At 34.4% G+C, this 72,089-nt stretch overlaps 2 protein-coding genes and 3 pseudogenes across 2 annotated transcripts; 3 read left to right on the top strand and 2 right to left on the bottom strand.

The window, feature by feature from the left end:
* Positions 1-19,735: 19,735 nt before the first annotated feature.
* LOC119536763 (olfactory receptor 5T1-like) lies at positions 19,736-20,737 on the top strand. The gene has a single exon (XM_037839528.1). It carries the CDS (start codon positions 19,736-19,738, stop codon positions 20,735-20,737), a length of 1,002 nt encoding a protein of 333 aa, XP_037695456.1.
* An 18,999-nt stretch (positions 20,738-39,736) lies between these two features.
* Positions 39,737-49,397, top strand: LOC119536762 (annotated as a pseudogene).
* Positions 49,398-51,720: 2,323 nt separating this feature from the next.
* LOC119536761 lies at positions 51,721-52,608 on the bottom strand (annotated as a pseudogene).
* Positions 52,609-54,065: 1,457 nt separating this feature from the next.
* LOC119536760 lies at positions 54,066-59,825 on the bottom strand (annotated as a pseudogene).
* A 3,270-nt stretch (positions 59,826-63,095) lies between these two features.
* LOC119536447 (olfactory receptor 8K3-like) lies at positions 63,096-64,031 on the top strand. Its single transcript, XM_037839234.1, has one exon. It carries the CDS (start codon positions 63,096-63,098, stop codon positions 64,029-64,031), a length of 936 nt encoding a protein of 311 aa, XP_037695162.1.
* The last annotated feature ends 8,058 nt before the right edge of the window (positions 64,032-72,089 follow it).

Genomic DNA, 72,089 nt, shown 5'->3' with positions numbered 1-72,089 from the left:
TATCCATTTTAAAACTTTATCTCAAATTTTAATTATTACAGGCCCTGCTATAATAATTTTACTGTAGAAAAGGAGGTTTACTGGATTGAGCAAAGGAATTAAGAATTCCAGTATCAGTTACACTAATTTGATGTCTTCAGTGTTTTGCTAAGAATTATTCTAGTGCTTTTTGAGTTTATCTCCACTTTCATTGTCAGTTACTATTTATCTTCAAAAATATCTGGATTCTTTTACTCTGCTCCTTCCTCAGGATTTCTCTTATCTTTTCTGAACATGTTCAAATGCACATTTTAATACCTCCTGTTGAGACTAACCATTAGAACCTGCAGGAGACAAAAGTTTGCAAAGGAATAACTGAAATTTCAGTAGATAGTCATGGTGGTATCATTTAGGATTTATGTTTAGTTTGAGAGATCCTCCATAATTCCATGTCCTTATAAATCATGCTACATACTGGGAAGTTTACTCAGGTTGTGATGCTGATTCTGGGGGAAAAAAAAGCAAAAAACAAACAAACAAACAAAACAACAATTAACACAACCTACACCCAGTACTAAGAAATTGAGTAGAAATACAGCCACAAAAGATCAACCTTTTCATGTGGCATACTTATCTAAAAACAATTCACTGTTTATCAAATATTGTATAGGGTATATTTATACTAAAATTATTTATTTTTTATCAGGTATTGCACTGGATATAATTTTACTGAAAGAAATATTTGTCATTTATGAAATACTGCATAGGACATACTTATAAAAAAATCAATTTGTTGTTTTTATCAATTTCAAACATCACTAGTTTCCTGTATTTTATCTGGTGCTTTTAACCTTAAAAGATTGTATTAGAGTAGGTCATTAATGAAGTTTTTGGATACTTGAACTCCTTCTTTGTATCCAAATGTCACTCTCATCTCATGCAAAACAAATAGATCTTGGGCCCTTGTTAGTTTCATAAAATTTAATGCCCTAAAGACAATATACTTCAGGAATGAACTCCAATTAATAAAGGAGATAATGTTTGTTTGTGTAGTACTTGATGTGATCAGCTCTCGGAGACCATACGTGTGTACAGTCAGAAATTACCAAAATCCACTTGTAATCAGAATCAAAGGCAATTCTTATCCACTCACCTTGTATCAAGTACTGGATTTTTTTCTCCCAAATTTCTCTTTCTTTTTTTTCTGTGGGAAGAATTCATGATTTCTCTACCCCATTTCTCTCTCCCTGAAGAATCCTTATGTAATTCATTCCTATAACCCAAATCATCTGGGAGACTTCAAATACATCTTCATGTACTGGCTGATTATATAGGACATCCTACCTATTCCCCAGTGAGAAAAGATGAGGGTAATTAAAGGAAGGAACAGAACAACATAAATGGTATGTACAGTCCCAGCGGGACCTACATGATGTAAAGTCACTTACTCACTTACATAGAGTCAATGATTAAAGTTACAATGGGGAAAAGAATGAGATATCAGCTCAATCCCAGACAAATTGGAACAGCTGCAAAGTCATGCTGGAATGGTAAATGGCATTAAAAAACAGTTATTTTCCTGAATTATTTCAAGAAAAATATGGAATTTTCACTTTGTTAAAAATACATCATTTAGAATTGAGGATTCAGAAATAAAACACGTGTCTACAGCCAGTTGATTTTCAATAAGAGTGTCAAGTACATTCAAAAGGGAAAGAATAATCCCTGGGAAACCTGAGTTTCTATATGCAAAAGAACAAATTTGATACCCTTCTTCACAAAATAAATAAAAAATAAATTCATTAGGACAAATTACCTAAATATAAGAGTAAACCCAAAATCTCTCAGAAGAAAATATAGAAAAAACTCTTCATGGCCTTAGATTGAGCAATTTTCTTAGGTATGATACAATAGCAAGGGGAAAAAAAGAAATAGCAAGAGGAAAAAAAGGAAAAAAAGTTATATTGGACTTCAACAAATTTAAAACTTTTGCACATCAAAGGATGTTATAAGAAAAGTGAAAATAAATCTATATAATGGGAAGAATAATTATAAATATATGTATATGATAAGGATTTATTATCCTGAATATATAAATAACACCTGCATTTCAACAAGAAAGATAAACAACCCTCTTAATAATGGCAACAACATGAAGGCTCTTTCTCTGAAGAATATAAAAAAGCACATGAAAACATATTCAGTAGTAAGCAGCCCATTATTAAATTAACTTCTCTTCTATTCATTGTTTGCTGAGACCATATATAAGTCATGAGTGAGTGTATAATTGTGTCAAAAGCTTTTTCTTCATTGTTTGAGATTATAATGCTTTTCTCCCTTTTGTTCCTCAATGTGTTTATTTACTTCACTTTTTGAGTGATAAATTAACCTTAGATTCCCACAATAAAGCCCACTGTCATCATAAATTTCCTTTTAATAATTTCTTTTGTTAATATTCTTTTGTATATTTTAAATTTATATTCATTTTGTTTGTGTCCAAGATTTTTTTTTCTTATAGAGTTTTTTTCAAGTTTTGATATCAAGACTATTCTGACCTCATAAAATGAATTGGGAGTGTTCAATTCTATACTATTTTTTTAAAAGTTGGCATTGGATTGGATGTATTTTTCCTTCAATTCCTGGTAGAAAATATCTGAAAAACTATCTGATCCTGGAGTTTTCTTAGTGGTAATTTTTATTATATTAAAGAGTTTCCATATATGGCTATTAAGATATTTTAAAAATTTCTTCTTTTGTCAATTTGCATAAATTTTGTTTTTGATGTAATTTGTCCATTTCATCTAAGTATTTAAACTTCCCTATTTCATCATAATGTTTCCTTCCTATATTGCTACTGAATGTTTTGTTTGTATGTGTATTCCCTCTTACATGAATGATAATGTTTTTACAGCTTATTTTAGCTTTTTCTGTCTCTCTTTGGGTGTCTCTCTCTTTCTCTTCTTAACTAATCTTGATAAGGGTTTATTAATGCAATTGATTTGTAAAATAACCCAATTTTGTCTATTTTCATTTTATATATTGTTTTTGTATGATTTCATTGATTTGTCTAATTGTTTTTATTTTTCCTTCCTTCTTATTTTGGGTTTAATTGGATTTTCTTTTCTGAGCTTATTTTTACTAAATTCCATATTTTTCTAATATTTATACTTGAAAGTATATCTTATTTGCAGTGCTTTTAATTGAATCAGAAAAAAATTGAATTTTTTTAGTTTTATTACCATTCACATTGAAATCCTTTCTGATTTTCCTCTAATTTCTTTTAGAATAACTAGATTACTTAGAAGTATTTTTTTAATTTCTAAATGTTTAAGAGCTTTGTATATATTTTATTAAATTTCATTTTAACTTCATTAGAGTCAGAGAATATGCTAAGTAATATATTTTTATTGAAGTAAAGTGTATGAAATATTTAATTTACCACTTTTTAATGTACACTTCAGTGATATGCATTCATTTTACTGTGCATTCTCTACATCTCCCTCATTTCAAAATTTTTTCACCTCCTCTGAACACACTTTACTCATTTAGCAATCACTCCTTCCCTCCAACCTCAATCCTGGTAATGCTCATCTGCCTTCAATCTCCATGGATTTTTCTATTCTAGATACTTCATACAACATGTGATATTTCATTTGTTTCCTTCATTTAGCAGTAGGTTTTCTGGGTTCATTCAAGTGGTAGCATTCATCACTATCAATACTTCTTTCCCTTTTATGGCTAAATAATATTCTGTTGTATGTATATACCACTATTTGCTTATCCATTCATTGTGGATTGGTATTTGGGCTATTTTTGCCTTTGGCTATTGTGAATAGTGCAGCTATGAACATTTGTGCATAATATCTGCCTGAGTATCTGTTTTTAATTATTTTGTGTGTGTACATAGGAATGGGATTGCTGAGTCATATGGTAATTCTATGTTTAATTTTTGAGGAACTACCAGTTTTCCACAGTGGCTGTATCATTTTACATTCCCACAAGCACTGTAGAAGCATTTCCATTTCTCCATCTCTTGCCAAATTATGTTATTTTATGTATTATTTATTAAACCCAGCCTACTTGTGTATAGTGGTATTTTACTGTGGTTTTGACCTGATTTCCTTAATGACTGGTACCATACATATTTCATGTGCTTGTTTGTCATTTGTATAATTATTTTGGAAAAATTTCAATTTCATGTCTTTTGTTGTTTAATTGTACACTTTCTTTATATACCCTATAAACTAAACCCTTATCATATAAATGATTTGATAAAAATTTTCTCTCATTATGTAGGTTGTCTTCCCTTTCATGATAATGTCCTTTGATGCACAGTTTTTCATTTCTGCAGTTTAGTTTGTCTTTTTGCTTTTGTTATTTGTGCTTTAGGTGTCAAATGTAAGAATCTGTTGACTAATCAATGACTTTTTTCTGAGTTTTATGGTTTTATCTCTTATATTTAGGTCATTGAAACATTATCAGTTAATTTTTATATGTAAAATGAGTTAGGAAATCAACTTCATTTTTCACATGTAGCTATTCAGTTGTTCCAGAATCATATGCTGGTTAAAATTTGCCAAGTTAGATCATTGCTCAAATTCCTCAAGGTGGTATGACTGTTTTGTAAATATAAAATCTTTATATATTCATGATAATTTTTCATGTTTTAGTTCATGATTGCAGTGGGTATATGTTTTAGCACTATCACATATTATTTGATTTTCAAGAAAATGAGGGAGAAAATGCACTTTAAATGTACTAAAATGTAGAAATTTATGGGTTATAAAATGTCAATGTAGGCTACAATAACAGGAACAGAAAAACCAGATGGGCTAAGGAATATCATTATTATGCTAACATTTTTTTTTCTTTTCCCAGCTATCTTATTTAACAGATCAAAAAATATTCTTATCACATAAACTATACCAAAGCAAAGGAGATAATGAAAACTGAGTTTCATTTGCTTTCTTTAAATTATCCTCCATGTTTGAGAATTTTCTCCTTTCTCTTTAATTATTTCACTAAGATGAAGAAAGCATGAAATATAGGGGAATATAGTTTGGTGTTTGAAGCAGAGAAGAGTTCAAAATGATTTAAATATCCCAGCCCAAAGTTTTGTGGTGACTAAATGTAAAATAAATAGATAAGTTAATTTCAATAGAATGTACATTAATTCAGTAGACTTTAACTCACCATCCTTTTAAATATCCTCTATTAATGAATCTCTTCTTTTCTGTATAATGGCTTTACTGAATATTTGGGTTCTATGCAATGAAAATATTTTACCTTAGAATAATTTGTCCTCATAACATGGTGTTATTCCTTTTTTTAACAAAACAACATTCTCAAAATCCATTAAAAATATTATTAGTGAATGTGCCAATATTACCTCCTGGTGTTTATAATAGATTTTATTCATCATATTATCCATGAATAATCAACTTTATTAAATTCTTTACTCCTTCCACTCATGTATCCTAAGGATCTTTCTTTTTATCCTTTCTTTTATACTCCATGTTCTCTGCTGTTATGCACTTTAGATTATTGATTCCTTTCTGAGCTAACTACTCTCTGTGCACTTGAAATATGGCCATAAAATCAGCAAGTAGGGCACTAGGTATTTTAGGAAGAAGTAAATCAAATCAAATGCTAATATATCAAAACTGTCAGTCGATTTCATGCATACTTGAGTACAGCATGGATAAATGACATGTTTCTCACAGTAGAAATGAATAACAGGAGGACAAGTAAATTCTTCATGGTGTCAACAGTAGACATGGAAAATTCTTTGTCTCAAACTTTCTACACACTGTTGTTTCTAGCTTAGAAAATATTCTGAAACAAGATTGCAAAGGTCCCTGTCCTTAACAAAACTGGCAAAAACAAACACATGGGTACTGATACAGAGTGTAGTAAGTGTTCCCATTGGCCACAATCAGCTTCACAAATGAAATAGATCTCAGACACATGCTCAATTCATAGCATTTAGTGCTTCAAAATCCTGTACTGCAGGAGTGAACACCAATTAATAGAAGTGATGATGAATGTTTGTGGGGTACATGATGGGATCAGCTGTAAGAGATCATAAGAGTGTCTAAAATCAGAGGCCAGGAGTTGTGGAATTTTCTTACATTCTGTGAAAACAGAATCAAAGACAATTCTTATCCATTCACTATTTAGTGAGTAGTTACAACAGTGCATCATGGGAACACGGGTTCAGGACACCACAGAACCTAAGAACAAATGATAACTTTATTTTACAGAATAAACAATCCAAATAAGGCAAATCTACCTGCCACCAAAGAGTCCAAAAGAACAGAGGAAGGAGTCCCATCCTGGCCTGTCTCCCAAGGTGGCCCCAAACTGCCCCACTTTGCACCAGGGAAGACAAACCAGTCTATATGGTTGGAGTGGTTTTTATCTACCTTGCATGAGGAGGGCACCATGTGACTGAGAATGTCTGTTCTGATTAGCATCTGGAGCTGTTTGTTCCCAGTTTCTAGGTTTAAGGTCTGGCTGGGCCTTTTTGTTACACTCAAAATTTCCCCTAGGTTATGGAATATCACACAATAGAAAAAGAGAATCAGGTAGTGGAAAGCCTGAGGATGGCCACTTAATATGTGTTTGTTACTTCCCCAGAGAAGGAGGTGGGGGTCAGTGAGGTCCGGGAGATGACCTCTTAACAATTGTCTGTGATTTCCCCAACACTCACCTTTAATGAAGTAATGCATTTTTTTTTTCCTCCAAATTTCTCTAACTTTTTTATTGGGTAGGAAGAATTTATGGTTTTCAACTCCTATTGTGGTGCTCCCTGAGGACATAGTGTATGATTCATTCTTATCCCCAAATCATCAATGAGGTTTGAAAAATTGCCTTCTTTCATTGCTAATTATGTAGGGCACCCTACATGTTTCAATATGCAGGAAATACTAAATCAAGCTTGAGAGGGCATTGAAGAGTTTAGCACCACTAAATGACAAAAAAAAAAAAAATTGGAGAGACTAAAAATGAAGGAAAGAATACCTGCAACTTAAAAATTTTTGAAATCATTTTTATATTCCTGTCCCTTTAATTATGCTTTATTTGCTCTCAGTTTTGACCTCCATTATCATATACTTATTTGTATTATATAAAACATAAATATTAATTAAGCAATATAATGATGGTTTAAAGATGCTTATGAGAATGTAGCCTCAAAAACAATGTGAAAATATTTGTAAAATTAATATAAAGAAAAAAGACAAAGGTCATACTTTGTTTAGCCACTATTGAGTAGTAGAATGCACACAGAAATGAATCAAAATCTTGATATTTTACTATGGCTTTGCCATTGAATACAAATGTTACCTTGCAAATGTCAATGAATCATTAAAGATACTGGTAAAATCTGACATCAGATGAAAATTTCTTTTAATCTGTAATGAATTCTCATTATTGACCCCCACTTGTGTTTCTTAATATGTCATAGTGAGAAAAATGGATGGATTTTTTTCACTCTTTTAGATTCTCCCTTTGGAGATGTTAAGTAATTTGTTGATTTTCATTGAAACATTTGAAATTTTCACAAAATGCCCTGGGGTATCTATTAACTGTTCAGGACAATTTGTGCTCACCAGTGAGCTAATATTTGTTTTATTATATCTTTGTGCATTTATTTATTTGTTTATTCATTTATTTTTTCATGAGTTCCTACATTTCACTTTTGGTTAACTTTCCCCTTTATCTCTTTACCCTTGAATTTTTATTAGTATGTTTCTTTGTCCTTACATACATGGAAATATATAATGCTCATCTTTTTAGGGTCTTAAACTAAAACACAGATTGAACATATTTGGCATAAGCAAACTTAGTGGGCCTAATCTTTTATTTTACTTCATCTTATCCTAGAGTTTTATTTATCTTTTTGACACATTACTCTATAATATATTAGATTATATTGATCTTCAAAATATCTTCTAAAGTAAGTTATGTAACAGTTCTTGGCATTTTTTTTATATTCTATAAAAATTATTAAATATTTGATATAACTTATATGTCTACCTAATAATAACATCGAGTGACTGACTTTCCAAAAATACAATCAAAACATTTACCTCTCAGTGTGCTACTCTCTTCTTGTTTCATGTAAGAAACATTCAGAAGACACAACATTTTGTTAAGTAGTGGCAATTGGGTTATATATATATCCAGTTTGTTTTCACAAATTTCAATATTCAAATATTTTGCTCTCTTCCCTTAAAAAAGTTATAAAAATTCACTGAAGATAATTTCAGGAGGCCACATAAGCAAAATAAAATAAAATAAAACTGAGAAACTTCCATAATTTCAGCCACCACCAATTATTAATATTAATAATTCATTGTGTGCTGTCTCCAAAATACTTTTTTTTTTCCTTGGGTTAAAAAATATTTTTTTATATTCACATGTCCATAGTTCATATTTATATGTATGTTATAAAATTTTATCTTAAAATTAAAAAAATCATCTGTATGAACTAAGTATTTATACTGTTGTGAACATATACATTTTTTTTTCTGTTTTTCAAATGTTACATTAATTCAACATTTATTGACTATGCTGATAATTTTATTCCATAATGGTGGACTGAAAAAACAGTTCAGAATCTAAATCATATAAATTAACTTCTATGACTATTAAAAAGACTATAAATAAACAAAAAGTACATGGGGAAATTTAGGTAGGCAAATGAAGCAACTATGTCCAGTAGATAATAAGTTTACAAAATGGTACATATTGTACCCCACTATCACTAGAAATACAGAGTAGTTCAAACCATGAGATTGTCTCCTTTCATGTCCTCCAAGTAAGTTATCAAATCAGTGGTAACAGAGAATCCTAATCAAAATACAGTAAATACTCTTATAAACCCAATTTCAGAAAAGTAAGCTACATGAAGAAAGGCAAGAAGCTATTTATCATAAAATAGAACTGTTGGGAAAGGATATAAAAAACAACTAGAGAAAGACCTTGTTAAAAAATATTTTCCAGAGAGATAAGTAATAATACATGTGACAAAACAGACAGATAGGATCCAATATCATACTGAAAGGAAAAAATAAAAATACAAGAATCTGGAAGCTTCTCTCATTAACCTACATAAATTTTCCTTAATTGGTATATCCATTGATACAGATAAAATGGGCTGATTTAGACAAAAAGAAAGAGATGCCAAAATCATACTGTGGGTTACAGCATTGCAAAGTATTTTGAGTTAAGAGAGTCTCTTGGTGTCATATAGAAAATTAAAGGCACAGGTAAGGGAAGAGTGGGACTGTAAGGTTTGGAATAGGGGCATATGATCAAGTTCAAGTGACTGAGTACTTCAAATCATCACACTGAACTGAGCTTCCTTTTAGCCACAATCAAGTTTGATTCTAACACAGACCAGGATAGATTTCAATTTGAAAATATGGAAAGCATTTCTCTATCTTTATGTTTCCTCCTCATTAATTCTTGTTCATCGCCTTGGTCACAGAAAGAACAGGATAAGGAATGACTGATGTAGTATCATTAACTATTACATAATTTATTACTACCATGCTTTATAGTGAATTTTAAACAGAACATGTATACATATTTTCCAGGTTCTATGTAAGGCATTTTCCACCACTTTCTTCCTCAAACTGTAGATCATGGGATTCAACTGCAATTTACATGTTGGTTACAATTATCAACATGTAAATTGCAGATGTCATTTTATCAGTATCAAAGGAATGACTGGATTTGGGCTGCACTTACCTCAAGAATAGAATTTCATAGAAGATAGAGGGAAATTTATTTGGAGTAGATAATCATAATAGGTGAAAGATTTATCCCAAATATTACTTGTTAGTTACAAAATAGAAATCATACTTTTGAAGAGATATTATTATTAGAATTCTAACCAAAGGGTTAACTTAGCATCACTAATAATAAAAGCCTGAAATCCTGTGACTCCTGGTGAAATAAATTAGGGACAGCCCAGCAAAATTATGAAATGTTTATGCATTTAGTATAAAATTATGTCATGAGGAAAGTTTAAGTTATATTATTCCCCGATGCTCTCCCATATAACTTTTAACACTAAAACAGGTGACAATAAGTGTGTTTCTATAATGAGAAATCAACAAAATATATATTTATTTAATATAATTTTTTTTAATGTTGAAACAGAGAAATAGTATCCAGAGCCACTAAATAAATACTGGAGAAGGCAAACACATATTCCTGCTTTATAAGTTTGCAATGACTGTTATTTCTTTAAACCCACAGCTGTGCAGATTTTAATCTTAGTTCTCATCTCCATTATATGTGCATTCAGTCATTCAAGTGATCATTTGATATCATTTCAAAAACTTCCCCAAGCACAGGTCAGAGCAAGGGGCAGACTTCTTACCAATGAGATGTGTTATGGTGGAGGCATGCTGTAGTGAAATGTTATTGACAAAGATTTTTGTCTTGAATATAATTAGTACTTTATACCTTTCTTCTAGTTTAATGTCAATACAGTACATAGAACAATGTAAATATCACTATAAATAACACCAAAACATTTGTGATGATAATGAGCCTTATTGCTTCAAAGACTTAATGGCATTTATAAAGATACTAACCTCATTAATATTATGAATCCTTCTAAAGAAATTGTAATCATTCTAATTGTATTCTGTTAATAGAAAGAAAGAAAAAGAAAGAAAAAGAAAGAAAAAGAAAGAAAGAAAGAAAGAAAGAAAGAAAGAAAGAAAGAAAGAAAGAAAGAAAGAAAGAAAAAATAGGGAGGCACGAAGGGAGCAAAGAAGGAAGGAAGGAAAGAAGGAAGAAAGGAAGGAAGGAGAAAGGGAGGATGGTAGAGAGATGGAAATGATGCATATAAAAGATTCATGTGGCAAATGGTGTCCCATTTAGAAGCAGTAAAGCTGGTGATACTAGGGAAGTTATGATAATTTTGGGGGTGAAAATTGTTAAGGTGCCCGTGAATTAAGGTATGAGACAGCCAAACAGAATTTAAAAGAGCCTTTATTAGTCAGCTAGCTGGCGGCTGCTGCCTGTCACTCCGCGCAGGGAGTTTAGTAAGCAGCAGCAGCTCAAGTGGAGATTGCTTGAGACTTATATAGGCAGAAATCACATCCTGAAAATGCAAGCAAGCTACTTTGACAAAAGCAGAGTTGGCGGTTAATTAATGGGTGCTTAAGATCTTTAGCAACCTTGAGAAATTTTCTCAAGGCTGGTGCAATGGTTAATTATTGGAACGGTTAGGCTTGGCTAATGCATACATCCGCAAGTCTCACTCCCTAAAAGGGCACAGTCTCACTCCCTAAAATGGTACAGTTTCACTCCCTTCCTCTCAGGGCTTTACTGTTTACTTTGCAGTCATTACCGGTTGAGGGGGAAGGGGACTCTTGTTACAGATTAAGGGGAGGGAGCTCACTTCAAAAATGTTATTAAGGCTGAGAAAGTTTTGACTCATGAGATCAAAGCTGATATAAGAAGAGAGTGAAATTTAAAGTTGTTTGTTACTTGCTTTCAAATGCTCTAGCCAAGTAATATATATCTCTTTCTCTGTCACCCTACATTAAACTATGCCCATACACAGGGTGGATTTTGGTAATTACTTAATTGATAGACCCGGTAAATGAATTATGATTGTAATGTCCTTTCTATTTTCCTTTGTGTTTGAATATATTCATAGTAAGAGTTAATGTAAAAATAAATGTAGAAAGATGAAGAAAACCCAGCAGTAGCAGGTTTGAGTGATTTGATACCTGGGAAATCAAAAACATAGAGATCTATGACAAACTTATGAAAGTAATAGCCAAACTATTGATTATCTTACCTGAAGTATGTCAGGAATACTGAATTTAATTCTCAAGAAATGATGCATTTAGGGACAACTTTCAGTGAATATAAAAGAAATCAGTATTAAATGTGTCTGGCTGAATTACCAAGAAATAGAACAAGTGTGCACTTTTTCAAATCATACAATAAATACCAATTTCCTTAAATATGAGAAAAACACATAAAACATTACTCTCAACATCTTTAGAATTTTATTTAAAGAACTCAAATTTTTACAAATTTTAATATGTTATTTACATTGTTTTATATGATTATTGAAGATGGCCTGGTTCTGATTAATACTGTATTTTTTCAAGAAAATTAAATCTTCATTTTATCAAATTTCAAAACATGAAAAAAATATTTTGCAGAGAGTTTACCCTTATACACTTAAATTACCTCATGAGGAGAGTTTAAGTTATATTATTCTGCCAGGCTCTCCCATATAACTTTCAACACTAAAATAGGTGACAATAAATGTGTTTCTATAATGAGAAATCAAGGAAATATATATTTCAATGTATTTATTTCCTATATATACTTTTTAATGTGGAACAGAGAGAAAGAGTATACAGAGCTGCTAAATAAATACTGGAGAAGGCAAACACATATCCCTGTTTTATAAGTTTGCAAGGACTGTTATTTCTTTAAACCCACAGCTGTGCAGATTTTAATATAAGTTCTCATCTCCATTATATGTGCATTCAGTCATTCAAGTGATCATTTGACATCATTTCAAAGACTCCCCCAAGCACAGGTGAGAGCAAGGGGCAGACTTCTTATCAATGAGACGTGTTATGGTGGAGGCACGCTGTACTGAAAGAAACACATTAAAATTTTGCTTTGGTTTGGCCTCCAAATAAAGGTGGCACCTTTGAAATGGCATTGATCCTTATGATGACAGTGGTAAATCCAGGAAATATATGAACTATACATGGCATATTTGAAACAGGGTAAATGCAAGATTATAGAAAATATTGGAAAAATTCTTTTTCAAGACAACTAGAAAGCATTATGGAAATCTTGAGGTAATAATTCTGAAAGAAATCTGATTAACTGTACATGACATGGCATCTTGGTTGAATATCCAAATGAAAATAAAATTAATGAAAATCTTGGGGTGGAGTTTCCTGTCTGCAGAGTTTGCTTTTTTTTTTTCTGATTCAAAGAATGCTAACTAACTACAGAAGAAATAAAGTAGAAGTCTAACTTTCCATACCGACTAAATAATGATTGTTGCAAAACCACACTACCCCAAAAACTCTGATTATCAAATCAGATTAAGTCAACTGGATTAAGTAGTAGTAATTACAGGTTAAATTAAAGATGGGCACCATGAGAAGTTACTGGAACTCTCAATGGGAGTCACAGTAAAAGCTATTGTTTACTCACCTTTGATGGTGAATCAGTCTGTGCTCCCCGTGTTGCTAACACAATGCAATGAGAATAATTTATGGGTTTCTTTCCTCCTGTCAGAGCCTCCCTGAGGAGAAGGCATGTCATTTCTTTTATTATATCTGAAACATTTGAATGCTTCAGAGCAGGCCAATGGGATATTTTCTAATTACAGAAGACACCTTTATATTCCCATATGAGGAAATTTCTTTTAGATATGCTTCCACAGCTTCTCTTGGTTAAATCACTTCTGCTGTCTCCCAGAAATCTGGAATCAATGTGTTCTACTTATAGGACAGATATTTTATTCTGTCTTGTAACCCTTATTAATTCCCCTTAAATACAATGGCTTCTTCATGGCTTTATGGATGAGGACACAATGGAGAAGTATTTACACATAGCTTATTGCATTGTTTTAAAAATTCACAAGGGACACAATATATCGATATATATAGACATCTTAATTGCAGATGTACTTTAACCTATTATTGAAATATAAATATAAATGATTGCACACACCATAAATAACTTTGACAAACTTAACATATCTGTACAACCACAACCAGATTAAACAAGAACAACAGCAAAAAACAGCACAAAACTTTATTAAGACCCCCAAAAAATCTCTTATTTTGCTTTCCACAATGAACAGCCAACTCCCCCAAAAGTATATCCACTATTCTGACTTCTGAAATCATATATTGTTTTCACCTATTTTTCTATTCTATATAGGTGGATAATGATGTGCATTAATTTTTGTGACTGGATTCATCTTCACTTAATACACTGTTATGTGTCATTTTAGATTGTTCAGATATATATGTATGATTATGTATGTCTGATATAAATATCCCCTCCAACTTTGAGGGTTGCTGTTTTTGTACTGTTAATTTTGCTGAATGGAATTTCTTAAAATAGTCCAGCCAGTCTTTTATTTTTTATTCTTATCTGGTTATTGTTCTGTGTGTTCTAATTTAAAAACTGTATATATCACAAAGACACTAACAGCTTTCCCAAAACCTAGTAGTTTAATTGTGATGAAGTACAATATATCAACTTCTTCTCTTATGGTTCATGCATTTTGCCTTTTATTTAAAAACAATTTGACTAACTCATGGTCATGCAGATCTGTCCTCCATTTTCTCTAGAAGTTTTTGGGCTTTAGGTTTTATATGACTGTCTGAGGTTCATTTGAGACAGGTATTATGTATAGTACAAAGAGTGAATCAATGTAACTTTCTTTGTTGCAAAAGCCTGTTAAATTTTTTTTTTCAGCCCCATAGTTTTCAAAAGACTATACTTCCCCCATGGGTTTTCCTGGGCATCCTTGTTGAATGTCAATTGCCTCTATAGGAGTGAATCTATTTTTGAACTCTGTATTCTGTGCCATTGAACTAGGTATACACCATTTTTACCAATACCACAATCTCTTGTTTATTGTAGCTTTCTGATAAGCTCTGAAATTAGATTCTGTTTCTTCCAACTTTATTTGTTTTCTAAATTGTTATAACTATCTTAGTCCATTTGCTTTATGTTATCAATTCTAGAATCAGCATGTCAATTTCTGAAAAAAATGTTTGCTTAATTTTATTAGGGTTGCATTAAAATCTAAAGAAAAATTTGGGATTGCATTTAATTAATGGAGTGCCTGTTTCCACATGGTTTGGCTGCCAATATGATCTTTATTCCTCTCTTTCTTTTTATAATTCAAATTCGATGACCAGTATTCACTATCTAATAACTTTGAATCCTTGGGTATGAAACAAAAGCATACATGTATTCTAAACAATTTTTTTAGTGTTTCTTATATACATACCCATGTAGGAGTCTATAGATGAGTATATGAAAAGATTTTATACTACTCCAAAAGTGTGAAACTTAATACTGCCAGATCTCTAATATTCTAATGTTCTATCATGTAACTTAATACAGTTATCTATATACTGTTTCATCTCTCCTCTTAATATTTCCTTTCCCTGAGTTTACAGTATAATTTTATTTATTCATATCTTATCTCCTTTCAGAAGATCCCATTGTGTTTAAATTTATCTTTCATTCCATTAGAAGTGTAGCACTTTGAATTTTAAATGTGAAATAAATGAATTTCTATTAAACAATTATAAATTCTGACATATTTATGATTTCATATTAATATTTCATATTCATATTATCCATATTCATATTTCATATTCAGATTATTTCACTGCATACACTATTAGTGGATTTTGATTAAATTAAACAGGTTATGTTCTGAGGAAGAAACTGGATTTCAGGAAATTTATGTTATTAACCCAATGTCACATAACTCATTAATAACAGAGCTAAGATTGTGTCCTGTACAATTAGATTTCTTTTCCAATTGAATGTCATGTGTTTTTCTAGTGATACATCACTTTTGACCAGAGGTCAAATCATTCATGTATTTATTTTATATCATATAGTTCATTATTCCATATCAATTCACATGCTTTCTAAAGAAAAAAAAAAAATACAGCTTGTCCTTTTATGTCCCAGAAGAGAATTAGGGTATTTTCTCCTTGGGGCACTTCCCCTGTGGAGTTCAAGAATAACTCAAGAACTAATAAAAGAATCCATATGCTTAATATTCAAAGCATACTTTAATTGAGTTAACAGTTCAGTTCCACAGGTAAGAGTAAAATTTTGGTTTTTGTCTGTTTGTTTGTTTCACTTACAAAATATTTTTGAAGCTGTAATAAGGAATCTCAAACTATGTGCTTTAATATATTAATATTACATGCTTTAGTATTTAAGTTTGATGTGGTTGATCCTAGTTAACTCAGTGTTGTACTAAAGTTTAAACTGCATTCCTTCCAGGCAATATAAAAGGGAAAAATAGGAAGGACTTCCTACATATTTTGGTAAATAGAGCTATAAAGAGAAATTTGGCTTAACTTTCTTGATGGAAGATAATAAGATAATAGTCAGAATAGGGACAATAGACATAAGACTTATTATTAAATGAAGAGACAATTAGCTTGTAACCAGCCATGGAATATATGCCACTTTGAGCTCTCTCTTTTTTTTTTTCTTTCTGATTGAGGAATAAAAATTAATTTTAAATTTGTTTCACTAATTAGCTAATTGATCTAGAAGCCACTTTATTTGGTTGGTTTGCTTTTGATTTAATGTTTGGCTTTATAAATGAATAAAAATAGGTGAGGATGTTATTTTTTAATTTATCTAGGCAATGATTCCAGAATCTTGGCATGCAACAATGGTACTGCAATATGGTAGAGTGGAAATAGCTTAGAGTGTGCAGTTAGAGAAACCCAGGCTTGAATCCTGGCTCTGTGAATAACTAACTGCGTGAGCTTTGACATGTTCTACTTCTAATTGGGCATGAGCTTTCTCATCTATGCAAGAACCCCAATAGTTTTAGAGTTGCATGTTGCTATGTAGATTACACAGGACAATGTATACAAAACTCCCAAACCTTAGTCACTTAATGATATGTGGTAGCTGCTATCACAATTTACCTTATTTTAAGTTTAATGGTTGTAAAACTGTTCTCATGGGCCTCTGTTATTTTATGTTTTCAGACTATATGGGAGTTGAGGAAATGGTTTTAAGTCTTCCAGAATGATGTTTTGTTTTGTTTTTTAAATTCAACATTTATGTGTTTTTTTTTCTTTCCAGCCTTTATCTCCCGTTAAATTAAAAGCAGCAATACATAAACACAACCAGTCTAATTTCTTCAACTGTTACTTAACAGAAATGCCTGTTTGAAGTCAGCTTGATGAAATAGCTAAACCTCAACATTTTCTCTATTATGTATCCAGTTCCTTGTAGTGAAGTAGATAATTTCTTTAATGGGACATCATTTGATATAAAATATACCTTCTTTAATAAACCATCTTATTAATCTATAGGCAGAATCTGATACATCAACAGTGGCCAAGAAATTATATCAGCAAGATTATCAGGAAAATTATAGGAAAACACATTATTATTTACTGACATAACAAAGGCAGAATGCAGTAAAATTGATGAATTTTTATGGCACTTTATGCAAAGAATAATGAGATTCATTGGGTTTATTTTCAATAAAATATGTTTAGTATATAGATAGAAGAAATAACTTAGGTTAGAGTAAGGAGCCTATTCATTGCTCAATGCTTTGATTATAAAAGTTGATTTTATAACTCTCTATTAATTGTTTCTCATAAACAAAATTTGTATGTCATATTTCAATTATATGCATCCTAAACATACAATTACAAATTTAATTTACTACAAAAAATTTAAATAAATACTCTGTCATGATACCATGTTCATGAAGTTGAACAAATCAGGCCTGAAAATTTTGGTCAGTTTTATTATTCTTTTATGTGGAATGATGAATTTACTTTTCCAAGTTTATATTATCACTAGGTGATAAATCAGAGAATTTAATACAAGGTCTCAGAGGCCAAATATAATGTTCCCACTCTTTTACAATTGTTACCTTTTATCATACATGACTCAGAAGTGAAGGCTAGAAATGTAATGTAGTGGAAATTTCTTCTGTTACGTCAGCCAAGTATATTTTGTAATGAATTTGTTTTGTAGACTACCTACTGATACATTTTTCAAAGCTTACTTGATTATTTTAGTTCCTTTCACTATAGTGTAATGGGAGAAAGAGAAAAAGAGAAAGTGATGAAGGTGGAATAGAGAGAGAAAATCAGAATTATTGTTAATAGAAATATCTTTTTATGTTACAAAATACATTAATACATATTTACATTATTAATTGGTTTATGTTATTTTATTAATGCAGCTATTCAAACTACATTAGAAATTATTATATTTTGGCATGTTTCCACATATTCTCTATAAGCAATATGTAATGTGTCTAGATTTACACAGAAATCAGAAAGTACCTAATTATATACTTTTTACTCTCAAATTCTCCATGTTCAAATGAGCATTTTCTGTTCCCTAACATCATACATACATTGCTATTACTCTTTTTACTCTCTTCCACATGGATCTATTATAACCCACATTGATGAATAATGACATATGGCTTTCTTCTCCTTCCTCCTGTGGTTTTAAGCTGATTTCCTCATTCCCTTCCTAATGTAGGGAATCTCAGTATGACAAATCTGTAGTGTTTCATGTCATGAATATAAATCATTTGTAAGTCACTGAATACAGCCCAGTTCAAAGCATGACAGATATTTCATTCCTTTGAACCTGGGAAAACAAAATTGCTAATTACTTAAGAATGAGTCAAAAACTTCAGTCTATATCATACTGAAGGAAAAACAAATGTCATCATTCTGAAATCTTCTGCTGAAATATGTGGATCCAGTATTGTACTTCAATTACTGAGACATTCAGTCCAGATGTAGATACCTCGTTCATGTTTTGATTTTTGCTTATAAACATTTTTTGGGGGCATGCACTTTTCTTTCTTCATACTCCACTAAAGAAACATTCTGATGTCATAGGAAAAAATACTAGAATTATATCATATACTTGTAGCAAAGCAATAACTATAGCTTTATACAATCAATTTATTACTGATTATTGGGTTATATTATTTATTTTTATCTTAGGTGCTCCATTAGCAATGATAACATATTAAATGATTTCTTTTTGATAGAATTATATCTGGAAAATCTGTACAAGGACTTTGCAGAAACAATGAGCAGATGCATAGAGAAACATCTTATGAAGTTATTGTTAACATTTGAAAAACAATTGCAATGGTACAATAAGTGGAAGAGGCCAAAAATGTACAATTTAGTGCTATGTTTTTGAAGAAAGAAAACTGAAAAAAGAAAGAAATATATATTGCACTGTTATGATGGCATACAAGGTGCATATAATTCTAGAATAATTTCTGCTGTCTTATTCACAACAATTCCAGAGGAACTAATGTGACATGATCATTGCCAGAAAAGAGCACGTAAAATAGTTTGGTGTGAAAAGGCTGTTGTGTAAGACAAATTGAAATGTAATTCTAATTTATCCCAGTTTTCATCATCTGACATCACTTTAATTATGTAATTTTCATCCAGGTTTTCTCTTTAAAATTTAACACAATCTTGTGAGGTGAATGTGGTTCCTCCCATTTTATAATCATCATCATTAAGGAAAGGTTTTTCATGCACACTATAGCAATTTCCAAACTAGTGCTCAAGTGGTACCCTTTACTGTAACATTTTTGTATCCAAAAATCCTGATATTCATTGTTTTTGTGAATTTTTAAATGATGTGATAAAAGGAAAAGTAGTAGAAATGTTAAGAGAAAATAATTCACTTAAATTCAGGTTTTTTATTTATTTATTTATTTATTTTGCTTACATGACAAATTTAGGCATAACCTGAATGAAACCATGTCTTCCTTTTGTTTATACAGGGAAATGCATCCACATGGGCTCCATTACTCCTTCAGTGCCTCTCCTATCACTGCCTAGGTTATCATATGCCCTTCCAAGAAGCAGACACTGAGGTATAATTGGTTGAACCTTATTTCACCAGATACTGCCTTGCAGATCTATAAATATAAACCAAGATGTCAGCATTATCATCATATTTGGAGCCAAGCAGTATTCAGTTTAAAAATTTGACAGAGGTCACCATGTTTATATTGAGGGGCTTCACAGATAATATTGAGCTAAATATCTCCCTGTTTTTCCTATTTCTAGCAATCTATCTTTTTACTCTGATAGGAAATTTGGGACTGGTTTTATTGGTCATTGGGGATCCCCAGCTCCACAACCCCATGTACTATTTTCTGAGTGTGTTGTCATTCATGGATGCCTGCTATTCTTCAGTTGTCACTCCCAAAATGTTAGTCAATTTACTAGCAGAGAATAAAACCATTTCATTTATTGGATGTGCAATACAGATGTTTCTGCTTGGTACTTTTGGGACCACAGAAAGCTTTCTCTTGGCTGCAATGGCTTATGATCGCTATGTAGCAATCTACAACCCACTGCTCTATTCAGTTAACATGTCACCACGAGTCTACATACCACTCATTCTTGCTTCCTATGTTGCTGGCATTTTGCATTCTACTTTACACACAGTGGCCACTTTTAGTCTATCCTTCTGTGCATCCAATGAAATTAGACATGTGTTTTGTGACATCCCTCCATTCCTTGCCATTTCTTGTTCTGACACTCACATCAACCAGCTTCTACTCTTCTACTTTGTGGGCTTTATTGAGATAACTACTATTTCTATAGTCCTGATCTCCTATGGTTTTATTCTCTTGGCCATTCTGAGGATTCATTCTGCTGAAGGGAGGCAAAAAGTCTTTTCCACCTGTGGTTCTCACCTAACTGGAGTGTCACTTTATCATGGGACAGTCCTCTTCATGTATGTGAGGCCAAGTTCCAGCTATGCTTTGGATCATGATATGATAGTGTCTGTATTTTACACCATTGTGATTACCATGCTGAATCCTGTCATCTACAGTTTGAGGAACAAAGATGTAAAAGCTGCAATGAAAAAATTGTTTGAGAAAAATTGGCTCACAGTGAAGTACATTTTTGGCATTGAGTCAAACTGAAAAGAATGCTGTTTTCAGTCCATATTATTATGGTCAGAAACTAAAAAAGATGGCTTGATTTTTGCTAATATAACTTAGACTCTTTCCAAATAAACAATTAGTCCTTCTTGTGCAACATTTCATAAATATAGATTCACTGTGACATCTATATGCCTATGACAACTTTTGAACATATCCATATTAAACATTCACTGATGTACATATATTGCTGTTCTTAGTCATTTTGTTACTTGTTTTTCACTTGTCATAATTACAGTTGATGTTGTCAGGATTTGATGACATCATATATTTTCACATTTTTCATAGTAATTCCTCTGCACTCATTATGAAGTTGTTCCCCTTCTGAAATCCCAGGAAAGACTTCCCTGTGGTTAACTCACTTGCTCCATGTGCCCTTACACATGGAGATACACCCAGGCCTGAAGATGCATCTTTTGCAGTCTTTGACCCAATACCATAGAATTTTATTCCATTTTTAAATTCTTTCCTTTCCACTTTCCAATTATATACATTGATTATATCTATTCTAAAACTCTCCAAAATATACTGAGAATACATGATAATATTTTGATTTATTTTGATAATATTTTGATGGCATGCATGTGAGGAGCAGGAAAGACAAACAAAATTATAGCTTATGAAGAGCCTGCAATTGACTATAGGATGTAGATGCCTCACAATCTGAAAAGATTTGAGGGTTCCTAGGATGCTGGGATATTGTGCTCAGTCTCTATCTCTACCTTTACCCTGTGTGTATGAGGACTGACTTTGCATTTGTTATTGTTCCTCAAAGTTACTCCTAATGATGAAGCACATAATGGAAAGATTCCCATTTCAGGGCATCCTTGCTTCTACTTTTTTTATTCTGCTGTTTTACTTTGGTTCCAAGTTTTGCTCATTAGGTAGAGAAACTCCTCTGGGGTCAGCACCAAATGGGAGTATTCAAAGGGTATGCATTAAATTTCCCTTGAATTACAATTTAAGTACTTGATATGGCTAATTGTTGAAGATTGAAGGTGGACAAACTTGAGAGATAAAAATGAAACAACAGAAAACTAGAGGCACAGACTTAGGAGGACTCCCTCACTTTCTTGGATTTTACTTTGAGGAGTCCCAGTAAGTTCCCACAGAAAAATTCCTTCATACCTCTGCCAGAAGGAAGGGAAAAGTAGCCATTTAAGATAGTCCCAAAGCATTCTTTTTCCCTTGACAAACACCTGCCCATAAGTGATATTATTTTACCAGAGCCTAACCATTCTGGATTTGCAGAGTGTTACTTACCTGGGGAAAGACAGAAACCCAACTCCAAGCTCCACTGGCCCTCCTATATCACCTAGGGAGTGAAAGAAAAAAAGGTCCAGGGACACAGGCTCACTAAAAGACTGAGAACTTATCCTAGGATTATAGAACATTTGCTCCCCCACAGCTTACCAATACGTTAATAGGGTTATTGTATATAAGAAGGGGTTACAATTCTCAAGAATTGAAAGGCTCAGACCCAACGTAAGAAGGAGTCTTTAAAGAAACACAAAGACAACAGAGGAGACAAAACAAGCACACTAGAAAATTTAACCACAGCCACAGGAAAGAATAAACACAGCCTAACTCCTAGACAGATGAACATAAGAGCTCATGCTAAAAATCTGTTTACCTCAGTTTGCCTTCCCAGATACATCATGCCTGGCTTTCAACATTACATCACAAGACATGCTAAAAGGCAGAAAAACTGTCTGAAGATAAGGGCAACATCTGAACCAGACCCAAATTTGACAGAGATATTGGAATTATCAGAGGAATGATTTAAAATCACCAAGATTAATGTGCTAACAGCTCTAGGGATAAAGTGCAAAACATGCAGAAACTGTTTTGGAGGAAGTAACATGAACAAGATTGTGGCATAAGACACACCTGTCACACAGGCCCCTGAGAAACAATGAAAAATGGGAAGAGTTTGTCAGAATTAACTTTCCCCAAACTCTAGAAGACAATCAAGTCTAGACAATGACCCAAGAAATAATTTTTGAAATCAGGAAAAAAAGAAAAATAGAATAGGAAATTTATGAGAGCTCCAGGGCAGTTTGTCCTGTGCCTCTCCCCTCCCTCAGTCCTGCATGGTAGTTCCTATGACCCACAGTGGCGGCCCAGGTACATTCGAGTGAAGTCCCTGGAGCCTGATTATTTCTGCACCTCAATGATGATATTGGATGTCTTTCTACAATTCAAAATTTCTGATTTTAGGATATTTGAACATAAATTTTGTTCTCACAAATAATACAAACATACAGAGATAGAGACAGAGATAGGTAGAGATGATAGGTAGAGATGATGGGTAGAAATGATGGGTAGAGATAGTGATATAAATAGAGATAGAGACAGAAATGATAGAGATAGAGATAGGGAAAAAATGTTGGATATATGAATAATTATAAACTTGTTTTTCATTTATGTCATGACAAGTATTTAATGATATTTATGGAATTACAATGACATAATATGGCATGATGCACATGTCAACTATATAATAAACATTTAATACACAAGTTAAAAAAATCATGGAAATATTTAGAACCCATTAATACTACATATGAAAAGATTGTACAGACTGAAACAATTAATACACACAATAGGTATAAGACAGGTGTATAGATAAGATAAGGAAACTCACACAGATCATGGTGAGGATAATTTTTCTTTGTACAGGCAAGTATCCAGGAGATACAAGATAGATGGACAGATGGGTGATGGATAAATAGATATTTTCAGATATAGATAGGTAGATGAACAAATGGATGAAGTCTCTTCATCACCATTTGTACCATCTACAAAGGGGTGCTTTGGGCATATGATGAAAATTTTACAAATCTCTTTAATGACATCTATAGAAACAACACTTCCTTGCAGGGTTTTCAGGGAAGATAAGTGAGGATTAAATGTTTCCCTGTGCTTGTTGTGCCTGGAAGTAGCGCTCAAATATCAAATAGTGTTTTTGTTTGTTTACAGTTTTTTGTTTTTTTTTTTTTTTTACAGTGGTGAGATTAAGTCACTTAGAAGGCATTTCTCACTTAGAAGGCATTTCTTTTATTTATGTTTATGTAAATTTTTCTGGTATGACTTGACTTTCTTGTCAGGGCTATGATGCTGAGTAGGTTGAGAGGGGTGTTATCCATGTAGCTGACCACAGCAGCTCTCCTCCACCCCTGGACACCATGACCAAAAGTCCGACCATCACAGTGTCATTCTTTTTAATTAATTTCTTTGACTTTATTTACAGTATTTTAATAAAACTTTACCTAAATATTAATTTAGTTAAAATATTTACTCCTCCTTTAGGGGTATTTTCATTATAACTTATATATGGAAGTTTGTTTGCAATAAATCAAATATGCTTTCTCATGAAAGAACCTTGGGAAAAATGAAGAAATTTGAGCAAATTGGGAGAAAGGTGAAGACATTGGCAATGGTTTTATACAATGACATTTCATAAAAATTCCCTTTGATAAAATAAATTTGCTATATTACATAACTATAAAGGCAAAATAAAATACACTGAGAATGAGGTATTCATGGATTATTTGTCATTTTAAATCCTTCTGCACACTAAGACCACACGGAATTTCTCCACATGGAATTTCTCTGCACTATAATGCAGATAAAAAAATCAAATAAAAATGTAAACATAACCCTAATAAGTCACAAATTTAAAAACAGAACAGAGTAAGATGAGGATGACAGGTTAAGGTAAAAGAATTACTGGTTTAAGATATTGTGACCACCAATGCTCCCTTTAAGAAAAATAAACAACAACAAAAAAATATATAGGAATGATCCTGGTTATAATGAAATTAGCAATGCCAGCAGACTCTGAGTAAGTTCCAAGCAACTAAACAGAAAAAAAATGCAATTTATAAGAGAAAGTATAAAAATGATTTAGGGATACCCCACTAATCTCACATAAGATATTGATTCAAGATTCTGACTTTCTGATATTCTGTCCTGCCCACATGCACATACTCTTCTAATGTCAGAAATATCAAACTGGACATCAGTAGTTATCACACTTTGAAAAAAAGATTGCCAGTGACTGCTATAAAAAAACAATGTAAGTCTTGTTTAATTGTAACAATGAAACATTCAAGAAAACTCTGTGACATTAAGTATAGATTTTCCTATAAGGTAAGAGAAGAAAATATGCTTCCTCTCACAGGTTTGGGAATTTTATGAAAAGCATCAAATTGCTTTTTTTTTTTTTTTTCTTTCAACTTCCTTTTTTATTGAGGTGAAATTCACATAATATAAAATTAACCATTTTAAAGCGCACAATTCAGTGGCATTTTGTACATTCACCTTGGTCATTGATCTTTTTTCCACTATTGCAGATATTTTATTTTATATTTTATTTGTAGAGTTTATTATATATATATATACATAGAAAAGCAGTAACTTTCAAAGTATGATTTAACAAGTAGAGAGCAAATTTCAGATAATATTGTGGGTTGTAATTCCACAATTTCAGTCATTTCCTTATTGTAAAATATAAAATATATACAGAAAGGTGATAACTTTCTTTAACAAGTAGTTATATAGGAAATTTCAAAGAACATTATGGGTTACAGTTCCACAGTTGCAGTTTTTCCTTATTGTGAAGTATAACATGCATACAGAAAGGTGATAACTTTCAAAGTACAATTTAATGAGTAGTTATACAGAAGATTTCAAAGCATATTATGGGTTACAGTTCCACCATTTCAGTTGTTTCTTTCTAGCTATTCTAATACCCTGGTATCTAATATATATACATATATATATATAAACATTCAGTATTCATAATCCTTTGTTAAATCCTATCTTGTCTATTGCTACACCTTCCTCTCATTTAGTCACCTTCTCGATCTTCAGGGATGTCTAGGCAGTGAGCACCCTAACTTTTTCATATTGAAAAGGGGTGTTCATGTTATGGGATTGGGGGGATGCATCTGGTTTATGTTCTTGAAAAGGTTATTGCCTCTGGGTTTTGGGACTTATTTGGCACAGGAATACTCTGGAGAATTTAAGTTTCTGAAAAATAAACTTAGTAAGTGAAACTTGTATAGAATCTCAAGTAGTGGCCTGGGTATTCTTTAGGGTTTCTGGGACTACCGTTGATTTGGGCTTGTCATACTGTGGTCATCTGGCATATCTAGCTGAAGCTTGCCTAAGAGTAACCTCCAAGATAGCCTTTCAACTCTGTTTGAAATCTCTTAGCCACTGAAACCTTATTTGATTACCTTTCTTTTCCCCCTTTTGGTCAAGAAGACATTCTCAATCCCTCAATGCCACAACAAGGCTCATTCCTGGGATCTATGTCACACATCATCAGGGAGACTCACTCACCTGGGAGTCATGTCCCACATTGTGGGGTAGGGTGATGAATTTATTTGCACAGGTGGGCTTTGAGAGAGAAAGGCCACATCTGAACAACAAAAGAGGATCTATGGAGGTGACTCCTAGGCATAATTATAGGCAAGCTTAGCCTCCCTGTTACAGACATAAGCTTCACTAGAGCAAGCCTCAAGATTGAGGGCTTGGCTTATTAAGTAGGGTGTTCCTAATTTCACATAGCATATACAGTGCTAAGGATAAACAAAAAGTCTCACATTATATTCACTTAGTTGTACAGTCACCATCACTCTCAATTTTAAACAATTATCATGACCCAAAACACCCCAAAGTTGTTATCAGCCCTAATTATTTATCCCTAGTATTTGTGTGGTACCAGTAAGGTATTCCTATTAAATATAGTCCTTAGTATGAAAAGGTAGTTTTTCCCATATACCACTCTGTTGTTAACTCTTTGTACCAGTGTCATACCTTAGAAGTATATCATGCAATCATTTTTTTTTTTTGCATGTTTAGTGCTAATCTATGGGATACATGCATTTAAACAACACTTTCAATAATATTCACCTTTAATGTGGCATTCATACTTATAACCCCATTAATGAAAAGTCATCATCCCAGTCCATTCACATACTTAAAGTTTACCCTCATTAACATTTCTGTACATATATTAAGCTATCGTTCCTGCTTCAATAGCTTCTATCTCTAGGTCCCCTATATTTTTCATTATCAGTCACTGATTTTGTACTGTTCAGGGAGTTCATATTAGTGGCAACATAAAATATCTCTTTTTGTATCTGGATTATTTCACTCAGCATTATGTCTTCAAGGTTCATCCATGTTGATATATGTTTCAGGACCTCATTCCTTCTTACTGCTGCATGGTATTCCATTGTATGAATATATCACATATTTTTATCCACTTGTCTGTTGAAGGACACTTGGATTATTTCCATCTCTTTGCAATTGTGAACAATGTCACTATGAACATTGGTGTGCAAATGTCTGTGTCACTGCTTTCAGATCTACTGGGTATATATCAAGAAGTTGAATTGCCTTTTCACAGGGTAACTGAATATCTAGTTTTCTGAGGACAACCAGGTGTCTTCCATAGTGGCTGTACCACTATACATACCCATCAGAAGTGAATAAGTGTTCCAATTTCTCCACATCCTCTCCAGCATCAGTAGTTTCCTGTTAGTTTCATAGCAGTCATTCTTATTGTTGTGAGATGATATCTCATTGTGGTTTTTATTTGCATTTCCTTAATAGCTAGTGAAGATGAACTTTTTTATGTTTTTTAGCCATTTGTATTTCCTCTTTGAAAGAATGTCTTTTCATATCTTCTGCCCATTTTATAATTAGGCTATTCTATTGTCGTTGACTTGTAGGATTTCTTTATATGCAGGATATCAGTCTCTTATCAGATATATGGTTTCCAAATATTTTCTCCCATTGAGTTGGCAGCCTTTTCATATTTTTCACAAAGTCTTTTGAGGCACAGTACTTTTGATCCTGAGGAGTTCCCATTTGTCTATTTATTCATTCATTGCTTGTGCTTTGGGTATGAGGTCTAAGAAGCTACCTCCTATTACTAGGTCTTGAAATTGTTTCCCTGTATTATCTTCTAGAGTTTTATGGTACTGTCTTATATTGAGATCTTTGATCTACTTTGAGTTAATTTTGTATATGGTTTGAGGTAGGGGTCCCGTTTCATTCTTTTGGAAATGGATATCCAGTTTTCCCAGCCCTGGTTGTTGAAGAGACTGCTCTGTCCTGGTGCAGTGGATTTGTGGGCCTTATCAAAAAATCAGTTGACCATAGATCTGGGATCTATTTCCAAACTCTTGATTTGATTCTATTGATTGATATGTCTATCTCTGACAGTGCCATGCTGTTGTCACCACTGTGGATGTATAGTAGGCTTTAAAATAAGAAGTGTAAGTCCTCCCTCTTCATTCTTTTTTAGAATGTTTTTGGCAATTCAAGGCCATTTTCCTTTCCAAATAAATTTGATAACTAACTTCTCCAAGTCAGCAAAGTGGATTGTTGGAATTTGGACTGGAATTTCATTGAATCTGTAGATCAGTTTGGGTAGAACTGACATCGTAATGATGTCTAGCCTTCCTAACCATGATCATGGTATATCTTTCCATCTAATAAGGTCCTCTTTGACTTCTTTTAATAATGTTTTGTAGTTTTCTGTGTAGAGGTACCCTACATCCTTATTAAATTTTATTAAATTTATTCCTAGGTACTTGATTTTTTAGTTGCTATTGTGAATTGATTTTTTTTGATTGCCTCTTCAGATAGATCATTACTGGTGTAGAAGAACATTACTGACTTATGTGCATTTAACTTGTATCCCACTACTCTGCTGAATTGGTTAATTAGCTCAAGTAACTTTGTCATCAGTTTCTCAGGATTTTCCAAATATAAGATCATATCATCTGCAAGTAATGACAGTTTCACTTCTTCCTTTCAAATTTGTATGCCTTTTATTTCTTTGTCTTGGCAAATTGTTCTGGCTAGAACTTCTAGCATGATGTTGAATAACAGTGGTAACAGTGGGCACATTTGTCTCTTTCCTGATCTTAGAGGGAAGGATTTCAGTCTCTCATCATTGAGTACTATGCAGGCTGTGGGTTTTTCATATATACCCTTTATCATATTGATGAAGTTTCCTTCAATTCCTACATTTTGAAGTGTTTTCATCAAAGAGGGATGCTGAATTTTGTCAAATGCTTTTTCAGCATCTATTGAGATGATCATTTGTTTTTCCTTTTTGATTTGTTAATGTTTTTTATTACATTGATTGACTTTCTTATGTTGAACAACCCTTCCATGCCAGGAATGAAGTCCACTTGGTTGTGATGCATAATACATTTAATGTGCCTTTGGATTCAATTTGCAAGTATTTTGTGGAGAATTTTTGCATCTATATTCAATAGGGAGACTGGCCTGTAGTTTTCCTTCCCTATAATATCTTTATCTGGTTTTAGTATTAGAGTGATATTAGCTTCATAAAATGAGTCAGGAAGTGTTCCTTTGCTTCATTTTCTTGAAAGATTTGGGCAGAAATGGTGTCAGTTCCTTTTGGGAAGTTTGGTAGAACTTCCCTGTGGAGCCATCTGGCCCTGGGTGTTTCTTTGTAGGAAACTTTTTGATGACTAATTGGATCTCATTACTTGAGATTGGTTTGTTTAGGGCTTCTATTTCTTCTTGGGTCTGTCTATGTTGTTCATGTGTTTCCAAAAATTGTCTGTTTCCTCTAGGCTGTCTAGTTTATTGGTGTACAGTTGCTCATAGTATCCTCTTATGATATTTTAAATTCCTTCATGATCCATAGTAATGACCCATTCTCATTTCTGATTTTATTTGGATCTTCTCTCCTTTTTACTTTGTCAGTCCAGCTAAGGGTTTGTTAATCTTGTTGAACTTCTCCAAGAACAAACCTTTGGTTTTATTTATTTTGTTGTTTTTTTAATCTCCAGATCATTTATTTCTGTGGTAATATTTATTTCTTTTCTCCTACTTGCTTCAAGGTTACCTGCTGGTCATTCTCTAGTCCCTTCTGTTGTTCAGTTAGGTCTTTTGTTTTAGCCCTTTCTTCCTTTTTGATGTATGTATTTAGAACTATAAATTTCTTTCAGCACCTCCTTCAATGCATCCCATAGCTTTGGATATTTTGTATTCTCATTTCCATTTGTCTCCAGAAATTTACTGATTTTTCTTGTAATTTCTTCTTTGACCCAATGATTATTTAAAAGTGTGTTGCTTAACTGCCACATATTTGTGAAAGTTCTGGTTCTTTGGTGGTTGTTGATTTGGAGTTGCATTCCATTATGGTCAGAGGATTTGCTGTGAATAATTTCAACTTTTTAAATTTATTAGGCTCTTTCAGCTCAAATGCATCCTGGTCCCCATCCACTGGGCACCTGCAAGCCTCTGGGGTTGGGGAGGGGCTCCTTGCACTTCTGTTTGGTGCCCTCACCTCTCCCTGCTGCTCACCAGTGAAAACTGTGGACTTCCATGAAAGAAGATTAAATGCTGTCACCATAAGTCCTCTGAATTCCTATTCCCTCATGGGAGCTTCCAGCTATGGGCTGTGAGGGGTTATCTCACCCACCAACTGCTGAGATAGGTGCACAAGGAGTGTATAGTCAGTCACTCCTTCCCTGCTTGGGGACCACCTCCAGCCACCATCACCCCTGACCCCCCCATGAATCATTACCAGTTGAAGAAATTCACCCTGTCCTTTCATATGCAATTTTTCTACTTTTTTATCTTAGTCCCCACTAAGTGTCCCTCTCTGGCTAGTCGCACCCAGGAGCCACTGTTCTGGGCACTTCTTGCTTTTTCTTTCATTTTTTTTTTCATGGAAGAGGAGTGTGAAATGCCTTTCCTACTGCCATCTTCCCAGAAGTTGCAAATTACTTTTTCATGGTATACTATCTTTGCTGAGTATTGGATTCTTATTTTTGATGCACCTTTTACATTTATTTCAATTTACATTAAGTATTAAATTATTTTTGAGAGGGACATTGAAAAGTTTAGAGCCATTAAATGACAAAAAATTTGGAGGAACTCAAAATGAAGGACAGAATATTTGTACCTGTAGAATTCTGTAATAATCTTTTATTCCTGTCCCTTTAATTTATGTTTTATTTATTCCCAGTTTTTACCTCCAGTATCTTATGCTTATTTATATAAAACACAATTATCAATTAAGCAATATAATGGTATTTTCAAGATACTTATGAGAATGTGGCCTCACAACCAATGTGTGCAACACTGTAAAATTAATATAAAGTGCTTAGGCACTACTGAGTAGTAGATGTACACAGAAATGAATAAAATCTTGATATTTCACTATGGCTTTGCCATTGAATAAAAAAGGACCTTGCAAACATCACTGAAACATTGTAGATAATACTAAAATCTGACCTCAGATGAAAATTTCTTTTCACCTGTAACGAATCCTCTGTATTGACTCCCCCATTTGCTTCTTATTATGACACAGTGAGAATAATTTTTGGATTGTTTCACCCTTTTAGATTCTCCCTTAGGAGATGTTAAGCAATTTGTTGATTATCCTTGAAGCATTTGAAAGTTTCACAAAATTCCCTAGGGTATCTACTGTTTAGGACAATTTGTGCTCACCAGTGAGCAAATAATTGTTCAATCATATTTGTATGTATTTATTTATTTGTTTACTCATTTATTTCATAAGTTCCTACTTTATACTTTTGGCTAACTTTCACTTTCAACACACAATGTTGCAGGTGAAAATATCATATCTATAACACCAGCTAGTCAATAAACTGTCATTTCTACAATAGTCTCCTCAAATGGATGACACAATGGTGAAGTGTTTAAATGATTCCTTATTATTTCAAATATAAATACAATAAATAGTATTTTTAAAAAGTTTCAATTTCTTTTTCATATTTTTTTTTATTTTTGACATAAGGAAAGAAATTCATTATTCCTACTTTTCATTTCATAGGCCACCTTCTGACTGTTTAGGACTTCTCTTTTGTTATATTTTCCTTTCTTACATTTCAATATTTCATGTTTTCCATTCTGTCCAATCCCTATCCCAATTCTTCTTTCCCACCTCAACACATATTCTACTGTGCTTCATATATGGTCTTACACTATGAAGATATTCTTGCAAAATGTAGGATTTTATGTGTATATGTTTTACTGTGCATATATGCTATTTTGCTATAAATCTTTTTGCTGCATTTTAAATCACTTTCATTATTTGAAAAGAAGTCATTATGGTCCATAACATACATCCAACAAATTTTACGTATGTATTCTTTAATGACAGATTTTTTTGTGTCCCCAACTTGGCAATTACCGATACCACTCCCATGCATTGCTACAATGAACAGCCTTGTGCTTATCCCCTTAAAATATTGTGAAACAAATTCCCCATAATATATTTATTGTATATGTGCCTGTATGTGTGTATGTTGAGAAATATACCATCCTTTTCAATTTTCTGGAAAAGTTTGTAGAGAATCTGTTATTCATTTTTCCCTAAATGTTTAGTAGTTTCTGAACAAGATACCTGGACCTGATTTTGTTTCAGAAGAGGGAATATTCTAAACAGAAGATTTTATTTTGATTTTTCTTTACCCTTTCATTTTTATTAGTATGTTTCTTAATCTCTATATACATGGAAATACATACTGCTCATCTTTTTAGGGTCTTAACCTAAAACACAGATTGAATTTATTTGGTATAAACACACTTAGAGTGCCTATTTTTTTTTACTTATTCTAGATTTTAATTTATCTTTCTGACTCATTAGTCTACAATACATTAGACTATACTGATCTTCAAAATATCCTATAAAATCAGTTAGGCACCAATTCCTGACTTTCAATATTTTATATTCTAAAAAATCATTATGATTTTTTATATAATTTATATGTCTACCTAATAATGACACAGAGAGACTGACTTTTCAAATATATAATTAAAACATTTACCTATCAGTTTGCTTTTCTTTTCTTGGTTCATCACATGAGAAACAATCAGAAAATAAACAAGATTTTGATTTTAAGTAGTGATAATTGTGTTATATTTATATCCAGTTTGTTTTCACAAATTTAGATATTAAAATATTTTGCCTTCTTCCATTAAAATAGTTATAAATATTCACTGAAGATAATTTATGGAGGATATATAAGCAAAAGAAAGTAAAATAAAACTGAGAAATTTCCACAATTTCAGCAACCACCAATAACCAATATTAAGATTTCACTGTAACTCTCTCCAAAATACTTTTTCTCCTTGGGTTAAAAAATGTTTTTGTATTCACATGTCCATAGCTCATTTTTATATACATATATGTTATATAATTTTATCTTAAAATTTAAAAAAATCAGTTATATGAACTATTTAGTAATATTTATGCTGTCATGGCAATATATCATACACTGTTTTCTTTTTTCTTATGAGTCACATTAATTCAAGGTTTATTGACTATATAGATAATTTTATTACAAGACATGGTGGACCAATCAATCCATTCTCTAAATCATGTAAATGAAGTTCTATGAATATAAAAAGACTATGCAATAAACCAAAAGTTCATGGGGAAATTTAGTTAGGCAAAAGCAACAACTACATTCAATAGATGACAATTTTATAACATGGTCCATATTATATCCCACTCTCACTAGAAATACAGAACAGTCCAAACCATGGGATTATCTTCTTTCACTTCCTCCAAGGAAGACTGTCAAATCAATGCTAATAGAGGATCCTAAATCAAAATATGGTACATGCTCTTGTAAACTCAATCTGAGAAAAGTCAGCCACATGAAGAAAGGCAAGAAACATAAAGTCATCATAAAATAGACCTTTTGTGCAAGGATATGAAAGCAACTAGTGAATGACTTTGTTAAAAAAGTACATTGTTTTCCAGAGAGATATGAGGAAGTGTAACAATACATGTGATGAACAGATAGATAGGAACTAAGAACATACTGAAAGGAAAGAATAAAAATGTAAAAATCTGGAAGCTTCTCTCATTAACCTCATAAATTTTGCTTAATTGGCATATCCACTGATATAGATAAAATGGGCTGATTTAGAGAAAAAAAAAAGAGAGAGAGAGATGCCAAGATCATACTGTGGGTTGCAGCATTGCAAAGTATCTTGAGTTACCAGAATATCTTGGTGTCATGTATCACATTAAAAGCACAGATAAGGAAAGAGTGGGACTGCAAGGTTTGGAATAGGGACATTTGATCAAGTTCAAGTGACTAAGTACTTCAAATCATCACACTGTATTGCGCTTTCTTGCAACCACAATCAAGTTTTATTCTAACATAACCTAGATTTCAATTTGAAAATATGGAAGGAATTTCTCTATTTTTATGCTTTTGCATTAATTCTTTATCATCTCCATGGTTACAGAAGAACAAGGCTAAAGGAATGACTGATGTGGCATACATTGCCTATTATATAATTTATTACTTCCACATCCTACAGTGAATTTTAAATACAATATGCCCATATTTTCCAGGTTCTGTATAAGGAATTGTTCACCCCTTTTTTCCTGAAACTGCAGATTTTGTGATTTGGCATGGGAATCTTGGGTTTCATGTCAATTACTTATTGATTTGTAAGAGTTCTTTTTACATTCTGCATGGGAATAATTTTTGGATATAATATGTATGATTATGTATGTTTAATATAAATATACCCTCCCACTTTGAGGGTTGTTCTCTTCATACTGTTAAGTTTGCTGAATGAAAATTCTTAAAATAGTCTAATTAATCTTTTTTTTTTATTCTTAATTGGTTAGTGTACTGTGGGTTCTGTTTAAAAAACCAAAGATATCACAAAGACAGTTATAGTCTTCACAAATCATAATATTTTAATTTTGATAGAGTATAATATACAAAATTCTTCTCTTATGGTTCATGCATTTGCCTGTTGTTTAAAAACTATTTGAATAACCCACTGTCATTCAGATCTGTCCTCTGTTCTCCCTAGAAGATTTTTAGCTTTAGGTTTTATATGACTGTCTGTGGTTCCTTTTTATATAAGTTTAACATGTGGTACAGAGTGAAGCAATGTACCTTTTATTGTGTTAAAAGAGTGTTCAAACATTTCAGCCCCATTGTTTTCAAAAGTTTATACTTCCCACATGGATTTTACTTGGCATTTTCATTGAAGGTCAATAGACTATATAGGAGTGAATCTATTTTTGAATACTCTATTGTGTTCCATTAAACTAGGTGTATATCTTTATCACTAATGCCACATTCTCTTGATTATTTTACTTTTCTGATAAGTTCTGAAATTAGATTGGCTTCCAACTTTATTTGTTTTCTAAATTGTTGTAAGTTTCTTATATACATAACCAGGTGGTGGTCTATAGATGAGTATATAAAATCCTTGAGTAATGAAAAGATTTTATATTATTCAAACAGTGTAAACTTTAGCACTGCCAGATCTCTAATATTCTATTGTTCTGTCACATAACTTAATACAATTATAGATACACTGTCTCTTCTCTCCTCTTAATATTTCCTATCCCTGAGTTTACCATTTAATTTTATTTATTCATATCTTATCTCCTCTTGTAAAATCTCATTGTGTTTATCTTTCATTTCATTAGAAGTGTAGCACTTTGAATTTTCAATGTGAAATAAACTAAATTCTATTAAACAATTATAAATTCTGTCACAAATTTATGCCTTCATATTATTTCATATTCATATTGTACATATACATATTTTGTATTCATATTGTATCATTATGTACATTTTAATGGATTTTGAGAAAATTAAGCAGGTTATGTTCCCAGAAATAGGAAACTGGATTTCAGGAAATTTATGTTATTAACCCAATATTGCATAGCTCATTTACATCAGAGCTAAGGTTATGTCCCATACAATTAGATTTCTTTTACAATACTATGCCACATATTTTTCTACTGATGGGTCATTTTTTGCTAGAGGTTAAAATTCATTCATATATTCATTTTTTATCATATAGCCCATTTCCAGGACCATTTACATGTTTTATACAAAAAAAATCAATTTGTGCTTCTTTGTCCCAGAAGACAATGATGATGTTTTCTCCTTGGGGCATCCCCTGTGGATTTCAAGAATAACTCAAGAACTAATAAAAGAATACAAATGTTTAATATTCAGAGCATACTTTAATTGAGTTAGCAGTTCAGTTCCACAGGTAAGAGTAAAGGTGTTTTGGTTTTTTTTTTTCTTTTCACTTAAAAAATATGTTAGAAGCTGTTATCAGGAATCTCAAATTATATGCTTTAAAATATTAATATTGCATTCTTTAATATTTAAATTTGATTCTAGTTAACTCAGTGTTGTACTAAAATTTGAACTGCATTCCTTTCAGGGAACATAAAAGAAAAATAGGAAGAACTTCCTACATTTTTTGTTAAGTAAGTTATAAAGAGACTTTTTTTTAACTTTCTTGAGGGAAGATTATAGTCATAACAGAGAAAGTAGAAATAAGACACTTTATTAAATAGAGAGAAAGTTAGCTTATAACCAGTCATTGAATATATGCCACTATGAGCCCTTTTTAAAAAATTTCTGATGGAGGAATAAAAATTAATTTTGAATTTATTGCACTAGTTAGCTAATTGAACTATAAGCCACTTTAGTTGGTTTGTTTGTTTTGGATTTCAAGTTTGTTTTTTTTAAGTTTCAGGCTTTATAAATGAATAAAAATAGGTGAGGATGTTATTTTGCAATTTTTCTAGGCAATGATTCCAGAATGTTGGCATGTCACAATGACATTGCAATATGGTTCAGTGCAAATAGCTTAGAGTGTAAAGTCAGAGAAATCTGGGCTTGAATCCTGGATCTGTGAATAACTAACTTTGTGAGCTTTGTCATATTCTACTCCTAAATTGGCAGGAGCTTGCTCATCTATACAAATACCTTAATAATTTTAGAATTACAGATTACTATGTAGATTACACAAGACAATGTACACAAAATTTCCAACCCTCCAGCACTTAATAATATGTGGTACTTGCTATCACAGCCTTCCTTGTGCTCAAATTTAATGCTTGTAAAACTGTTCTCATGGGTGTCTGTTACTTTATGTTTTCAGACTATATGAGTGTTTAGGAAATGGTTTTAAGTCCCCCAGAATGATCATGTTTATTTGTTTTTTAATCCAATATCTATGTATTTTTTTCCTTTGTAGTCTTTATCTCCTGTTAAATTTAGAGAAGCTACACATAAACACAACCAATCTAATTTCCTCAAATATTACTTAACAGAAATGCCTGTTTGAAGATCAGCTTGATGAAGTAGCTAAACCTCAACATTTTCTCTGTTATGTATCAAGTTTCTCATACTGAAGTAGGCAAATTCTTTAAAGAGGCATCATCAGATATAAAATATACCTTCATTATTAAACCATCTTCTTAACCTACAGAAAGAATCAGTTACATCAACAGTTGCCAGGGATTTATATCAGCAAGATTATCAGGAAAATACACTATTATTTACTGACATAGCAAAGGCAGAATGCAGAGAAATGGATGAATTTTTATGACACCTTATGCATAGAATAATGAGATTCATTGGGATTTTATTCTCAATAAAATGTATTTTAATATATAGATAGTGTCATGTAACAAGCATATATATAATTAAAAGAAGAAGAAGAAACAGGTTATGGTAAAGAGCCCATTCATTGCTCAATTCTTTGATTATGAAAGTTGATTTTATAACTCTCTATTGTGTGTGTTTCACATAAACAAAATTTTGATATCATATTTCAATTATGTGCATCCTAAACATATAATCAAAAATTTAATTTAATACAAATAATTTAATGCAGCTCATACATAAGTACTCTGTCATGATACTGTGTTCATGTACTTGAACAAGTTAGGCCTGAAAATTTTTGTCAGTTTTATTATTCTTTTATTTGGAATGATCAAGTTACTTTTCTAAGCTCATACTATCACTAGGTGTTAAATTAGAGATTTTAATAAAGGATCTTAGAAGCCAAATATAATTTTCTTCCTCTGTTATAATTGTTGTCTTTTATCATACATGGCAGGGAAGTGAAGGTTAGAACTGTAATGCAGCTGAAATTTCTCCTGTGTATGTCAACCAAGTATACTCTGTAATGAATTTGCTTTGTAGACCTACTACTGGTACATTTTTCAAAATGTACTTCAATATTTTTAGTTCCTTTCCCAATATTGTTATGTGAGAGAGAAAGAGATGGGGAGTTGAAGGTGGAGGAACAGAGAGAAAGAATGAGGATTATTGTTAATAGAAATATGTTTTTATGATACACAATGTGTTAATACATATTTATATTATTATTCATTTATTTATGTTGTTTTATTAATATAGATATTCAAATTACATTAAAAACTATGATACTTTGTGTGTGTATGTGTGTGTGTTCTCTAAGAGTAGTATGTAATGTGTCTGGATTTACACAGAAATCAGAAATTATGTTCACTATTTGTATTTTACTCTTGAATTCTCTAAAGATCAAATAAGCATTTTTTGGTTCTCTAACCCCATTTATACTTTGCTATTTACACATTTTACTCATCTTCCACATGGGTCTGTGATAAACTTCCTTGATAAATGACATATGGCTTTCCTCTCCTTCCAATTGTGGTTTTAAGCTGATTTCTTCATTCCCTTCCTAATGTAGGGAATTTCAGTATGAAAAACTCTAGGGTGTTTCATGTCATGAATATAAATCATTTGTAAGTTGCTGAATGTAACCCAGTCCATTACATGGCAGGTATTTCATTCCTATAAACCCTAGAAAACAGAGTTGCCAATTACTTAAGGAAGAGTCAAAAACTGCAGTCTATATCATACTGAAGGAAAAACAAATGTCACAGTGCTGAAATCTCATGCCAAAATATGTTGGATACAGTACTGTATTTCAAACACTGAGACACTCAGTCCAGATGCAGGTACCTCTTTCATAATTTTTTTGTTTGTTTGTTTCTGCTTTTGCTTATAAACATTTTTTTGATCATGCACTTTTATTTCTTCATTCTCCACTAAAAACATTCTGATGGCATAGGGAAAAATAAAAGAATTAAAACAAATTGCAGCAAACCACTAACTATGGCTTTATAGAATCAATTTATTACTGATTATTGGGTTACATTATTTTATATTCAGTAGAAATGATAATATATTAAACTATGGCCATGAATTCTTTTTGATACAATTATGTCTGAAAAATCCATCCAAGGACTGCAGAAATAATGAGCAAATGCATAGAGAAAAATCTTATGCATTTTTTGTTAACATTTGAAAATCAATTGCAATGGTACAATAATTTCAAAAGGCCAGAAATGTACAACTTTGTGTTATTTTTGAAGAAAGAAACTGAAAAAAAAGATATTGCAGTGTTTTTGATTGCATACAAGGTATATATACTTCCAGAGTAACTGCAGCTGTCTTATTCATAACTATTCCAGAGAAACTAATAAAACAGGATCACTGCCAGGAAAGAGCACATGATATAGTTTGATATGAAAAGTTTCTCCTGTAAGACAAGTTGAAATATAATTTTAATTTATCCCAGTTTTAATCATCTGGTAATATTTTTAAATTACACAGTTTTCACCCTATTTTTCTCTTTTAAATTTATCATACTCTTGTGAGGTAAATGTGGTTACTCCCCTGTTATTTTCATGGTCATGAAGGAAAGGATTTATATGTACATTGTAGCAATTTTCAAACTGGTTATCCACTATAACATTTTTGTTTGCCAAAATCCTGATATTCATCATTCTTTGTGAATTTGGAAATAATGTGATAGAAGAAAAAATAATAGAAATTTTAACAGAAAGTAATCCACTTAAATTCAGATTTTCTTAAAAAAATTTTAACATGGCAAACTTAGGCAAAAAAATAAAAAATGAGTGAATCCGTCTTCCTTTTATTTTTACAGGGAAATGCAGCCACATGGGCTCCATTCCTTATTCAATGTCTGTCCTAGCACTGTCTAAGTAATTATTTGCCCTTCTAAGAAACAGACATGAGGATATAATTAGTTGAACCCTATTTCACCAGATAGCACCTTGCATACCTGTAAATATAAACCATGATATCAGCATTATCATCAGATTTGGAATCATGCAGTATTCAGTTGAAAAATTTGATAAAGGTCATCATGTTTATATTGAGGGGCTTCACAGATAATATTGAGCTAAATAGCTTCCTGTTTTTCCTCTTTCTAGTAATCTACCTTTTTACTCTCATAGGATATTTGGGACTTGTTGCATTGGTCATTGGGGATTCTTGGCTCCACCACCCCAGGTACTATTTTCTGAGTGTGTTGTCATTCATGGATGCCTGCTATTCTTCAGTTGTCACTCCCAAAATGTTGGCAAATTTACTAGCAGAGAATAAAACCATTTCATTTCTTGGATGCATAATGCATGTTTCTGGTTGTTACTTTTGGGACTACAGAATGTTTTCTCTTGGCTGCAATGGCTTATGATCACTATGTAGCAATCTACAACCCACTACTGTATTTATTTAACATGTCATCCCAAGTCCATGTGTCACTCATCATTGCTTCCTATGTTGCTGGCATTTTGCATGGTACATTGCATACAGTGGCCACATTTAGCCTATCCTTCTGTGCATCCAACGAAATTAGACATGTTTTTTTGTGACATCCCTCCACTTCTTGCAATTTCTTGTTCTGACACTTACATCAACCAGCTTCTACTCTTCTACTTTGTTGGCTCTATTGAGATAATTACTGTATTAGTAGTCTTGATCTCTTATGGGTTTATTCTGTTGGTCATTCTGAGGATGTGTTCTGCTGAATGGAGGCAAAAAGTCTTTTCCACCTGCAGATCTCACCTAACTAGAGTGTCACTTTATCATGGGACAATCCTCTTCATGTATGTGAGGCCAAGTTCCAGCTATGCTTTGGACCATGATATGATAGTGTCTGTATTTTACACTGTTATCATTACCATGCTGAATCCTGTCATCTATAGTTTAAGGAACAAAGACATAAAAGAGGCAATGAAAAAATATTTGAGAAAAGTTGGTTTATCAATAAAGTATATTTTTTTGGCATTGAGTCAAATGAAAAGAATGCTGTGTGTTAGTTCATATTTTTAGGGTCAGAAAGTAGATAAGAATATGGCTTGTTTTTAGCTAGTGTACCTTAGACTCTTTCTCAATAAACAATTAGTTAACCCTCTTGTAAACATGTTATAAATGTAGATTAACTATTTCATTTATATGCCTATCACTATTTTTGAACATAGGCATATTAAACATTCATTGCTGTACATATATTGCTATTTTTAGTCATCTTGTGACTTGATTTTCACTTGTTATAATTAGAGTTGATGTTTTCAGGGTTTGATGGCTTCACATATTTTCACATTTTTCATACTCTGCACTTATTATGAAGTTAATTCCCCTTTTGAAATCCCTGGAAGGATTTCTCTGTGATTAACTCATTTGCTTCATCTGTCCTTCCCCGTTCAATGCATACAGGCCTCTAGTCGCAGCTTTTGCACTCTATGGCCCAACACCATATAATGTTATTCCGTTATTAAATTCTTTCTATTTCACTTGCCAATTACACATATTGATTAAATCTGTTCTGAAACTCCAAAAACTATACTGAAACTACATGATAATATGTTGATTTATTTTGATATTTTGATAGTGTGTATGTGAGGATCAGGAAAGAAAAAATTATAATTTATGAAGAAACTACAACTGACTACAGGATGTAGATACTCCACAATCTGAAAAGGTAGTCCATATTTGAGTGCCCTAGAATATTGGGCTCAACTCTACTTATACCTTCACCATCTCTGTATGAGGAATCACTTTGCACTTGTTACTGTTCCTCAAAGTTACTCCTAATGAGCAAGGCACATAATTGAAAGATTGTCATTTCAAGGCATCCCTGTTTCTGCCTTATGTATTCTGCTGTATTTACTTTGGTTCCAAGTTTTGCTCATTAGGAATAGAAACTGCTTTTGGACTAGCACAAGGTAGGAGTACTCAAAGGGGGATGTATTAACCCTTGAATTACAATTTAAGTACTTGATGTGACTAATTGCTGAAAGTTGAGTGTGGACTAACTTGGAAGATAAAAAATACCTACAGGACCAGCCTTAGGGGGACCCCACACTTTCTTGAGTTTTACTTCCAGGAGCCCCAACAGGCTCCCACAGAAAAATCCCTTTGTTCTTCTGCCAGTAGGAAGGGAAAAGTAGTCATTTAAAAAATTCCCAAGGCATTCTTTTCTTAAAAAATACCTGCCCTTATCTGATACTATTTTACCAGAGTCTAACTATCCTGGATTTACAAGAGCATAACTTACCTGGGGGAAGAGACATATCCAACTCCAGGCCCCTGTGGACATCCTTTATCACCTAGGGGGTGAAAAAAAGGTGATAAACATTTGTGAAGGTCACAGTCCAGGGACACAGAATCACTAAAAGACTGAGAAGTTACCATATGGTTATAGAACAGTTACCTCCCCCACACCTTACCAATACATTAATGGGGTTATTGTATATAAGAAGGGGAGAAAACTGTTAAGAATTGAAAGGCTTAGACCCAATTTATAAAGGAATCCCTAATGGAACCCAAAGACAACAGAGGAGCCAAAACAAGGACACCAAAAATTTTAATCACTGAAGCTCACAGCTACCGGAACAATAAGCACAGCATAACTCCTAGCCAGATCAACGTAAGGCTTCACACTCAAAGTCTATTTATCGTAGTTTGCATTATGGATACATCATGTCTGGCTTTCAACAATAAAACCCAAAGCATGCTAAAGGAAAAACCAAACCAAACCAAACAAATCTCTCTGAAGATGAGGGAAACATCAGTACCAGACTCAAATTTGGCAGATATTGGAACTATCAGAGGAATAATTTAAAAGACCTGAGATTTATGTGCTAACAGCTCTAAGGGAAAAAATGGACAACATGCAGAAACTGTGAGGTAGGAGGTGACATAAGCAAGATTTTGGAGTAAGACACACCTGGTACACAAGTCCCTGAGAAATGATGAACAAATGGACAGAATTTGTTAGAATTAACGTTCCCCAAAGTCTGGAAGGCAATCAAGGCTAGACAATGACTCAACAAATAATTAATGTTATTTTTGAAGTCAGGAAAAAAAGAAAAAAAAAAGTGAGAAATTTAGGACAGCCCCAGGGCAAATTTATCATCTTTTTTAAGCTTGTTAATATAAAGAATTACATTAATTGGAGTTTGAATGGTAAACTATATCTGTATTCCAGAAACAAACCTGTCTTGTTCTTGAAGTATTATCAGTTTCACATATTATTAGAATGAATTTTCTAAAATATTATTTACTTTTTGTATCTATTTTTCTGAGGTTTTTCTCCATTGTTTTATTTTCTTCTAAAATGTCTTCAAATACTTTAGGCACTAATATAAAGGTATTTCAATAAACTAAATTGGGATTTATTCTCTCCTATTCTGTTCTGTGGAAGTTTTGTAAAATTGACATTATTTTCTTTATAGGTCTCAAATAATTTTATATTGCAATTGCGGGACACTGATTATGGACCCTGGGATTAAAAGTCCTCTCCACACAGCGGTCCAGTGAAACCACCCGCTCGCCCGGACGCCTCTCCAACTCCCCTTCTCCTCGCCTGCAAGGTAAGGGCCGCCTCTCCCTCGCCGCTCCACGTCCGGAGCCGCCTCTCCCACGCCGCTCCGCGCCCGGGCCGCTCTTCCTTTCCCGCATTAACCTGGCTTTTGCCCCCGACTACCTTTCGTCTTCTCTTCCTATGTCCCCCCATTCCTCCTAACACTCTTCCTCCAGTAGCTTTCACCACGTCCGGAGCCGCCTCTCCCTCGCCGCCCCGCGGAGCCGCCTCTCCCTCGCCGCTCCACGTCCGGAGCCGCCTCTCCCTCGCCGCACCGCGCCTGGGCCGCTCCTCCCTTCCCGAATTAACCCGGCTATTGCCCCCGACTACCTTTCGTCTTCTCTTTCTATGACCCCCGTTCCTCCTAACATTCTCCCTCTACCCCTTCATTACCTTGGTGTGGTCCTCTGTGTCTTCGTTTCTCTGTTCGGCGCGGTGTGCCTCGCCGTGGCCGCCCCCCCCGGACTGTTCCCGTTGCCGGGGGGTCCTGCTTTCTGTTCTCATCGTCTTCTTCAGCCTCGCGGCCGCGGTTTGCCTCGTTCTTCTTGCTCGGTGGACGGCCCCCCCCCTCTTTTCCCCTCCGCTGTGGGTGGTCGTCTGTCCGCGCGCCGGGCGCCTCGGGTTCGGGCTCTGGCGGGTCTTCTGGACGCACGTCGTTGCGGGGTGTCTGTCCGGCAGCTGCGGGTGTGCTGGGACCTCCTGCTGCCCTTTGACCCGTGGCTCACCACTTGCCATCTTTGGGGCCCCGTCACTTGTGATCGCCTTGTTGGTCGGGTCACCAGTGCCGTGGAGCATGGGAGCGGACGCTTCCCTCCCGGCTTGCTCCCCACCTTGATGGCCGTCCACTCCTGCCTTCAGGGCTCCCTCCCCCCTGGTCGAGGCCCCATTGGATCCGAGGGGGCCCTGTCGACTCAATCGACAGATTCGGACGGTAGGACCGATGCGGATCGCGGTTCGGGCACAGGGTCCTTAGTCGAGCGAATTGGCAGCGTGCTCGAGGTCGCCCCCCAGGGACGAGGCGGTACCAAGTCTCTCCAAAATGGCAAACTTCCTCCTTCTTCTTCCACTGAGGGGAGGAAGTGCTCTAGTAATGACGTCAGCCCTAAGCCGGGCCGGAAACCGCATGCGCTTTACCCCGCCCTTTCACAGGGCGGAGCTAGTCCACCATCTTATGCCTTAGGCCCCGCCCTTTCACAGGGCGGAGTTAGTCTGCCATCTTATGCCTTAGACCCCGCCCTTTCACAGGGCGGAGCTAGTCCGCCATCTTGTGTCTTAGCCACGCCTACCGCGCCGCCATCTTGCGACGCTTGGGGCCTCCCACTTCCGCCTCCCCCTTCGGCGAGCTCCCCCTCGGAGCCACTGCCGGCAGCTGCCGCCGCCCCTCCCGCCCTGCCGGCAAATAACCCCTGGCTGCCTTTTACACCTCAAGGCAACCCTTGGGGCAACGCTCCCCCTACCCCCACTCCCGCGCCAAGCCCTCTGCAAGCGCGTCCTCCTTTCTCTTGTGCTTTTCGCTGCTTTCCCCTTAACCTTACCCCCACACCTCAGAAACCGTACGACTGGTATCCCATTGATTCGGATACTATCAAGCAGCTTCGCAGGGGCATCAAGGAAAACGGGTTAGGTAGCCCATACGCTTCCCAATTACTGCAGGATATCGCCATGGACTTTTGCCTCCCCCAAGACTGGGCCTCGCTTGCCCATACCATCCTTAACCCCAGCCAGTTTGTTGATTGGCGTGCCCACTTCCAGGCAGAAGCAGCTAGGCAAAGCGAGCAAGACGCAGCCACTGGAGTCTATCATCACCCCGAAGCTTACTTGGGCACGGGAGCGTTTATAAATGCATCTGCCTATATTAATGCACCTGCCACCTTTTGGCCTATCCTTTGGGGAATCGCCTTACAAGCGTTTGCCAACTGCTCTACCTGTTGGCCTAATAAATTCACCAAGCTCTTCCAGGAGCCGAGTAAGCCTTTCGCCACCTTTGTCTCCAAAGTCGAAGAAACCTGCGCTCGAAAGGTAAGTGATCCCCAGGCCCAATATTACATGTGCCCATCCTCAAATCCTGGAAAATCGTACTGTAATTCCCCCAACGAGTACTACTGTGCATACTGGGGGTGTGAAACATTAGCCACTAATTGGAAGCCTCCTGTTCCTGATCATTACCTTACCTTAAAGTGGGCCCCTCCAGGGTGCAAACTCCCTACAGTTAACTGGCTCGGCCAAGAAAGCAAGGGATCCTGCACACATCTTAATCTTACAGTGCAGCTCCCCACTGATCCCTCCTGGTTACTCAGTCGAACTTGGGGCTTCAGAATCTATGAGAAAGGAACCGACCGAAGATCACTTATTCTCATAAAAAAGGAGGCTGCAAGCCAACCATGCCAAAATACTGCATTAAAAACACCCTCTGGCATAGGTCCCAATAAAGTCATTAACCCCCTTTTTCCACAGCCCTCCAGCCGCACCTCAGCTCCAACCAGCCGCACCTCAGCTGCAAACAATGCATCGCCAACCCCACCACCCCGACCTCCTCTACCCCCCTCTCGCTACTCCTCTCGCTACTCCTCTCCCCTCTTCGGCCTTATCCAAGCGGCCTTCACCTCAGTGAATTCCTCCAACCCCAATCTTACCTCCTCTTGTTGGCTTTGCCTCTCCACTTCCTCCCCCCGTATGAGCCAGTTGCCTCCAACCTCTCCTTTTCAGAAAACACAGAGGACAGCCCCTCAGAATGCAATTGGAATACCTCTGCCGTCCCCCTAACCTTTCATTCAGTCTCCTTTACAGGAAAGTGCATCCGCCCTCGCTCAAGTAACTCTCCCAACCTCACAGCTTGTGCCAACTACTCATCTCCCAGCAGCTCTGCCAAATTTCTCATTCCTCATAACTCCTCCCAATGGCTCTGCTCCTCTACAGGACTTACCCCCTGCCTTAACGTACTGACCCTCAATACAACTCATGAAACTTGCCTCTTGATTGTCCTCATCCCTAGGGTCCTATACCACAGCGAGGAAGACTTCTTCCTCCGCCTGGAAACAACTGCAGCTCCTGCCCCACTGCAAAAGCGAGAGCCCATCACCGTCCTCACGATTGCCTCCCTCCTAGGTCTTGCAGGCGCTGGCACCAGAATCGCTGCATTAGCCAGTCAAGGCTCTGCCCTAACTCACCTCCGGGTGGCTGTTGACGAGGACATTCGTCACCTACAAGACGCTATTTCCCATCTTAAAAATTCTGTCAATTCCCTCTCTGAGGTCGTGCTCCAAAACCGCCGAGGTCTCGACCTTCTCCTCCTCAAAGAAGGAGGCCTTTGCGCCACCCTAGGAGAAGAGTGCTGTGTATATGCCAATTCCACAGGTCTCGCTGAAGACAGCCTAAAAAAGGTCCGGGAAGGACTAGAACAACGCAAAAGAAACCGTGAAGCCGCCAACTATTGGTCCCATATCTTTGCCCCCATCCTCCCATACCTCCTCCCTCTCCTCGGCCCCCTACTAATGATTATTCTAGCTCTTACCCTAGGGCCCTGCATTATCCGCAAAATTGTCCAGCTTGCTAAGAACCAAGCCGATGCTGTCTTTTCATCATTTGTGCAAGTCCAGTATCAACGACTTGCCTCCACTGAAAAAGCTGACCCTCCGCAGCGCCACCACCCTCGTCCATCCCGCAAGCAGCGAGGCCCCTCTCGAGCGCCCGGGCGCCACACCAACGCTGAGCTCCAGCCTCTCTGAGCAACCGTCAACCCCTTTCCCCCTCCCCAGCCTTCCCTTCCCTCATCCCTTAGCGGACCTCTCCGGTAAGCCTCTTCCTTTAATTAGAACAGAAGGGGGAAATGCGGGACACTGATTACGTGCTTCAACTTGGCGGGCCTGGGCTGGGGGACCTGATCAGCCCCTGGGGAGGGTGGTGGGCACGGGCGACAGCGCCCTCCACAGCCCCCCAGGCCTGAGAAAGTGAGGCCGGAGGCAGGCCCCATTTCCTCACCCCAAAGTACAATCGTTGGGGAGGGCTTGCCGGAGAAAAACCCCACCCCCGTGCCTTACCCGTACCCTCCACCCTCTTCGTTACCGGAGCAACTCCCGCACCTTTTCAATCAACCTCCACGCCCTCTCAGAACCAATCCAAGCCTTTAACCCCTACAGCTACCCCGCCCTCTAAACCGCCCGATATAAGCTTGTACTCTCCCCTAATAAAGCTCTCGCTCTCTTGGTTTCTTCACCCTAAAAGAAACGTGTCCCGCCTGTTCCTTCTCGCCGCCCTCCACACCTTGCACGCCACCCCGCCGGGGACCTGGCCAAGTCCCCCGCCTCACCCTCGCCTCCGGGAAAGAGCCCCCGCCGCCGGTACCCTCCGAGCAATCCTGAGAGCCTAGGATTTAGCAACCGGCCGCCACCCCCCCCCCAGATGAATCAACTGCGACCGCAGCAATAACCTGTGCTTTGAGAGTGTCTCAAAAATTTTAAATACAAATTTCTATTTCTTTTTTTAGATATAGAGCTAGTACAAATTTATATGTCTTCTTGTGTGAGTTTTGATAGTATGTTTCTTTCAAGGATATTTTGATTTCATCTAAGGTGCTATATTTATTGGCATAAAGTTCTTTATAATCTTGATATTCTTTTCATATTTGTAAAATGTATGGTATGGTTATTCTCTTTCATGCTATTGACAATTCTTTTTATCTGATCAGTTTAGCTAAGAGTTTATCAATTTTACTGATTTCTCAAATATCTTTTGTTCACATTGACTGTTTTTTTAAGTCATTTTTATCATCTCTGATCATTATTGCTTTCTTTCTCATTTTTAATTTGAGATTCATTTGAATTAGATCTTTATCTAGTGTATTTTAGGTGTAAGCAAAGAAATTGATTTCAGACTTTTCTTATTACAGTACATGGATTTATGCCATTAATTTACCTTTTTCTACTGCTTTAGTGACATACTGCAACTTTTATATGCTATGTTTAATATTCACTCAGAAAAACATAATTTCTAATTTCCCTATTGATTTTTTTTTTTTTTTGGACACACTGGTTATTTTAAGTGTGTTATTTGGTTCACAAATATTTGGATATTTTCTAGAAATCTTTGGTAACTGATTTCTAATTGAATTCCACTCTAGACAAAGAATAACATTTGTGTAACTTAAAACCTGTTAAATTTACTAAGACTTGCTTTATATACCAGGATTACTGAAATTTGTTTTATAGACCAGAATTTTGGATACCTTAGCAAATGCTCTGTATGCACTTACAAACAGAATATGTTTTCTGCTGCTATTGAGTAGAATGTTCTGTAAATATCAATTAGGTCAAGCTGGTTTATAACACTGAGCAATTCTACTAAAATTTTTCTGAGTTATTGACTGTTTTCTCTCTATCAAGAGAGGGTTATGGTACTTGTTAAATAATACTTTGAAAGTTAACACTGTTATGTGTGTATGTTAAAGTTCACAATAAAAATGCATTAAAAAAAGAGAGGGTTATGGAATTTCTATTTGTAATTTTGGATGCCTATTTATCCTTACATTTCTATCAGGTTTTTTATTCATGTATTTGGAAGCTCTGTTATTAGAAACATGGATAGTTAGTATTATGTTTGTTTCATTAATATACCATTTTATCATTATAAAATGTACTTTTTTATCCATAATAATATTCTTTCCCTGAAATGAAATTAGTCAGACATTAATATATCCATTCCAGCTTTCTATTGACTAGCATTAGCATGTTATATATTCTCTACTCTTTTAAAAACATATTTGTGTCCATTTACTTAGACTGTATCTTGTAAGCAAAATACACTTGGATCTTACTTTTTTAAATATGATTTGACAATCTTTGCCTTTTTCTGATAATGTAAACCATTTATATTTAATGTGATTATTTATAAAATTAGGTTTAAGTCCATCATTTGATGTTTGCTTTCCATTTCCTCCATGGGATTTTTGATCCTTTTCCTCTTTTCTAATTTCTTTTTGATTAACTGATTATTTGCTTTCTGATTCTATAATTTATTTTTATTGTTGCTTTAAAAATCAAACTTTTATATTGTTATTTTAGTGTTTGCCTTAGGGTTCATGGTACAGGTGGTATAGATATTTTGTCACAGTCCATATGAAATGGTAATTATTCCTTTTCACATTAAATTTTTGTTACATTTTTATTATTATGGAATCAGTTAATTATCTTTAAAAGAGATGTAATTAATTAAAATATCAATAGTTTAGCTATCATTTAACCATTCTTCATTCTTTTCTCTCAATCAATATTTCTATATAGTGTCAATTTACTTATACCTGAAGGGCAATCTTCAACATACCTTATATTGCAGTTCTGCAAATGATGGATTCTTATGTCATTTTTTGTGGCTGAAATGTCATTATTTTTGCATTCCTTTTTGAAATATATCTTCCCTGGGTACAGAATTCTAGATTCACAGTTTGTTTGTTTATTTTTCAGTACTTCAACGCTGTTGCTTCACATTCTTCACAATTGTTTTGCTTCTGACAAGAAATCTCTTGACATACTTTTCTTTGTTCCTTAGGCATACAAATTGCCTTTTACTCTTTTGCTGTCTAAGTTTTGTTTTTTTGTGTTTATTTTCTTCCCAATGACCTTGGACAATTTGATTAAGATATGCCATTAAGATTTTCTATATGATTCATGTTTCTGGAGTTTGTTAATCTTAGGTATTTTTATGGCATTTGGAAAACTTCCAGCTATTATTTCTTTAAATAATTTAAAGACTTTTCATTTAGGAACTTCATTTACATATACACATGGCTGCTTGAAATTGCTCCAAAGCTCATTATTGTCCTTTTCATGATTTTGATTCTTTTTTCTGTCTTTCATTTTGGATACTTTCTACTGCTGTATCTACAAATTCAATAAATTTCTGAAAAGACTATTTAAACTCATGGATTCTGTTTGGCTTCAACTATGTTCCTGCTTTTGTGGTTGTCTGGAAAATATCTTAAGGCAGTAAGTTTGCTCAGTCATATGGCTCATCTCATTTTTTTTCCCATACACCATGGAAACTTTCCTTCAGTTCCTGATGTCTGTGTCATGGCATGAATATCAATTTTTCAAATATTTAGTCTTAGTTTCCTTACTTTTGTTTCAGGTGTGAGGTTAAATAGGGTTAACTAATGTTTCAGATTAATTTGGAAGTGAGAATGAGGATTCAACATATCTTGAGATGAGTTCTGGATTTAGTAGCTCCATTATTTTCTAGTGATTAATCTACTTTTAATAAACTCTTACATTCCATATTAATACAAAGAAATAATATTGATATTTTCTTTAAAGCAAGTATTATAATCTGACTGCTTCTGTTATTGCCTTAGTATCCATATACCCCTGAAAGTATAATAAAAACCCTTCAGAATTTTCCATTTTCAAATCTTAGTCCCCTGCAACCTATTATTTACACAACAGCCTTGGCAGTCCTGTAACTGATGATACATTAAATCTCTCTTCAGCACAAAATCCTCCAACATTTGCATTTTTCAATCCGAATAAATAGCAAATTTTACAAAGGCCTGTATAGTCCTCCATGATGAGGTCCTACATTAAAATCTATCATCACCTATATTTACCCATCATCACCTATATTTACCCATCATGTCCTCAGCTCAAAACACCTTCAGTTCTGTTTCTTGAACTGCCATATTTCTCTCAATGAATATCCATATGGCCCACTCATTTGTTTCCTTAAGTGTTATTTTCACAGTGAGTGCTCCTGGCTACCTTAAATAAAAATTTAACTGAAATCTTTCAGGCAAAGAAATTATCACCCATTCTGACTACATGTTCAATTTCATTTTCATAAAACTCATTAAGTTCAATCATACCATATAATCCATTTCTCATTTTGCCTACATTCTGCATCTTTCTTAGGGAATGAAAGACCCATAATGATGGAAATATTGATTGTTTCATTAACAATGTATATTTATTGCCAGAAATGGATCATTTATCATAATCTTTATCAGGGACTATTTGCAACTTTTTCTGGGTAGGAAATCAGATATAATGAATGAACTATACAGAGTCCCTAGTTCCATTACATCTATTGCTTAGTGGAAGAAACAGGAAAACAGATTGTATGTGGGAAAAGTAAGAATGGAACCTAATTTGGACTTTAAACTACATATAAATTTCTATGTGAAGTATGAGTATAAGTTAGTCATCTCTTAGTGGTGGATTTTGTTTTGAAAGCAAGGAAATAGTTTCTGTATTTCTATATCTCTTAATGATGTATTCTTGCCCATCCCTATGGAGGCAAAGAGTACAAGGCCAAAGAAATGCCAGATACAGTATAAAATGTCTATAAAACAATTTATTGTTTACAAATCCTGCAGTCAAATTTAAATGGAAAATTTGCACATATGTTCCAGGTTTCCTTTAGGACTTTTTTCACCTCTTTTTCCTCAAACTGTAGACCATGAGATTCAGCATGGGTATCACCAAAGTATAAAATACAGAGGACATTTTATCAGTATCAAAGGAATGACTGGATTTGGGCTGCACATGCATGGAGAATGGAGTTCCATAGAGGATAGCCACCTCTGTCAGGTGAGAGCCACACATGGAGAAGGCCTTAGCTTGGCCCCTGCAGAGCTCAACCTGAGGATGGCCATGAGGATCAGCATGTAGGATGTGAGGACTATCAGAAGAGATGAACCAGACTAAAAGCTGAAATGATCAGTATTACCAATTTAATTTCATTCATGTTAGAGGAGAGCAAAGATATCAAGGACACAGTATCACAGTAGAAGTGCCTGACAACATTATAGCCACAAAATGAAGAAAAGAATATGTTTTGTATGATCCACAAAGACTCAAAAGCACTGTAAAGATAAATTATCACCACCAGCAGATGACATGCTCTTTGTGACATGATGTCTGTATAGAGCAGTGGGATATAAATGGCCACATAGTGATCATAGGCCATTGCTATTAAAATGAAAATTTCACAAGTGGTGAAAATACAGAAGAAAGTGAACTTGGTAGCATGCAAATTAAGTGAGATCATATTTTGATCTTTTAGAAAATTAAATAGCATTTTGGTTCCACAGCTGTTGAATAACAAAGACCAGTGGGGGCCAGATATCAGAGGAAAAAGTACATGGGTGTTTGCAACCTATAGTTCAACATGCTGAGGATGATCAAGTCCAGGTTACCCACCACTGAGGCCATGGAACCAATGAGGAACAGCCTAAATAGTGGGGTCTGCAGCTCAGGGTGATCTATGATTCCCATTAGGATAAATTCATTCAGAATTGTGAGATTATTTTTGTCCATCCAGACCACTCAACAGGAAACCTATGTTGGAAACAATTATGAGAGGAATTGATAACTTTTATGATATATGATTGAAAAACATATATTTATATGATGTCCTTAAGACAAATCCATAGCAACAATTTCAGAGTGTTTGCTATTATTTTGTAAATTGAAAACATCAGTAAATAGTTCAATTATCCCCCAAAACATTCTACTGGTATGCATCATAAGTAGGATAAAGATATCATTAGCTACACTCAATAATTTTAGTGTCACATGAGGAGAGTTGTTTAGAATATATCATTGCACCAGTGATATTTCCTGTGTATTGTTAGTCACAAAATAACCACATCTTGGAAGAGATCCTAGCATTAAAATTTTCCAAAGGTGATACAATTGAAAAATATTTTTCCATTAATGTAATTATTATTCAGAAATCTTCTAAAGAAAAGCAAAATGTACTTTTTATTGGATTCTGGAAAGAAAGACCTAGAAAAGAAAGAAAGAAAGGAAGGAAGGAAGAGAGAGGGAGAGGGAGGGAGGAAGGAAAGAAAGAAACAAAAAAGAAAGAAGAGAAGAGAAAAAAGGTGGATGATAATATTTGCAAAATACATCTTTTGTGGTAAATGGGTTCATTTTAATTGAGACAATAAATTAGGCATTTATACTTTTGGCAGTAACTTTTGTGTTTGTTTCTCCTTTGGTATGAAAATTGTATAATGTTTTACTAAGGGAATGTTTTGATTTATGAGCTCAATCCTGAAATATTAAGGGAGTGATGTTTAATAATGTTTGCTGATTACTTTCAAGTGTTCTAGCATTTTAATCTCTCTGTGTCAGACACACACATAGTGGATTTTAATTATTGAATTGATGGTGGTGGTAAATGGATCACAATTGTGTTGTTCTTCCATTTGATTTAATGCTAAAAACTATTCATAAGAAATTGATAAAAACCTATAGAAAAATGTAGAAAGCCCTATATCATAATATAGCCATGTGAAATCCATTATACACCCAGATGAAACAGTTTGGAACAAGTAATGTCCTTATAAATGGTTGAGCAGCAACAGAAATAAGAAAACTGTGACAGATTACTTTATATTCTTTTCTTTTTTAAGGTAACTTAAAAAAGAATCTTTCTTCTCTATCTCCCAATTATTCATGGAAAATGCTGAACCCTGTGGGATAAAGAAGATCTACAGAGGAAATTATGATAGCCTATTTAAAATCTTTCTTAATAAGGGAAAACATACAGTGGATTTAACAATTAAGTGTAAAGAATATATTATAATAAAAAGAAAATGCCTCCAGCTCTAATTTTCCCTTTGCCCAGATTGCATGTTCATGGAGCAAATGTAGATGTAAATAAGAGATAATATTAACAATTTCTCCTTTTACTTTTGTCATGGTTACATCATTGTTTCTATATCATTTCTTCAATATTTAATTATCATTTCAGATGTTATGTTTTTCTAGTGTATCATCTCCTTGCACACACCAGCATCAACCTCATTCAGAATCTTCCAAGGCTCATAAGTCACCCCAGGGATTCAATGGTTGAGATAATCCTCTCCAATTTCTTGTGTTTTGAGGTTTGAAGTTCACTATCTCTCCTTCCTCCAGAAACTTCCTTAGAGCTTAAGAAAACTGTTTTCCCTGCAATGAGAGTCCAGAGTCACTTCTAATCTTCCCTAAGATTTTGAACTCACTCTCTCTGTGCCAAAAAAGGTAAATGGTGTCAGGCCGGATGTGAATATTCATGAGGTAGTAGACTATCTTACTCTGGATAGAGTCTTGGACTCTATTCACTACAAATTGATGGCCCACATTTATCACCTTGATAAAATAAAGATTTTTGTCATAATTGTCTGGGTTGAGGTGCTGAGAGGTGACTTTGCAGCACTCAATTCTCTTCAGGAAGTCTTCCATTACATTCTCCCTGTTCCTTTAAGGTTAGTCAGGCTTTGACATCTTTACATCCAAGATTTTGGCAGCAATGACATCAGGATCATCACAGACAGACTCCACAAACAATACCTTAAGGGAATTCTCCTTTAAGGCCTCCTCATTCTCAGGTTGGAGGAAGTCGTAGGACATACAGTACTTGACTGCTTCATACTGATACACTCCAAGATTGAACACCTTGGTGGGTACCACAATCCAACTGAGTTAGTGTGTGAGTTTCTTTGACAGGTATGTTTTGCCCCAGGCTGGCAAACCAATCAGAAGGATGAGAGCCAGGGAGTTGGTCATGTATGAGGCCCATGAATGTTTCCATGAAGCTGAGAGATTTGGGGTTTTGATTTCATGTTGTTCTGTTCTGAGAAAGAAGACATAGCAGCCCCTCAGGAGACCTCCTATGATTTCTCCTACAATTCCTCCTGGCAGTGGCTCTGGCACTTCCCCAGTGATGAAGAGGATCAGAGCAGATGACTGTGGCCAGTGCTGGGCACACACACAGAGATATGCCTTTTTAAGGACATAAATCAACCTTCCTAGAAAAGCTGCCTATATAAGAAGGAGAAGTGAAGTGGAATTGGGAATGAAGACTAATAATGATTATGGGATAAGGAATGAAGGTAGGATGAACTCAATTTATTTGTGAGATTAAAAGAAAGGTATAAAGTGAGTAACATATTCATAATTTGTATCTTTCTGAATCTTTAAAAAATATTTTAGGACATGTTAAAGAAGTCTAACTTCATCCTCAGAGATAAAACTTGGAAGAAGCCATGTGTAAAATGCTAAATATTGATATAATTTTTGGTAAATTAAAGTTGTGTATACAACAAATAATACACTTTTATCAAGGTGCTTGAGAGAAGGTTGTACAAAATAACACAGAAAAGTGAGGAAATTGTATATAAATTAATGTTTATCAACAGGGAAATCAAAGTTAACCTGGGTAATTAACAAAGACCAAGCAGCATCATTTCCTGTTCTCAGATGCTTTGGGAATAATAGCAAATTACCTTCAAGCTCCCAGGTATCTGTCTCAAAGGGGAGAAAAACTCATAAATTTCTCTGATTTCAGTGAGGTTGGCAAACACATGAGGGAGCAGCAGCACATTTTTTCATTTAAGGTGAGTAGAGGACTCTAGTCATGACTATCAGATTAGCTCCAGTTACAATTCTTGACCCCTGGTTTCAATTTAAATTATGGAAATGACAATAATACCAATGCCAGACTCAGCACAGCATGCCATACATATTTTCTCATTTTAAATGATGTTTTCTGGAGTAACTTGGTATTTTTAGCATCACTATTATGCTCTTTGAAGAAAGCAAAGACTCCATTTCTATAGTCATGATTTCTCTATTAATACTAGAAATCTAAACAATGAAAATTCTGAAAGGGAAAGGTGAAAGCACCATTTGAAAGCTTCATCTAGAATTGGCCTTCAGAAACTTGGTGATGGTCAGGTCAGGGTTATTGATGCTGAAGAAGTGTTTATGTTTCAAATGCTCATAGTTCCCAATGAGAGCTTCCAGTAATTCTGTAATGTAATATTAGCATTATCATTGTCTCCTACTGGTTGCATCTACACAGTTTCACTTGTGGCATGGATATCTGTGCTCTCATTTTACCAATACCATATACAATACAAGATTGTCAGAGTTTACATTCCCTCCTTAGCAGATCCTTTGAGAAAGACTTGGGTGTATGATGTTTAATTGGTAGGTGGTTCCAGGAGTATAAATGTGGAAATGAAGAATGTGGAACAGGTAAAGGACAAAAGCTAACAGTGTGTAGTAGAAAGCAAGTTAGTGCTATAAGCAAGTGAGACTCAATCACTTGAAATGCTTTGATGTGCCCTGCAGAAATCTTCTTGGAATTGTCCTAAGGTCAGAGAAGCTACAGTTTGGACACAACTGCACAGCACGAAAGAAGCAGCCCAATATGATAGGGATTATGGAGACAGATGTTTGTGCAAATGATATTTACAATAGTAAATTGATGGAAAAATCAAAATAAAATATTAATTATTTGGAGTTAGGCAAAATAATAAAATGCCTTGGACCATACTATTTTGTATTAAATTTGCAGGTGTTTCCATATGGGGAGTTAGGTTCAAGGCCTGAAAGTATCTCTGAATATATTTCTAATGAGGGCCAAACTGAGCTTAAAATTAGCACAATTAAAGGGTGAGGGAGGGTCAGTCCTTAGATGAATTGTGTCAGGTGTACATATTCTGCTTATCAGTATTGGTGAACTTGCCATGAATTAGACACTGATAAGTGTATTAGCAGGGGACTTCTGGAAACAATAAGAGAGGAACAAAGGTGACTGTATGATGGAGGCAGAGACATAATTGTATCGACAGTGAAGAAACCTCATGGATTGCTAACCACTGCCAGCATGGTCTGACCAACACCTTGATTTAGACTCTAGCCCCCAGAACTCTGAGACAATACACTTATTTTATTTAAGGAAACTAGTCTACGGTACTTTGTTACAGTATCCCTGGAAAACTAAGGCTTTCCTACAATGAATTTTATACCACAATTGAAGAAGGAAAAGGAGAAGGAGAAGGATGACTCTCACATGCATACTACTAAATGAAAGAAATGCTAACTCCCCTAAAAACTAACACTAGCATATACTATTCTGAAACATGTTGAGCTGTACTCCTATATTTCTACAGTTGGTAAAAGTTATATATATTTAAAGATGTATGATACAGCTAAAGGAGTGCTACATATATGTAAGAATTCAAGGTTGATTTCATCTATGAAAATCAATCTATGCAATAAAAATCATAATTTGAAATTCAAATGGGCATATGATAAAATGCAACATCAGTTTATGATAATATTTCTGGGAAAATAGTATAAAACAACTTATCAATTTAATAAATGATATCTATAAAATTCTTACATTTGATACATGCATTTGTTTACATGTATATTATATTTCAGTAAGTTAAAAATACAAAATTTAAAGAAAAAATGGCTACATAGTCATATATTATTTTTCCCTTGTTGAATTTTTGAAACAATATAATAGGTAATGTTTAATCACTTCTCCATTTTGTCCTAAGCCATAAAACAATGAATAAGCCCCTCTAATAAATGTGGACTTTTAAGGGTTACAAGACAAATTAAAATACCTGTCCTACAGGTTCAATATTTTAATTCCAAATCTCTAGGTGGCAGCAGAAGGGAGTTAACCAAAAGAAACTGAGGAAAGTTATCAAAAATATCTTTTCTCTTCTGGTGATGTAAACATGTCATTTGAAATTAGTATATATCCCATTGTCTTGCTTTTAAGACTTCAAACGTTTTAGGCAAAATTAATAAATTGTATGCCTTCTCCTAAGGGACAGTCTCAAAGGAGGAGAGGAACCCATAAATTCTTCTTATTAGGTGGTGTTAAGAGCACTTGGGGAACAAAGACGTAATTCTCAGTAAAGGTAAGTAGTCTCCCCTCCTGTTCATGGGACTCTGGTAGTTTGAAGCTGTATGTAGCCCAGTAAAACATGTTCCTACATCCAATATAATATATTCCTTGGGTATGAAACCTTCATAAGTAGGACTTTTTGATGAGGTTACTTCAGTTAAGAAGTTGCAGACCTCCTCAATCAGGATGGATCACAGTCCTATTCTGGCATCCTTTGTAAGTAGAGTGAAATTCAGACAGAGATAGAGAAAGTCACAGGAGGCAAGAAGCTGAACCCCTAACTGAAAGGAGAGACCATATGACAGAAGAGTCAAGAATTGCCAGCCCCCAGCACTGGAACACCAGTCTTTGGGAAGAAAGCATTCCCTCAATGATGTCTTGATTTGGCCTTTGTTCTGGCCTTGAAACTTGAGCAAACAAGTTCCCACTGTTTATTGTGACCCATTTCATGGTATTTGTTTGAGCAGCCTAGGAAACGAAAACAGGGACTATGCCTCTAATTTCCAGTGGCCCTTCATGACCCACATTTTCCATTTAACCTGTTTTCTCTAGCGCCTAATCTAGATGACTTAGAAATATGCATAAACAATCTGCCTTGAAACATGATTTTCTGGACGAGTGCAGTAAGTCCACAATACTTATTATGGTCTTTGAGGAAAGCTAGAGCAGACTTCTACATCCAAGTCTTCTCTAGTTAATTGATATTCTTTGGACAGTACAAAGATTCACTCACTGAGGAGAGAAAAATCCCATACCAACATTCCTAAAATTTTCATAATTATTTTCTTTCATTTGGACCCACAACCAAGATATGAAGTATGATATTGTCATCTGTAGTTAATCAGGTTTGTTTCAGTATTAACCTCAAATTTCTGATAGCTTTCCATTTATTTTTAATTGAAAGAGTATTATCAATGTTCTCTATGATCCTTGCATTTACTCTGCTTTGAATATGCCCTGTATATTTGACATATTTTCCAAATTTACCAGTATAATTCAAATGATCAATGTCATTGCAAGGCACTACTTTTAGTTGGCTGTGAGGCCAGATGAAAATATTAAAGTGTAAGTTTCAGTACAGTGTGACTCAAACACACAGTAATGCTTAATGAGTAAGAGGACTGCCCCTGGACATTACCTGCAAAGCTTTGAGAAGTCTTTGAAAACTAATCTGAATTATCACTTGAATGACTAACACACATCTAAAGGAGATGAGAAGTAAGTTTGAAATCTGTTCAACTATAGGTTTAAGCAAAAAACTATCCTTGCAAAATTATGGAGCAGGAGTATTATATTTGGCTTTAAATTGTATTGTTGTCCACTACTTATTTATTAAGTGGCTACAGGTATTTTTTCTGTTATCTTTCACTCAAAAAGTACATTGATATTTAAATAAATGTGTTGAAATGTGTATTTTTCATGTTCTTTTGTAGTAGAAATACATTTATTTTTAATGCATTTTTTTATTGTGAACTTTGACATGTATACATAACAGTGATAACTTTCAAAGTACATTTTAATGAGTAGTTTGAGAGCAAATTTCAAAGAATATCATGGGTCTCAGCTCCACGACTTTAGCCATTCCATTATTGTAAAGTATAACATGCATACAGAAAGGTGTTATCTTTTGATGTACATCTCAACAAGCAGTTACATAGATAATTTCAAAAATTGTTATGGGTTACAGTTCCACAGTTTCAGTTCTTTCCTTATTATGCAATATAGAGTGTAACAGGAAGGTGAAGGCACTCAAAGCACAATTCAATGGAGAGCTGTAGAGCAAATTTCAAAGGATGTTATAGGCTAAAGTTCCACCTGCCATTTACCTCATTCCAGCTGTTCCTTCACCTTTTTGACAAATTCATTTGAGGTACAGAAGCTTTTGATTTTGAGGAGTTCCTATTTATATATTTCTTCTTTTGCTGCTTATGCTTTGGGTGTAAGGTCATTTATTTTTATTTTATTGTTGAAAGCTGCATTGGAATTTGGAGTTGGCCCTGGGGAATGATTTGACTTCCCTAATTTCCTCTTATGATCTGGTTTTATAGTGCCATGACCGTGCAAAGCTAGCCTGGTTATATATTTAAGTTTTTTTTCTTTTGGTTACTATCTTTATTCATCCTTTCTCTTTGTGCCTGTTTCTGACTTTGGAATTAAAATGAGTGTCATGGAGACAACATATAGTGGTATCCATTTTTTACATCTATGTAAGCCTTTGGGCTGATCCCTCAGGTAGCTATCAGACAGGTCAAGACACACTACTAAAGTTAGAGAATACAATAAATATTTTCCCCTGGAATCATCAGGAAGCCCCAGGAGGATGGGCCAACATCATTTTGGCTGGCTTGGAGGTGGAAGATGGGGAATGGTAAGTTGAAAAGCCACAGCATTCTCAAACCAAAATGTAACAGTTACTGACTTCATTAATCATTTACATGGACACTGGACATATTTTATTAGGTCCCTGGGGTCCCAAAACCTTGATTCTTTATGACAGTTTTTGACAGTTTAATCCCTTCTTTAGTGGAAGATTGGGGTTTCTGAGTTCCCTGCTCTGTCACTTTCATTAACATCTATCTGTGAAAGGCATTTCTTAATTAATAATATCCATGTCTCACAAAATTGTCAATTCCTTTGTAATTCAGTCAATTCAATTCTATTACAATGGGTAGTGTCTTTATTTAATGGAATATAATATAAAGATAGGAAGATAGTATTTGAATCTATGAACACATAGATTCTACAGAATAGTTTAAGTGGTATGTTTTTGATAACATCTGTATAGCAATATCTCTTGTCTGAGCCATGCAGATTAAATTAAAACAAAATTGGAAGTTTAATGTTTGCAAGTGGGGCATATACTTTTGTTTCTCTTAGTTAGCATTGCTTCCCTACACTGGGTTATTTGAGACATTTCATGTTGTCCGTCTAGTCCCCAGAGGAATCTAAGGTTTGATCATTGCTCTTTTATAGCTCTGTGATCTTTAATATTGGAGATTCACATGAGGATTTTAGGTAAAAAACAAATCAACACATTTTTTTAATAGTTATACATCTACCTTAGTATAAAGTAAAATAATTATAGTCACACTTTAAATCTTTGTTTTTATGGATAAGTAAAAGGAATTAAGTATTGTTTTTCAATTCACCTATCTCAAACTACATTGATAATGGTTGCCATAAATAAGTGTTACTCAGCTATGGAAAGATCATCAAACTGTTTGTTGTGTGTGAGTGTGATTAATGATGATTAAATGACAATTTAAAGAAAATTAATTTACTTATTCATTGTATTTAGGGCTGATAAAGAAGATGTGTATGTTTCCTAAATTGTTATGTCATAGTAGATATTCAAAATGTAACACCTGAAATGATAAATAATTGAAGAAATGATTTACAAATGCCAGAAACAGGAGGAAAAGTAAAAGCAGAAGAAGTTAGTATGATCTTTTCCATCCACATTTGATTCATGAGCATACAATCTAGGCAAAGGGAATAGGGGTGCTGATATGTAGAGCTGGGAGGCAGTTTCTTTTCATTATAATATAGTCTTCACTCTTAATTGTTAAACCCCCTGTATGGTTTCCCACATTAAGAAAGTTTAGAAATGGCTATCACACTCTCCTCTATAGATCTACTTTATCCTCCAGTGTTCAGCCTTTTCTGTCTCTAATTGGAAGGTACAACATAAAGATTCTGATTGTCATTTGAAATTACCTTAAAAGAAGAAAAACTTATGAAATAATCTGTCACAGTTTTCCATTTTGTGTTGCCTCTCAAACACTTTTAAGGACATTACTTGTTCTAATCTATTTTATCTGGAGGTATAATGGATTTATTATGAATATTTTAAGCACGAAATAAAATAGAAATGGAAACTCAACTGTAATCCATTTACCAGCATCATCAATTCAACAATTATGAGAAATCAGTGTATGTGTGTGTGTCTGTGTGTAGAGAGAGAAAGAGATTAGACAGATATAATATGCTGGAGCATTGGAAAGTAATTAGCAACATCATTTAATTTCACTCCCTTAATATTTCAGCATTGATCTCATAATCAAAATATTCTCTTCATAGAACTTCATATCACTTTCAAACCTAAGAACAAATGCAAAAGATACTGTCCAAAGTAGAAATGCCTAATTTATTACCTCAATTAAAATGAAGCCATTTGTCACAAAAATATATTGTATATATGCTATCATTCACCTTTCTTCTCTTTCTCTTTCTTTCTTTCTTTCTCTCCCTCCCTCCCTCCTTCCTTCCTGCCTGCCTGCCTGCTTCCTGTCTTCTTGCCTACCTCCCTCCTCCGATTTTTCTCTCTCTCTGTCTCTCCTACCAGAATCCAAGCAAGAAGACCATTTAGGATTTCTTTTTTAGATAACCATTGTATTAATTATATTAAAGATAAATTCTTCTTTAATGATATCAACTTTTGGATGAGATGAGATATATTATCTTCTCAAATGTCTTCACATTATTTCTAGTAAAATTAACATAGTTCCTCCATCCACTGTGTTGCCTATAAACTGGAAGTAAGGACTCAATTGTGATTACATTTATTATAAGAGTTTTTGCCACTAATATTTCATAGTCATGGTGCATAATCCATACTTCCTATCATTAGGAGGCACAGAATGTTAGGTTGTTGTATTACTATTAGTGTTAAATTAATTCAATATTAAGGATTTAATGCTAAGATCTCTTGCATGGATTGTTTTTCATTTTCAAATAAAAATATGAAGGATCAAATTTGACACAGTAAGAATATGATCTTCTAAACAATTTTCCCCCAAATGATAGTAAAATCTCTGAATGAAGATTACAAAATCTTTATCTTATACATGATGGACAGCACTCAACTATTTTTTTTTTAATAACTGTTGACTCTGCCTAATGATTTTGTCAATTTACAAAGGGAGAGTTATGTTTGGCCACCAAAATTGGAAGAAAGATTTTTGTGGACTTGGAAGTCATGGATTGATGTTATGCCAATTATATGTGTGTCTGTGTGTGTGCATATTTCAATCATATTTCCCAAAAGTTATTGGTTTTCTTATAATTATTTCCAATGTAGGTTTCCTATTGAGTGGCCTGGATGTACACAGACAATCTCACAATTCTGAATGAATTCATTCTAGTGGGAATCACAGATCGCCCTGAGCTGCAGAGTCCACTATTTTTGCTCTTCCTCCTTGTTTACATGGCCTCGGTGGTGGGTAACCTGGGCTTGATCATCCTCACCATGGTAGACTCTAGGCTACAAACACCCATGTACTTTTTCCTCAGACATCTGGCCTCCACTGATCTCGGTTATTCAACAGCTGTGGGACCAAAAATGTTAATTAATTTTCTTGCAGACCAACATACAATCTCAGTAAATGGGTGTGCCACCCAACTCACTTTCTTTTGTATTTTTATCACTGGTGAAATTTTCATTTTATCAGCAATGGCCTATGATCGCTATGTGGCTATCTGTAACCCACTGCTCTACACAGTCATCATGTCACAAAGAGCATGTCAGCTGCTGATGGTGATAACTTATCTCTATGGTGTTTTTGTGTCTTTGCTGATCATCTTAAAAATTTTCTTATCTTCATTTTGTGGCTATAATGTCATCAGGCATTTCTTCTGTGATACTCTGCCCTTGATATCTTTGCTCTGCTCAGGCACACATGAAATTAAATTAATACTACTGATCTTTTCAGCTTTTAATTTGGTGTCATCTCTTCTGATAGTCCTCACATCCTATATGCTGATCCTCATGGCCATCCTCAGGATGAGCTCTGCAGAGGGCAGGCACAAGGCCTTCTCCACATGTGGCTCCCACCTGACCGTGGTGGCTGTCTTCTATGGAACTCTATTGTTTATGTATGCACAGCCCAAATCCAGTCAATCCTTTGATACTGACAAAATGGCCTCTGTATTTTATACCTTGGTGATACCCATGCTGAATCCCATGGTCTACAGTTTGAGGAACAAAGAGGTGAAAAAGGCCCTAAAGAATACCTGGAAAATATGTGCTAATTTTTGATTTAAAATTCACTGTAGTATTTGGTAACAATAAATTATATTATAGCTATTTAAAACTCCATGTGATGTTTCTTTAGCCTAGGGATTGGCAGGAATCCATCAGTAAGATGTGTAGAAATATAGAAAGTATTTCCTTGTTTTCACACCAAGTCCAACACTAAGAGATGACTAACTTCTGCTCAAACTCCAGATATGGGTGTATAATTAGTTTTAAGTATGGGTTAAGTTCTATTCTTCAATTTTCTCATATAGAATCTCTTTTCATGTCTCTTCCACTACACAATTGCCTTCATGGGATTAGGGATTTTGTATACTCCATTCACTATTTAATCTGAAGTTCCTACCACAGAAAAAGCTACAAAATAGTTCCTGATAAAGATTATGGGAATTGATCCATTCTAGGCAACAAATGCACATTATTAATTGAAACAATCAGAACTCCTGTCCTTATGAGTCTTACATTCCCTTAGAAAGATGCAGAAAATAGTCAAAATAAGAAATGAACTATACAGTATTGTTGAACATAATGATTAATATGAAAATGAAATAGAACATGTAGTCAGAATGGGGGATCCATTTTTGATTAACTTAGCCAGGAGAGCTCTCTGAGAAGATAGCATTTAAGCAAATACATGAGGAATTGAATGAGTGGGCCATTAGGATATACATTGAGTGAAATATATCCCTGCAGGAGCTCTTAAATGATGTGTTTAAGTATGTACGTATGACCATTATGCTGTGAAGAAACAGAATCAAAATTTTGTGGAGCTGAGGATATGATGAGTAAATATAGGTGATAATGGTATATTTTAATGCAGGACCTCACCATTACCATTATCTTACTGTATAGGCCATTGTAAAATTTCTATTTATTCTGTTTGAAAAATGTAAACCTTGGAGGATTTTGTACTGAGGAGATGTGATGTATCCTCAGTTACAGGACTGCTGTGGTTGTTGTGTAAATAATAGTTTGCAGGGATTGGAAAATGGAAAAATCTAAGTGGTATTTATTATACATACTCTCAGGGGTATGTGGAGACTAAGTCCATAATGGAAGCAGTCATGTTATGAGAAATGATCCAATTATTGACATGTTTTAAAGAAAAAATCAATGATATTTCTTCATATTAATATAGGATATAAGGGGTTTATTAAATGTAGATTAATGAATAGAAAATAATGAAAATGCCAAATTTAGAACTCACCATCTATTTCCAACTAATTGGAAACATTAGGAACCCTATTTACTCTCCCACCTGAAACAAGAATAGGAAAACTAAATCCAAATATTTGAAAAATTGATATCCATGGCATGACACTCTCATCAGGAACTGAAGGAAAGTTTCCATGGTTTATGGAAAAGAAATGTGGGGAGCCTTAGGACTAAACAAACTTACTACCTTCAGTTATTTTCCAGACCACACTGTAAAAGGGGGAAATATCAAAGTCAAACAGAATCCCTGAGTTAGATTGTACATTGCAGATTAATGAACTTGTAGATAAAGTATCAGGAACTATCCAAAATGAAACACAGACAGCAAAAAGAATCAAAGTCATGAAGAGAGTGATAATGAGTTTTGCGATAACTTCAAGAAGCCCACATATGTATGTAAATGAAGTTCCTAAATGAAGAAACTACAAATTATTTAAAGAATTAATAACTGAAAGTTTTACAAATGCAGTAAAAAGCATAAGATTAACAAACTCCAGAAATATGAAATGCATAGAAAACCTACCTAAGTCATGTCAAATTGCTTACAGTCATTGGGAAAAAAACAAAAAATAAAAACTTACACAGCAAAAGAGAAAAAGACATAGGAAGAAAAGTAAGCATGACATAACATTTCTTGTCAGAGGCAAAGCAATTGTGAAGAACATGGAGCAACAACATTAAAGTACTGATAAAAGTAACTGTGAATCTTGAATTCTTTTTTTAATGTAATTTTACTGAAATATATTCACATACCATATGATCATCCAAAGGGTACAAAAATTGTTCACAGTTTCATCATATAGTTGGGCATTCAACACCACAATCAATTCTTGAACATTCTCATTACTCCAAAAAATAAAGATAGGAATAAAAATAAAATTTAAAAGAACACCCAAAACCTCCCCTACCCACCTCTTCCATAGGGTTCATTTACTTTTTGTCCCCATTTTCTACTCATTTGTCCATACACTGGACAAAGTGAGTGTGAGCCATAACATTTTCACAATCACACTATATAAAGCTATATAGTTATATGATCACCTTCAAGAATCCAGGATACTGGATTACAGATCAACAGTTTCAGTTATTTCCTTCTAACTATTCTAATAAAGTAAAAACTAAAAAGGGATATCTATATAACACATAAGAGTTACTACAGAATGACCTCTCAACTCCATTTGAATTCTCTCAGCCACTGAAACTTTAATTTGTTTCAATTATCTTCCCCATTTTGGTCCAGAAGGCATTCTTAATCCTACAGTGCAGGTCCAGGTTCATCTCTGGGAATCACATTCCACATTGCCAGGGAGATTTATACCCCTGGGAGTCATACCCCATGTAGGGGAAAGGACAGTGAATTTACCTGCTGAGTGGGCTTAGAGAGAGAGGCCACATATTAGCAACAAAAGAGGCCCTCTGGGGGAGACTGTCAGGCACAATTATGAGTAGGCTTAGCCTCTTCTTTGCAGTAACAAACTTCATAAGTCCAAACCCCAAGATTAAGGGCTTGGTCTACTAAGCTGGTGGTCCCCAATGCTTGCGAGAGTATCAGGAATTCCCAAGCTGGGGAACTTTAATATTTCCATGTTTTTCCACAGTCCCTCAGGAGGGCTTTGCAAATACTTTGTATTCTCCACCCAAATTACTCTGGGTTGTATCAGGGCTTTGTGCTAACCTGTAAAAACCAACAAGGTCTCACTCCCTATTCAAGTTTCCATATAATTATGGCATTTGAGTAAACCGACCATGCAAGTTAAATTATACAGTATGCTACAGAAAATATAGATTTTGCACCATATAACTATCTCTTCCTTTGGTCCCACACAGAAGCCAAAGTCTTAAAACATGGTTAATATCATTCTCTACCTTTTAGTATGGTCTACTCCAATCTCTACCAAGTCCATTTCATTCATATTTCCAATCAAAGTCTGATCTCCTTTTCATCCTCTTTAACAGTTGATTCATGGGGCAATGCCAACACTCACAGCTCCTGAACTCTGGTTCTGAGTCCCAGCTGCCAAACAGACACCTGAAGCTCCAGGGACTGATCATGTCACACACAAACAGCTCAGAATCCCAAAATTTAGAAATAACTGCTGCAACTCATGAATAAAATTTGTATAAAAATTCTTATATTTGTTCAATTAATCACATTCATTGACCACTCTAGGTTTCACTAAGTTATACAGTCCCAGCTTTTATCTTCTATCTTTCCTTTTGGTGTCATACAGACCCCTAACCTTCCTCTTTCAACCTTATTCCCAGTCACCTTTTTTCAGTGTACTTACAATATTGTGCCACTGTCACACTGTACTGTGCTATCCATTTCAAATCTAGAATTCTTTACCCAGGGAACATATAGTTTACAAAGCAATACAAAATAATTTCAAGAAACAAATGCCGAAATAATCCATCATTTGTAGACCTGCAAAATAAGATATGTCGAAGACTGCCCTTCAGGTAGAAGTAAATTTATACCAGAGAAATATGGATCTAGACAAAACAAATAAGAACACCAGAAATGATAACTAAATATATGATGTTTTAATCAAATTAACTGTTTAAATAATAATAAAAACATGACAAAAATTGCATGTGAAATGATATGATTGCCATTCAATGCGGACCGTGACAAGTAAAAGGTCTTTACCATCTATACCATGAACCCTAACACAAACACTAAAATATAATAAAAAATATAGTTCATAAGACCACAATAAAAAGAAAAATGATCAGTTAATCTAAAAGGAAACAGAAAGGATGAAAAGGGGAAATAAACTGTGTTTAAGGACAGCATAGATAATAAGGAATGATTATCATAAATAATTTGTTGTGCTATCAGGAGACACAGAAAACTCTTTGTCTCCAACTTGGTTGGCACTGCCATTTTAAGGTCAGCCAAAAAATGAAAAGAAGATAGATAAAATCTATGTCCTTAAATAAAACTTACTTAAGCATGCACAGAGTTTGTAGATGAAGAATAAGTTGCCCATCAGAGGATGTGGGAAGTTTATGAAATCACATAATGAATCATATAAACAGAAGCCAGGAATGATCAGTGTGATGTTGAATTTCATGTGTCAACTTGACTAGGTTATACTGTCCAGCTGTTTCTCAAGCAAGCATTGGTCTGATTATTATTGTGAGGGCAATAGTAACCAGGTTTGACTGGTAACATTTATAACCAACAAAGGTGATTGCCTTTGGTAATGAGAGGAGTCTCCTCTTCCAATCAGTTGGATGCCCTACAGGGAAGAATGAGAATTTCAGTAGTCAGAGAGAATTGTCATCACTAATTCAGCCAGCCCTTTTTCTCTGTGGAACTCAATTATCACCTTTACTGGATTTTCCAACTTGCAGCCTGCCCTACAGAATCCAGAATTGACAATCTAAAGATGAAGAAAGTCAATTCCTATAATAAACCACTTAATATTTATACAATAATATAAATCTCCTTTGGTCTGTTTCTCTGGAGAACCCTGACTAATACAGTGGAGTAGAAGTGATATTTAATTGTTATCCAACTGATGAGGATTGATTTCTGTATATCAGGGAAAAATCTATTTGTGACTTATAATTAGTTTGTATTCAGGAGTCAAAGATAATGAAATGATATCTATTAAATATATTAAAAAGAAAACTTTTGTCTTTGCTACAGTTTATTAAGAAAAAAATCTATAATGAATATTAAATACAAAGGTTGCATGCATTCTTCAAGACTCTGTGTAAGACAGGTTTTACCTCTGTATTCATTAAACTGTTGAACAAGGAGCATGGGGATAACTAAACTGTAAAACACAGAGGTCATTTTATAAATATCAATGGAGTGACTAGATTTGTGCTGCACATAATTAAATACTAGTGTCCAATAGAGCAAAACCACCACTGTCAGATGAGAACCGCATGTGGAGAAGCCTGCCCTCACCTGAGCACATCCTCAGGATTGCATATATAATTAGTATTTATGAAACAAAAATAATCAGAACTGAATAAATGAATGTAATAAAAGCAAAGACCAAAATCCACAGCTGTTTGGAGTGAGTATCTGAGTGAATAATGAAGGAAAACCATGCATATCACGAAGATATTTACAGCCTTCGCAAAGCATAAGATTTTTAATTGTGATGAAATACACTATATCAGCTTCTTTTGTTATGGCCTATGCATTTTGTCTTTCTTTGAAAAAAACAATTCGACTAAATCATGGTAATGCAGATCTGTCCTCCATTTTCTCCAGAATGTTTTTAGCATTAGGTTTTAATGCCTGTCTAAAGTTAATTTTGAGACAAGTTTTATGTGTGATGCAAACAGTGAATCACTGTATCTTTTATTGTGACAAAAGACTGTTCAATTCTTTCAGCCCCATTGTTTTCAAAAGACTAAACTTCCCCCATGGATTTTCCTTGGCATCTTCATTGAAAGTCAATTGACTATATAGGAGTGTATCTGTTTTGGAACTCTCAATTCTGTTCCATTGAAATAGTGTATATCTTTTTTACCAATGTAATATTCTCTTGATTAAGTTTTCTGATAAGTTCTGAAATTAGATTGTGCATCTTCCATCTTTATTTGTTTTCTAACTTCTTGTATCTTAGTCCTTGCTTTATGTTGTCAATTGTAGAATCAGCATGTTAATTTCTGCAAAAAATGTTTGCCTAATTTTATTAGGATTGCATTAAATCTAAAGAACAATTTGGGATTGTGTTTAATTAATGGGTTCACTGTTTCCAAGTGGTCTGGCTACCAATATCATCTTTCTTTCTCTCTTTTTTTTTAAATTCAAATTCAATGACCAGAATTCCCTATCTACTAATTTAGAATCCTTATGTATGCAGCAAAGGCATATATGTGTTTTAAACAATTTTTCTAGGCTTTCTGATATACATAACCAGATGTTAGTCTACAGATTAGTATATGAAATCCTCAAGTAATGAAAACAGTTTATACAACTCAAAAAGTGTGAATTTCAACACTGCCAGACCTCTAATATTCTAATGCTCTGTTGTATAACTTAATGAAGTTATCTATATACTGTCTCATCTGTCCTCTTAACATTTTCTATCCATGAATTTACAGGATTATTTTACTTATTCATATCTTATCCCCTCTATGAAAATCTCATTGGGTTTAAATTTATCTTTCACTCCATTATAAGTGTAGGACTTGAATTTTTAACCTGAAATAAACTAATTTATATTAAACAATTATAAATTATGTCACACAAAAATGCTTTCATGTTATTATTATTGAATATTCCTATTGTAACAATTCATACTTCATATTATTTCATTGTATACATTTTTACTGGATTTTAAGAAACTTAAGCAGTTTATCTTCCCAGGAAGAGGAAACTGGATTTCAGGCAGTTTATGTTATTAGCCCAATATCACTTAGCTCATTAAAATCAGAGCTAAGATTATGTCCTGTACAATTAGATTTCTTTTACAATCCTAGGCCATATGTTTTTCTACTGATACATCAGGTTTTACCAGAAGTCAAAGTTCATTCATGTATTCATTTTTTATCATATATTCCAATATTCCAGAACCATCCACGTTTCCTACAGAAAAAAAAAAATCAACCTGTGCTTTTATATCCCAGAAGAGAATGAAGGTGTTTTACCCTTGGGTCATTCCCTATGGACTTCAAGAATAACACAAGAGCTAATAAAAGAGTCCAATTGCTTAATATTCCAAACATACTTTAATTGAGTTAGCAGTTCAGTTCCATGGGTAAGAGTAAAAGGGTTTCCTTTTTTCCTTTTCACTTACAAAATATTTTAGAAGTTGTAATCAGGAATCTCAAACTGCATGCTTTAAAATATTAGTAATACATGCTTTAGTATTTAAATTTGATATGATTGATTCTAGTTACCTCAGGGTTGTACTAAAGTTTGAACTGCACTCCTTCCAAGGAACATAACAGGGAAAATAGGAAGAACTTCCTACATATTTGGGTAAATAGAGTTATAAAGAGAAGTTGTTTTAACTTGATTGAGGGAAAATAATAGGCAGAACGGGGACAGTAGAAATAAGCCACTTTATTAAATGCACAGAAAATTAGCTTATAACCAGTCATTGAGTATACGTCACTTTCAGCCATTTTTTTTTTTTTTCTGATGGAGGAATAAAAATTAATTTTAAATTTATTTTACTAAGTAGCTAATTGATCTAGAAGCCACTTTAGTTGGTTTGTTTGCTTTTGATTTCATATTCATTTTTAAATTTAGAGGGCTTTATAAATGAATATAAATAGATGAGGGTGTTATTTTGTAATTTTTCTGGGCAATGATTCCAGAATTTTAACAGGTCACAATGGTATTGCAATATGGTCAAGTTGAAATAGCTTAGAGTGTGGAGTCAGAGAAATCTGGGCTTGAGTCCTGGCTCTGTGAATAACTAACAATATGAGCTTTGTCATGTTCTGCTTCTAATTGGGCACAAGCTTTCTCATCTGTGCAAGGACCATAATATTTTTAGATTACAGGTTGCTATGTAGATCATACAAGACAACGTACATGAAGTTCCGAACCCTCAGCCATTTAATAATATGTGGTAGCTGCTATCATGGCTTTGCTTCTTCTCAAGTTTAATATTTGTAAAACTCTTCTCATGGACATCTGTTACTTTGTTTTCAGACTACATGAGAGTTGAGGAAATTGTTTTTTAGTCTTTCAGAATGATCATGTTTTGTTTTGTTTTCTAAATTCAAGATCTGTGCATTTTTTTTTTTCTTTTTGGCCTTTATCTCCTTTTAAATTAAAATCATCTTTACATAAACACAGCCAGTCTAATTTCCTCAAATATTATGTAACAGAAATGCCTGTTTGAAGATCAGTTTAATGAA

This window comes from Choloepus didactylus, chromosome 6 (assembly GCF_015220235.1).
Source record: "Choloepus didactylus isolate mChoDid1 chromosome 6, mChoDid1.pri, whole genome shotgun sequence".
In the NCBI taxonomy this organism is placed as follows: domain Eukaryota; kingdom Metazoa; phylum Chordata; class Mammalia; order Pilosa; family Megalonychidae; genus Choloepus; species Choloepus didactylus.
Note: the sequence above shows the minus strand (reverse complement) of the source record. Positions and strands in the feature narration are given on the sequence as shown.

Coding starts and splice junctions, on each gene's coding strand:
- LOC119536763 (XM_037839528.1), top strand. CDS start 19,736: ATGTCAGCATTATCATCATATTTGGAGCCAAGCAGTATTCAGTTTAAA.
- LOC119536447 (XM_037839234.1), top strand. CDS start 63,096: ATGTACACAGACAATCTCACAATTCTGAATGAATTCATTCTAGTGGGA.